The sequence below is a fragment of the Citrus clementina genome, unplaced genomic scaffold (assembly GCF_000493195.1).
Source record: "Citrus clementina cultivar Clemenules unplaced genomic scaffold, Citrus_clementina_v1.0 scaffold_5, whole genome shotgun sequence".
In the NCBI taxonomy this organism is placed as follows: Eukaryota; Viridiplantae; Streptophyta; class Magnoliopsida; order Sapindales; family Rutaceae; genus Citrus; species Citrus x clementina.
Window position 1 is genome coordinate 2,117,309 of NW_006262201.1, and position 72,089 is coordinate 2,189,397.

Genomic DNA, 72,089 nt, shown 5'->3' on the forward strand with positions numbered 1-72,089 from the left:
GCATCTCACCCACCACCGCCATTAAAACACCACCAACAACAACAACATCCCAAACAACAACAAGAAAAATGGCAATAACAACTCACCTAGGGTTTTTAACTTTTTTCTTTGATTTTGGATATCTCCGAAGATTTTCAACGTGATTTAGCTTCTTTCAGCTGGCAACAACTTCCTCCGCTGCCGATCTACGCCGCCGCCGACAATCTATAGCACTTCCGGTGATGAGATTTTGGTGAGAGGGGAAGGAATTCCCTTGAGGGAAACGTGAGAATGAGGAGGGTAATTTCGTCAACAATTTGGTGATTTGGCTAATGTTGAAAGAAAAAAGTTTGAGGGGTTAAAGTTGAAAAATGCCTAATTTTTTTGGCTTGTTTTGTAAATTTCCCAATTTTAAACACAAATTTAAATATAATTTTCTAACTATTAGATTAAAGTCTTAATAAAGATGAGTTAATGGAGGGTTAAGATTGGGAAGACATGAAATTATTAATTTCATTCGCAGTATTGTCTCTTATACATTGCTTTGGATTCCGACACCTAATGCGAGAATGATGTGGAATTTATTAATTAAGTAACGCTGATCTTGAATGATTGGTAATTTGGTATGGACTTTAGCTGTGTACGATGTTGAGCCATGGGGCCCAGCAAGCTCCCACGTTATTCTCGCAAATTGTACTATAGCTAGCTCTTAATTAATTTTCAAAAAATTAAGCCACGTGAGCCATTAAAAAATATTTCAGAAAAATGAAAACCACCACGCTTTGGCGGTTCTGGCCATATTTTCCAATTTTTTTTTTGAAAGAAAAGACTATTATTGATATTGCCTATTAGTTTAACAACGTCCACATAATGCGCCCGCCTTGGCACAGTCGGCTACTGCATTATCTATAAATACATGCATTTATGCTATATCAAACCAGAAGCAAGAACTCGCAAAAGCAACTGAATTACTCTTTAAGTTTTGATTCCGGAAGCAGAGATCTTTCCAGATATGAAGAATATGGAAACAACCTGCGCAGGTTTTTAGGCCAGCTTTACTTTCATTTGAATATCATTCATAATTCTTATTTTAAAACATGCATTTGTTAATATATTTTTAATATAAAATTTACAGGTAATGATGATTGGTTGGAGGGTCGGCCATGGAATTTTTTTGCCAGTATTGTTGATGATAACGTTGCGAATGACGTCAATCTGGATCTTCTTGTTATCCCTCAATACGGGAAAAATATTGACCAAATTGGTTAAGTGCATACAATATTACTTTTTATGTTATGCTTATTTAAATAAAAAGATGGGTACTGTTATTATCTATCAATGTGGGAGTGTCTGTTTACTCAGTTCTACTTAATAAGATATCTTGATATATATAAGAGTTTTTTTTTATTTACTATCTTGTGTGGTGTCTTCCTAAAAAAGTAAATTAGTGAATAAAATTGTTGCGTTTGTTAATGTGTTGATTAAATTAGCCTGTCCATATATATATGCTTAATTATGTTCTCTTTTCTTTCTTTTTTTCCCTTAAATTAACGAACACCGCATGTTGGTTAGCTAATTATTGCGCAGCTAAGGTGACTTAGATCGTCTAAAGAATGTCTATATTTCCTAAATGGTGTGTAACATCCTTATATAGTCAGCATCGATCATAAATGTTCTATCAGTTCTTTGTTATATGAGAATCGAGATCTTTTTGCGCTAAAGATATATTTGGGGTTTAAGTAAAAGCTTGATGTGAGAAACCAAAATTTCATTCTCTACATATAGTATTCCATGATATTGTATCAAGCCAAAACAAAAACTCGCAAAGCAACTTAGTTAGTTATACCTTTTGAGTTCTGATTCTGATTCACCAAAAGCTAACTAGCAGATATGTTTTCTAATTTGAAGAATATGAAAACTCCTTTCGCAGGTTTAATTTTAGGCCAGCTTCTTCTGTTGAATATCATTTTAGATACTTATTTTAGCATTATACACTTATGAATAAATTTTCTATTATAAAATTTTCGTGAGAATATTGTTTATCCACCTTTTGGCAGTATTGTTAATGATGATAAATATTGCAAATGAAAATCCTAATTTTTTTGTGCTTCAAAAAAATAAGCAATTTTATTTTCTAGCAAAAGAATCCAAGTGTTAAAAAAATATTTGTGGTGTAATATGTGGTTAGAAAAATGAGTGAAAATAGAAATATGAATTGTTATATAATAGATTGGATTTAGGATGGTTAATAAATTTGTAATTGTTTATACGTATCAGTGTTAAATAGCTTCTTCCAAACACTTCATTCATTTTACGCTGTTGCTAATTAAGTACCTAATCAAGCTTGATCTAAAGCTATCTTTGATGAATCTTGATCCACTTAATAAGAAATTAATCAAGATTAAATGAACCAATTAATTATGAAACTTGGTGAAACAGTAACACCTAATTAAGAACCGATTGCACGAAATTAAAGCACAATCTAAGCTTTTAATTTGGCTCCCAGGAAACGTTACTTCAGTAAAACTTCTTTAATAGAATTTCCAGCCCTCAGATTTTGAATCAATAACTCACAGGTTTCAACTTCAATATTAACAGACATCAATTAAGTGTTTGAGACACAATATTTCTGAAGCCATCTATCAGTATCCCAAATAACATTCATGATACTCTAGCGTGGCACCATAGATATGCTCTCAAAGGAAGAATGACCAAGTGAAAAGAACACATTGTCTTTCAAAGCATCGATAATCTTCGACTGCATCATGCGCAGTGAAATGCAAAAATTAAGCAACTGAAGATATTGGATTATTAATTGGTTAATATGCCAAAAAAAAAAAAAAAAAGAGGAGAGAAAGATTTAAGATGAAGCTTTCAAATGACCTGCAAGGGAAATACTCCAAGTTTATCGTCACATTCTCCATGGATGAGTTATATAGAGGTGAAAAGACTCATCTCTATATAAGTACTGGTAGCCTCCCAAAGAGTTATGAACTCATTCTACAGGAAAGTCATAAATGCATCAAAGTAAGAAACGGAACAGTATTTTGGTAAACATATTTGGTTAGGTTGCTTTAATTGTGATACATTGAAAGTTGCTTTAGGCTTGTGGTCGATGACTCAGCAAGCTAGCATAAACCTTTTGGTCTTGCTTGTATAGAGTTCTCATTGTTTTGGTTCTGACGTCAGATGTTTCTGTATTAGCATAGGGCAGAGAAATATAGGAATCATCAGTACTTTTATTGGTTTTATATAACTAATTTCATCAAGAGGAATTTTTTTTTTTAATATGGCATTGTTGGATTCTTCATCCAGTATTGGGCTGATATGTAAAATTATGTATTGCAGACTGTCATATAAGGTTAAATCCAAATTAAAAGTAATCTATTAAGGTTTTTGGTATTATAAACTTTAATGTATTTAATATGGCGTGGGCTTTAATGTGTAGAGACCTAATGATATTTTAATTTTATGATGGGCAGAATTAGGAATATCTAATGATAATAAGAAAAAGTTGTCCACATAAGTGGTTATGATCCCTAAGTTACACATATTTTTCTAGTTTTTTTGACATCACATCATTAAGAAGAGAGCACTGAGAAACTTAAAAGATTCTCTAAGGGAATGTGTTGATACATAAGACCAACCACACAACTCTAGAGGGCAATTTAATATTATTCTGACACTCCAATTCCACTAACAAAGTCCTATGGCAGAATTGAAGCGAAACTGAATTTCATCATTCTCATATTTAAAACTTTCAAAGTAATAACCAACAATAAATATTCTAAACCTCTAAAAGAATATAAATAAATTCTGAAATAATATATCCTCAAATAAATATCATCCCAAAGGAAGTTAGATTGTTCTTAGATTATCAATGTAACATTAATCCCCAAAAGAAACTAAGCTCTTATTCTTCCTCCTAAGACCATGATCTCACATCATCTAACTCTTTTTGCAAAAATGTGATAACGACGGGTGAGCCGTCAACTCGATAAGTAAATTCATGCACAATATCAAAAACTATTAAAATATAATTTAATAAAATTTCTTAAATATGCATAATAATAATAAGGGAAATTACCTTTGTAAAAATGCATAATAATAATAAGGGAAATTACCTTTGTAAATCATCATTTAGCAAAAATAAGTCACACCATCATAAAGTCATTTAAATCTTTTAAGCATTGTTAGCATATATGCATCCATAATGTTGATTTTGATGATAACAAACAAGATTAAGAATGATTAAGGTTGTAAAAGCTCAAATTATTTTTCATACATTTTAAACAAATCATTATTTTGATAATATAAGGTTTTATACTTAAAGGAAAAATATTTATATAAAATTGGTTAGTTTTCAAGTTCATGGTCAAATTGAAAAAGTTTTAAAAATACGGAAATTGACTGATTTGTAAAGTTTTATGACGATTTGGGCTATAGTATAATTATAGATAGTTTTGGGGCAAAATATAATTTTAAAAAATAATTTCACTGTAGTAGTCACTGTAGCAAACGGCTAATCGTTTGTGAAAAATGGCGAACCGATAATTTCCAACGAGCATGTTCTGCAAAGGATTGTTAAAATGATGATTATGAAAAATAACGGTAAACCGCTTATGGAAAAATGGTGAACCGATAATTTTCAGATTGCTAACCTTGAACCATTTAGTGAGAACGATTAAGCCAAATTTGTTTTGCAGGTCTTTGGAATTTAACGGTGACATGGTAAGCCTAAACGGCAAACCGTTTATTTGAAATTCAGCCCAACGGTAACTTGGACCAGTCAAAACGGTTAACCGATAACGATTAACGGCGAACCGTTTTCGTGTAAAAAGTCAATAATGGCTAGTTTTTAACTCCAACTATAAATAAGCTCAATCCAATTCAAACAAGCTGATTTCCAACGATTATCATTGAGCAAAATATTGAGAATACAACTTTCATTGAGCTTTAAATCCTTGTATTCATCTCATTCATTCACACATTGAGCTTTCATTTGTGATCAAACACATTGTGTGAGAGAAATTCATTTGTAAAATCAAGTTAAGAGATTGTAAGTATTGGGATACACTTGGGTTAAAAGATTTGGGATAATCTCTTGTTGTGAAGGTTTATTGACACCTTGGAAGTCAATTGTAAGCATTTGAAGCCTTGGAGGCTTACTTAGTGAAATCCTCAAGCCCGGTGAGCTTGGAGGCATGGACGTAGGCGGGGATTGCCGAACCACGTAAAAATCATTGTGTTTATTTTCTCTTCCCTTACTCTCTTATTATTGTGCTTTATTGAATTTATTGTTTTTATTCCATTAAGGCATTAGATTAAATTGTTGCGTGGTTTGCTTAACTTAAATTTTAAAATTTCAATTCACCCCCCTTCTTGAGTTGCCTAATTAGTATTTCAAGCATAACAATAACATTTGAAACACATAAAATGTAATTATCTCATGCCACATAGTATCACCTGTAAACCTGGTGACCTAGCAATATAATATCATTTAGGGTATTGTACCCCGCGGGAATCATTAATATTAACATCATATGTGCTCAAAATCTGGCTAGCCTTCCATAACATAATATTACTACAGACAATGAGCCAAATCATTTAAAACCGTTCTTGAACTTTTAATCATTTGTAGACTTCTGTAAATTACATTTAAATAATTGATAATTATTTCAAAGTATTTGACTTAAAACAATTTAATGAAAGCTTTCATTTTTGAGACAATTTATAACACAAGTTTTTAGTAAATATAGTTTTGTTATAAATAATTTTAAAGAATGATTTTTACTTAACAAAATATTGTAATTGACTAAACAAATCAGTTTCATATACTTTTCTTTCAACATAGTACATACCTTGAATCAAAAGTAATTTAATAGTAAAATAGACGTACTATGCATTAATCTAATTATCTCGATCCTCAGTAATGAGAAGAATGACAACCTCAACCACGAGCCCACTCTCATCCTTAAACATCAAGATACATTCATATCAATATTATTACTCATTGTGGCCTTGATATAAAACCAACATATTGAAGCCTAATCATTAGGGGTGGGCAAACGGTTCGGTTTTTTCCGAACCGAACCAAACCGAGTTTGGTTTTAAGTGCAAAAACCAAATGGTTTGGAAATTTATGAACCGATTGGTTTGTACTTGGTTAGGCTCAAAATCGAACCAAACCGACAAACCGACAAACCAATCGGTTCTTTCACTTAATACTAAATAAAATTTAAAATAAAAAACATAAATAAGTCAAATATAAATCTAGGGATGGCAATGGATTGGATCTGATCCAAGATCCACGTGATCCAAATCCAATCAGATCGGATTTGGATCGGTTTAAAATGGATTTGGATCGGATTTGGATATCGATGTGCGGATTTAAGACGGATCTGGAGCAGATCTGGATCTATCTTAATATCTAAATTCATATCCATATCCACTCATCTTTTAATTTTATTTTATTTTAAAAGTTTCTTAACAATTGTGGAATTATAATGATAATAAATTTTATTCATAGCATATTAGTAGTATTTACCATGCAATTAAACTCTTAAAACTTAAAGGTTAGTTTTGTAAATTTAAAGGTCATCCAGCCCCAAAGCATGTACATGCAATATTCAAATTGCAAGCCAAGTAATATAACCTGACAATATATTTTATTATATTAGCCAAATAATTTTTAAGGAATATAGTTATTCATATATTTAGTCAAATATGGTCATAATAAAAATAATAAAGGACTGAATATAAATTATATTTAATTTATATGTCATTATCTAATGTTGTAGGGATAATGGTAGGTGTATCGTGGATATTAGAATGATGAAGGAGACAATAGAATATTAGATTGATCTTACTCCTGCAATTACTTCTGAATGATATTTTATTATCTTTCTTATTTGTTGTTTTGGTGTAAAAGTTATATAATTTATTTGTTATCAATACATTTTAGCCTTCAATTTTCAATCTAAAAAATTATTACTTTTTTATTACTGAATTTTAGAATTCATGACGGATTTAGAGTAGATATGGATTTTAATTTTTTTTCGGATTTGGAGCAGATATAGATATTTATTTCTTTTTTGGATCTGGATATGGGGCGAAAAATATGGATTCATGACGGATTTGGAGCAGGTATGGATCTTGATTTTTATTATGGATTTGGATATGGAGCAGAGTAGATCCAACCCATATCTGCCCCATTGCCATCCCTATATAAATCTAAACCCTAAAATTTGTCACACATGCGCCCCAATACAACACACACCATCTTTCTCACACCAGCCGACACACACACACCTCTGCACTCTCACTTCATCTTTCACACACACACATACCCCCTCAGCATCTCTCTCACTTTTGTCGACACACACACCCTATCCACCATCGTCACTTATTAGTCAGCCTGTCTTCGTCGTCGCCGCACTCATGTTAGCTTGTCATCATCACCATCGCGGTCATGTCATCTTGTCGTCATTCGTCCTTACCTGTTAGAATCCTAGTCTTAGATCTGCATTATTTCCTTTTCCGTTAAGGTTTAGTTATTAAGTTATTATGTTATTAGGAATTATTATTTTCGTAGGATCTCTTTGGCTTATATAAGGAACTGTTGCTACTTTAATAAAGAATAAGAATTGCTTCTAAAACTCTCTTTTCCCCTCTGGCCACTTCTTCTCATTATTCTCATCAATTCGTCTCTTCTAAATTGCTATCTCAAAGTAGTAGCCTAACATATGGTATTAGAGCAGTTTTTTTTTTCTTGGGCATAATGACTGTTAAGGAATTGGAAGAAAGGGTGGAGCAATTATCTCATCAATTCAATGAGAAGGTTGAGGTCTTATCCCAACAGTCCAACGACCTCCAAGAATTAATCTTAAGTCTCCGCGATCAATTCATCCGGTTTCAAGAAAATAGAAACAACAACCAACCGTTACAAAACAATAATCAACAACCCGAACCTGTAGGACGTATTGGAGGAGCACTTGTGCAACCCCGCCATATACGGCTGGATTTTTCGGTTTTCAGCGGGAAAAATCCGACAAGCTGGATCTTTCGCTGTGAACAGTATCAGCGATTGGCTGCCTTGCCTGAGACAGATGTGCTGTCCCTTGCTATCGGACACCTCGATGGAGATGCAGTACCTTGGTATCACTGGTTAGAGCAAACTATGGGTAATATGACTTGGGCCCAATTCAAACGAGCTCTAGTTACTCGATTTGGAACATTCGAAGACGGTGATGCAGTCGGGTCCATTACCAAACTACGACAGACTGGGACTGTTATTGAATATCAACGCCAATTCAAACGATTGGCTGATAGAACTCGGAATTTACCAGAATCATTTTTCATTAGTTGCTTCCTTTCGGGATTACGAGAGGATATTAAAATTGGAGTGCAGATGTTGAAACCTGCAAGTCTCCTACAAACTTTTGAGCTTGCAAGATTCCAAGAAGAATACGCGGCTGTTTCTAATCGAAGGATTCCACCTCGGCCTAGTATGAGCAGGCCATCGCCACCACTCCTTAATTCATCTCCCACAATAACCAAAACTGGGGGGTCATCACAGCCCTCTTTATTAGGCCCACCCCCTTCGGGATCCCCACCATTTCGACGTCTATCAGTTGCCGAACAAACTGAAAGACGAGCCAAAGGATTGTGTTTCAATTGTGATGAACAATTTAAACCTGGGCATCGTTGTAAAGCTCCTCAACTTTTATTGCTGGATGCAGTTATTGACGATCAAGATGAACAAGCTGAGGCTTTTGAGGAATTCCCAGAAACAGTAGAAGTCTCTTTAAAGGCTCTCACTGGAGCAACCCCACAAAACACCATGCGACTGAAAGGGACTTTAAAAAAAACATGGTGTCACTATATTAATAGACTCCGGTTCTACTCACAATTTTTTGAATCCATCTTTGGCTAAGCAATGTGGGTGCCCTGTCACTACTACAACTCAGTTTCAAGTTACTGTAGCTTATGGTGGAGTGATCAGCAGCTCGGGAAAATGTTCTCACGTCCCAGTAAATATTCAAGGCTTCCAATTTCACTTGGATTTTTTCTTACTTCCAGTAAGTGGCTGTGACATTGTGTTGGGTGCTGAGTGGTTACGTTCATTGGGTGCTATATTGTGGGACTTCTCAAAGCTAACTATGCAGTTCACTTGGAAAGGCCAAACTGTTCAACTCACTGGATATGATTCCCTGCCACCGGCTTTGGCAAATCATGGTGAAATTAATAGGTTATTGCTTTAAGAAAAGCAAGGCATTTTTTTCCAGATTATGGCAATAACCACTTCAGTAGCTGATATATCAGCACCTTCAATTATTACTAAGGTCCTAGAGACATATTCTGGCATCTTTGCGGAACCCACCGAACTTCCTCCTAAACGCTTAATTGATCACCGTATTCCATTAATTCCTGGAAGCTCTCCTGTCAATGTCCGACCTTATCGTTATCCTCATTTTCAGAAACAAGAAATTGACCGCTTGATTCATGAGCTTTTGGATGCCGGGCTCATTCGGCATAGTGTTAGTCCTTATTCCTCTCCGGTTTTATTAGTTAAAAAGAAAGATGGTTCTTAGCGTATGTGTATCGATTATCGTGCTCTTAACAAGGTAACCATCAAAGACCGTTATCCGATTCCGGTTGTTGACGAGCTATTAGATGAATTACATGGTGCATCAGTTTTCAGTAAGCTGGACCTTCGCTCGGGCTATCACCAGATTCGAGTTCATCCCTCTGATATAGCAAAAACAACCTTTCGTACTCATGATGGCCACTACGAATTTCTTGTGATGCCTTTTGGCCTTTCAAATGCGCCAACTACATTTTAGAACCTGATGAATGAGATTTTTCGACCATTCTTTCGCAAATTTGTTTTAGTTTTCTTTGATGATATCCTTTTCTACAGCACTTCTATACAGGAGCATGCTCGACACCTCTCTGCTGTCCTTCAATGTTTGCAACAAAATTGACTTTATGTCAAGCTTACAAAATGTTCTTTTGCTCAGTCATCTGTTGAATATTTGGGTCATATTGTCTCTGCTACTGGAGTTGCTGTCAATCCTAAAAAGGTTCAGTGCATGCTTGAATGGCCTAAACCTACCACTATCAAAACTTTACGAGGCTTCCTTGGCTTGACGGGATACTACCGTAAATTTGTTGCTGGGTATGGAAAAATTGCTGCTCCCTTAACTGACATGCTTAAACAAGATTCTTTTACTTGGAGTCCTACTGCTGAAGCAGTATTTGATGAGCTACGGCAAGCCATGGCTTCCACTCCCGTTTTAGCCTTGCCGAATTTCACCAAACCATTTTCTATAGAATGCGATGCTTCCGGCCGGGGAATCGGGGCAGTCCTCATGCAAGAGGGCCGTCCACTCGCTTATATTAGCAAAGCCTTATCTGGAAAAAACTTAGCCATGTCCACATATGACAAAGAAATGCTTGCTATTGTCTTTGCCGTGCAGAAATGGCGTCCGTATCTTATGGGACAGATTTTCAAAATTCTTACGGACCATCGCAGCCTTAAGTATTTCCATGATCAGCGCATTTCCTCTCCGGAACAGCAGCTGTGGTTGTCTAAACTCTTAGGATTTGATTATGAAATTATTTATAGGAAGGGAGCTGAAAATTCAGTTGCAGATGCTTTGTCCCATCGCTTTGAAGACTCTCATTTCCATGCCATTTCTTCCCCAATATTTTCTCATCTTACCGACATCAAGCAAGAGTACAAAGCCGACCCAGCCCTGTCACTTTTTATCGGCTGTCTTCAGTCATCCCAATCTGTTCTTAATTATTCCTATGATGGCTCCATTTTATGATACAAGGGTCGGATTGTTCTTCCTTCTTCTTCTGTTAAGTGCCAGCACATTTTACACGAATTTCACGCCTCTCCAACTGGCGGTCATTCGGGATTCTTACGCACTTACAAAAGACTCAAAGCTAGTTTTTACTAGAAAGGGTTAAAAAGGGCTACTAAATTATTTGTTGCTGAATGTGATGTCTGTCAACGAAACAAGGCTGAAACTGTGCATCCTTCCGGGTTGCTTCAACCTTTGCCCATCCCTGATCAAATTTGGGAAGATATCTCCATGGATTTTATTGATGGTCTTCCAACTTCTAAGGGCAAAACATCTATTTTTGTTGTGGTAGATCGTTTGTCCAAGTACGCTCATTTTAGTGCCTTATCCCATCCTTATACAGCCGCTCTTGTCGCTAAAATTTTTGTGCGGGATGTTGCTAAATTGCACGGAATGCCTCGCACCATTGTCAGCGACCGTGATCCTATCTTTCTTAGTCAATTTTGGGAGGAATTCTTTCAATTACAGGGCAGTTCTTTATGTCGCAGCTCTGCTTATCATCCTCAAACGGATGGCCAAACCGAAGTCGTTAATCGCTCCTTAGAAGGATATTTGAGGTGTTTTGCTGGTCACCAGCCTTCTACATGGACTAACTGGTTACCTTGGGCTGAATGGTGGTATAATACTACATTCCATTCTGCTATCCAACTGACTCCCTTTGAAGCAATCTATGGTCAGCCCCCCCTCGAATCGAATCTTATTTGCCTGGCACAACTAATGTTCATGCTGTTGACTTGGCTCTCCACGATAGGGATTTGATTTTATGTCTTCTTAAAGATAATTTGGAAGCTGCCCAGTCCCGAATGAAGTTTTTTGCTGACCAAAAACGTACAGAACGAGTGTTTGCTGAAGGGGATTGGGTGTACCTTCGTCTTCAACCTTATCGGCAGTCCACTTTGCATCCTAATGGTACTCATAAGTTATCTCCGCGTTATTATGGTCCTTTCCGGATTCTTTCTCGCATTGGCACTGTGGCTTACAAATTGGATCTTCCAACTACAAGCAAGGTTCATCCTGTTTTTCATGTTTCATGCTTAAAGAGGAAACTTAGGGTTCATACACCATCACAACAGCTTCCTGATTCTCCTTATGTTGTTGCTTGGGAATGGCAGCCCTTGGCCATTTTGGATCGTGGAATTTTCAAACGCAACAATCGCCCTGTTACTAAGCTCCTTGTTCAGTGGCAAGGTCAGTCTAAGGATGAGGCTACTTGGGAGGAATGTTTTGAGTTTGCGGCCCGTTTTCCTTCTTTCCAGCTTGCGGACAAGCTGCCTTCTTAGGGGGAGGGGATGTTAGAATCCTAGTTGTTGTGCAAATTTTAATGTACTCGCAAGCGCACGAATCTATTGTAGTATAGACTAATGGTGACGAGTGTCGATCCCACGAGGAGGATGATTTTAATTATATATAGAATTAATTTTGTAAATGGGTGGTTGGAATTGTGGTGGGAGTGATTTAAATTATCCTAAAATTGGAATTGAAATGGCGATAATAAATTCTAAAATTGGAATTGAAATGGCGAGAATAAATTGAAGAGAAATTTTATTAAATTAACGTACTTGGGTATCTGGATCCGTATCAACATGCATCATGGGCTAAATAATCCGTATTAATGTCAATTAAATCATGAGGGGAGAATCCACACCTCATGAACCACGCTCTAATCAATATGGTGCTAAGGGCTTATCGTGCCAAATAATAATAACTTTGTACTAGAGGGCCGGTGAAACCAAGGCGGTACCAGACAAGATTAGTATTATTTGTCGACGAGAAGTCAAAACATCCACAAAAATTAGAGGGGAAGAGAAAGTAAATTTACCAAATTAAGCCCATGACACATGTTGAGACTTCACCTTCAACCCAAGCTTGAAAGAAAATTAGCCACTCATAATTGAACTAGGGGCAAAATGGGAATTTATTAAAATACGAAGAAAATACAAGATGGAGAGGGAATTACAGAAAATGGATCCCAAAAATGGATTCAGAGATATCAAATTAGGGGGGGGAGGCCCCCTTTTTATAGATACATGGAGTAAATCATGGCCATCGGATTAAAAACAGTTTGGACGCTCAGGATTGTGCCACGTCATCAGTCAACAGTCCACGGTTTGACCACGCGGATGAACAGTAACACGGTTTGACTCGGATGAACAGAAACGAGGTTAGACTCGGATGAACAGTAACACGGTTTGGTTGAAAATAATCTTGTGTGATGCATGTACCGTACGCGAGATTTTTCATCCACTGATATGCTGCCACGTCACCATCAACAGTACATAAGAATTTTAGCCCAACAGGATCATGACAACTCATCAGTCAATGCCACATCATCGGTCAATGCCACGTCATCGATCCGTCTATGTGAACAGTGTTGTGAACAGTAACGTAGTTAGTACCGTACACGTGAATAGTACCGTACATATGAATAGTGCCATTTTTCCTTTTATGCTCCTCCTAAGGTTTTCGACCGTCCTGAGTTAAAAAACGATGTCCGTTTTGCCGTCTGATCTCTCCTTTATTGTGAAATGACTATAATGCCCTTAAAATACATAAAATACTTAATTAAAATAAAACACATGTAATTAAATCACAAGAAAGTTAAATACATAAAAGTAAGGGTTGTTAGTAAGACTTGAAATGTAAAATGACAGTTTTCTCCTTTATAAATATGTATTTTCTAACACTCAACACTAGTCTTAGATCTTCATTATTTCCTTTTCCGTTAAGTTTTAGTTATTAAGTTATTAGGAATTATTATTTTCGTAGGATCTCTTTGGCTTATATAAGGAACTGTTGCTACTTTAATAAAGAATAAGAATTGCTTCTAAAACTCTCTTTTCCCCTCTGGCCACTTCTTCTCATTATTCTCATCAATTTGTCTCTTCTAAATTGCTATCTCAAAGCAGTAGCCTAACATTACCTGTCGCAGTTCGTCCTGTCGCCCTTATGTTAGCCTTGCCTCTTGTTTGTCACGCTTCTATCGTGGGTAGCCTGTCGATGCTATCGCGCCGGGGGAGTTGTGTAACTTGTGTTGACTTATTTATTTATTTATTCATTAATTATTTCTTAAATTAAATTGATTTTGATGGAAAGATTTGGAAGCAAATGGAAATTTCAGTTTTACAATTACACATTATCTGAAACATCCCAATAGATTTCATGAAGTCCATGGAGGGGCTGTTATTTTCAATTGAATCGATTTTAAGTATGCTCAATAATCCATTTCACACCTCTTTTCCTTAATCTTGTGAGTTGGACTTTATAGATTTGAGTCTAATTTGTTGGGTATTTTATAAATAAATGGTTGAATGAATCAAGATTTGCTTATTTTCTTTTGATTTTATTCACTTCGATGTCTAATTATTAGAATTCAATACAACCTTCAATCTAAAATCAATGAGCAGTAGTGACCAACAAAAGGGCTTTATGATCCAGATCTAAGCTAACTAGAACAAAATCACACGGAACTGAACCGAACCGAATTTTCGGTTCAGTTTTGAATGTCGGTTCACATTCGGTTCCAATTTTGAAGAATCGATCAGTTTCAATTTGGTTCGGGTCTTGGCCTAAACCGAACCAAACCAGATAATGCTCAGCCCTACTAATCATAAGTGCTAAAAGAAATGATAAAAATGTGTAGCATTTCATATAAAAATTCAAAAAAATGAATGAAGGTCAGAAACATATTGCAAAAAGAATTTTACATGCAAATATCCACACTGTCCAGCAGTGATAAAAACAAAGGTAGCTGAATTAGAAAATTCATAAAATATTTAATAAAACTCATAAAAATTATATCACTTGATTTTACAATAGTAGAAACAATATATCAAATTTCTACACTTTTTGAAGATACAAAACTAGTTTAAACGAATTTATACTAAGAGACCGGCAAACCTGTCCAGAAACTTTCAGGATTGCGTTTTGCATCTAAAAAATTCATAACTTAATGCTCACTCAATGAAAATTAGTCGAATAAACTTTAGCTCATAGAGAATTCATAATATTATAGGAATATAAATTTTATAGGTCACTCTTAAGCCTTTTAGCAGACTAAAGTAATTTTTGCCATAGCAATCGCAATTCTAGAAAGCAGTTTCCAAAACTGTAGCAGCCCAACATAATGATTATTAATAATTTTTATACACAACCAAAAAGTACGAAATTAAACATGCAGTAATTAGACATAATGACGATTAAAATAAAAAAAATCAACATAATTTTCAAGGATCATTTGGAGAGTCAGACAAATCAGCAAAATCAGATGTGCTGCTGAAAATTAGAATTTTCGAGTGCCACTGTTCCAAATTCAAAAATTCACAATAAATTGATTACTTAGAATCTCTTTGCACAAAATATCTCATTAAAAACTTTAGGATGTCTAGGTTAATTTTAACATTTGTGCAGAAATTGAATGAAAAACTAAGAGAAAACAGTAATAAAATCACAACACTCATGCCTCATAATGCTTGTCTAGTCATTCTTGATAAAAAGAACAATGCATGCATTCATTATCAAACACTTAAGATTAGAGAACATGTACTAGAGAAAGATAATTAACTCAAGACTTAACTTCAAATGCGCATAAAAGAAAACTAAAAACTTTAGAATTCTTTGCTTTTATATGCTTATTAGGTTAAAAAGTTTTAATCGTAGGGAGATAAGAAGAGTTTAAGTTTTATAAAAATACTTGTTTTTATAAAAAATACATTATACGATAAAGATGATAATCTTTTTTAATTTATTTTAGAAAAATAAATTAATAAAAATAGATAAATAAAAATAGTTATGCCTTTTCTTAAATAATGCTAATAAAATAAAATCACTCAAGCAAAAGATAAACCAGTGAATGGATAAGCATAATTAAATTCAAACATACATGGAACGGGTGTTATAGTTATGGATTCAGACACGCTTCCACATAATTTGTTATTTAATTCTTGGTGATACAACATAATTCATCCTAAGTTTTAGGTGATAGTTTTCACCAAAATTTTTTTTTGTTTCAACAAAAAATACATTCGTTCTTTGTTGTGTTACTTTACTGAACTTGTTGGCACTTGGCACTTTGCAATTCTTCTTGTTTTTGTCGTTGCAGCTTTTGTACTAAACTTTGCAGGATAACCTGAACGTGCTTTTAAGATATTTGCTAAAATGAGAAAATTAAAACTGAGGCCAGATAGCAGGACTTACGAGCTGCAGTTTTCATTATTCGGTAATGTGAATGCCCCATATGAAGAGGGCAATATGCTCTTAATGGTTTACTCTGCAAAAAGGATAAATGCCTTAGAAATGGATATGGCTTTAGAAATGGATATGGCAAGGAACAATATTCAGTGCAGTTGTTTATCAATGAAAAACTTGGTAAATTCCTGCCTTATATTTTCTACTCCTTAAACTAGAATGTCGTTTTTTGTTGTTTTATATATATTTTTTCTAATGGTGACTGAAAAAAGCTCTTTTAAGTATTGGATTAAGAGATATCATGTTCCTAGTGTCCTCTGAAATAATTTGGCCTTTGGACAGTAGTCTTCCTTTTGTGGAACTCTATCTCAGCAGAAATACCATATGCCCTCTGGATTAACTATGTCCTTGTGGCTCTGAAATTATGTGAAACTTGGCGAAACAGAACTAAAATTAGACAGTTTGTGGGGATGTAATGAAAAACGTTGTTGCTAAGCCTTTTTACGAGCTTATGACATTATTGTTGTGTCTGTTAATAAATAAAGTTGTTGTGTCTGTTAGTGTGTTGATTAAGTTAGCCTGTCCATATATATTTGCTTAACTATGCCGACTTTTCTTGAATTTTTTCCTAGATTAATGAACTCTGCATGTTGGTTAGCAAATTATTGCGCAGCTAGCAAGTGAAATTGGACTGTCAAAAGAATGTCTATGTTTCCTAAATGGCGTGTAACGTCATGACAGAAACATCAATCTTAAATATTTTATCAGTTCTTTTTTATATTAGAATGGAGATCTTTTTATGGTCGAGATATAAAGTGAAACAGTTTGGGGTATAATTGAAAGTCTTGATGTGAAAAGCCAAAATTTCATTTTCCATATATGTTATTACATGTATACGATATCAAACCATAAGCAAGAACTCGCAAAAGCAACTTAATTAGTGACTTCTGAGTTTTGATTCTGGTTCGCCAGAAGCTAGCTAGCTTTCTAATTCGAAGAGTATGAAAACTCCTTGGCGCAGGTTTTAGGCCAGCTTCTGTTGAATATCATTTTAAATTCTTATTTTAGTATATACATTTATAAATGAATTTTTTATTATAAATTTTTTATGAGAATATCATTTATATATCCACCATATGGCATGATGATAAATATTGCAAATGAGAATCTTAATGCTTTTGTTGTCCCTCAAAAGGATATGCAATTTTGTTTTCTATCAAAAGCATCTAAGTAATAAAAAAAAAATTGTGTTGTAATTTGAGGTTAGAAAAATTAGTAAAGGTAAAAATTTAAGTTGTGTTATAAACTTATAATAGACTTTGGCCTAGGATAATTTAATAATTTTTGATTGGACACTCTATTTATATTATGTTGTTTGTTTGGTACCTAGTCAAAATTTAAGTTGTGTTATAATAGACTTTGGTCTAGGATTTAATAATTTCTGACACTCTATTTATATTATGTTGTTTGTTAGGTACCTAATCAAGCTTGATCTAAAACTATCTTTGATGAATCTTGATCCACTTAACAATTAATGAATCAAGATTAAATAAACCAACCAATTAAGAAACTCGGTGAAACGGTAACAAGGGTCTCCGCATGATTAGAAACAGATTGCACCAAAAGCACAATCTAGGCTTTTAACACTGATTTACCAGAATTCCAGCCCTTAGATTTTGAATCAACAGCCGTGGACGTTCTTACGAGGAAACAAATGGTATTCACAATCTGGAACTGCTTATTCACAATGTGGGTTTCAACAAAGGAAGTCTATAGCTATGGACGAACGACGAGAATTGAACCCGCCCATGTTGGATTCAAAATCCACTGCCATGATCCACTAGGCTATATCTGTCCCTCCACTCTTTACAAAATTTTGAATTTTGAAATACAAATATCTCAAATATAACCATTGATCATTTTTTTTTTTTTATCTTACCAGGTTTCAACTTCAATATTTACACACATCAAGTGTTTGAGACACAATATTTCTGAAACCATCTATCAGTCTCCCAAATAACATGCATGATACTGTCGCGTGCAGCATAGAAACACAATGTCCTTTCAGAGCATCAAACAATCTTTCAGACTGCATCGTGTGCAAGTGAAATAAAAAATTAATTGAGCGACTGAAGATATTGGATTATTAATTGGTTAATATGCAGAAAAAGAAGAGGAGAGGAAGATTTAAGATGAAGCTTGCAAATGACCTGCGAGGGAAATAGTCCAAGTTTATCGTCGCATTCTCCATTGATAAGCAAGATTGGCTTCTCAATTTTATTTGCAGACATGAAAGGGCTCATCTCTAATAAGTGTTAGTAGCCTTCCAAAGAGTTCTGAACTCATTCTACGCGAGAGTCATAAATGCATCAAATTAAGTGAGAAACAGACAGGGTGGCTTTAAGTATAGGCGAACAAGGCGATTGCCTAAGACCCTATATTTTTTTAAGGCCTCATTTTTTTTTAGTATTTCTTAATAGTTACTTAATTAATAAAGTTCTTTTTTTTAAAAAAAAATTATGTATTGTAGAAAAGCCTATTAGACATCTTTATAATTAACGGTTATACCACAACTAAGAATTATTTTTTTTCTGTAGAAAATCAATATTTGGTAACTTTAATGTTCAAGAGATATAATTAATAAAATTGTTTAGCCATTAATTCATTCATTATTAGTTTTTCCAAAAAAAAAAAAATTAAAATTTTCACCTTTTAAGTTTCCTAAAAAAATTAAATTCTTTGATTTTTAATATTCCTTTTAATTTCCATTAGAACCTTGTAATATAAAAAATAATAAATAAATAGATTTCTTGGTCTTTTTTTTTTTACGAAGAGAATTATTAATTCATTGATTCATTTAAAATAGAAAAAATTAGTTTCTTAAAATACAAAGTGCATATCTATTATTTGATAATCAATTCATCATCTCAACTTTCTACTATTCTAAATATTCTCTTTGAAAATAATATTGTTTGTATCTTTGTAATAATTTTAATGGAACTAAAAAATATATCTTCTTGGTTATTTTTTTAGGTTTGGTTTTTGAAAATTTTTAAGATATTTTTTATTACTATTAAAATTCAAGAGTTAAAAGTTGTATGAATTTTTTAGTCTTATATTTCATTAAATATTAAAATTACAAAATAAAAAAAGGCCCCACAAAAAATTTTGCCTAAAGCCCCATATACTCTAAAGCCGGCCCTGAAACCGAACAGTATTTTGGTAAACGTCTATGGTTATGCTGCTACTTAATTGCTAGGATAGCTACCTGGAAACCAAAAGGTGTAAGCGTCATCTTGTAACTTCCAAACGAGCAATTCCACAACAAAAGAGATGGGGGGGCGTGTGCTAATAGGTTAGCCGTCATGAATCCGCCATAGGAAAGACCTCCAACAGCAATTTTGCTTGGATGAGCCACCTGAACAACAAGCGCAGCACCAGAAAAAGTAAGTTTCATTACCTATAAACCCATATATAATCAGGGAGTCATACTTAAATGCAGATGCCCTACGAAAAATTGATCATGACGGAGCTAAAAGAAAAAAATAAAAAAGAATTCAAATCTGTGTTTTTCTTTGCCTTTTAAATCTTATCTGCAATCTAAATTCATCTGGACATCCGCATCGAATCGCTACTCTATAGTCAGGACTTATTTAAGCAGTAATATTGATAGAGAGGATCAAAATTCAAAAGGCCTACTCCACGTCGAACAACTTCTTCAACGGCAGCCTCTGCACTTGAAACCAATTGCTCCACAAACCTAATCACTAAATCGGTTAAATGGTGCAGCTTTAACCCTTATAATAGAAAACATGATCACAACTATTGAACCCCATTTAAATATGTGGTGCGAGTATCAAATACCGATCATTTGGCTCCGCATCACCTTCGCCAATAATAGGAATTGAAGGTCCAGCTAAAACAGCAAACCTGCAGGATAAGGACTTTACTATAACTACTCGATCTAGCTTCTTCATGTAAAAAGCATGAAAAAGGTTGTGAAATAGGAACAGCAAACCAAAAGAAAGTGGAATTAATGATACCTCCTAGCCAGAAATATAAGGGATGATGTTGGAGTCATTCATGAAAATTCATTGGGAGAGCCACGAACTTGTCCAGCAGCATCTTTGCCTCTAAATTCTCCAGGGTAAGCCCAGAATAGACATAGAAGATGGCCATCTTTTGATGGATCATACCCCGTTGGCAAGTATAATTTTGCTGTAAGTTGAACCCCATCCTTTCTCTGGTATTTGATCAGCTCTTTCTGCAATGTTGCTAACAGAGGATATGGGTGAGGAAAATCTGTAATCTGACGACATTTCTTATGTGGCCAGCTCTGGATCCAATACTGGGTAATTTCGGTTTTTGACCGTTTGGAAGTCAGTATCTTCAACTGATTAAGATTTACATCTCCTACACTCTGGTCTAAAATTAAAGAAACTGCAGTCTCATAATGCTTTTCCTTGTCGCTCTCCCATATTCGTTCTTTGCTGCCTGTATTTCTGGTACATTTTGGTTTAAGTTAGTATGTTGAGCAAACCATGCATCAAATTCAAAAAGAAGATTTTAAAGAGCTTACTTACATGTTAAACAAATCAAGAAAGGGCACATCCCCTTCTGGTGTAGCACCTCTTCCATTAAGTAAAATGTAAGTCCCTTGATCATTTTCTTTCTTTATCTTTGCAATCACACGAGTCCCGGTGGATGATTTTCTCATCATGGGTAAACCCGGATCCGAATACACATCTTCCGATGACCGATCAAACAATATGAGTGGAGCTGTATCTTTAGATCCAGGAGATATTAGCCAGGTTCTTGTTTGCGTTGTTTTAAACCAAGTTTCTTGAACCAGGGCCAGTGAGTCATCACACCAAGAAACGCCTCTGTGATGATATGCCAATATCACATACAACAACAATAAGTATGTTTGCGAAGCAAGTAAGCTCTAACTTTGTTATATCTAATTAACTAGAGCCTCATTCTAACAAGTAAAATCTTTCCAGAGATATTTATGCAGAGTCAGAGAACCTCTTCATTAAAAAAGCAGAACAATCATGATTCATACCTGAAGCGAAGATCAAGTTTGTGTAATATTTCTGGTTCTTCACCTTCTACAGTCTCTGCTGGCTGTGTGTAAATTATATCTCGTGGACAAACTTCTACTTTTGCATCACCACCATCCTGTGTCTCTACCCTAAGATCAGCCAATTGGATCTGATGGTTAGGATTTTACAGTCTACTAAGATCAATATATATGCACAGACACAATGTTTGAATTCAAAATTACAACATACCAGTACAATGTAGATGGCTTGTCTGCTCTCCAACTGATCAATCGCATTCCTTCTCGAACACTATTGTAAGCAATGGGAATATTTTCGACAAGGGGCAAATCACAAAGCTGTCTTACAAATTTCCCATCAGCTGTCCACACTTGAACCTTTTGTGGAAACTTTGTATAAGAAACCGTAAAATAATATGGCCTGTGAATTGAAGCGATCAAAACGTACTTCTGATCTGGGGATGGTTCCACTGCTGTGTATATGGCTGGAGGTCCAAATTCTTTCACCGTGCCATCCAAAGTAGCCAAAACAAGTTTTGTGGTGGTATAGTGTTCAAACAAATACTCATCATACTCATCCTTAAGCACACCCTCAGTATATCTATTTTGAATAACATTTTGTTGCTCATTAGATTGTATCTTGGGGCCTAAGGGAACCAAAGATTTCTTTGGTGGGTCTCCACGTGATAAAGGGATTGTGTAAACTAATAAAACAGAGCTATTTACCCAAACAAAACTCCCAAAAACTGCATTTAGACACATATCAGGTGACTCAAACAATGGTTTAGCTTTCTCAGTTTCGACATCCGCAACCCAAACTCTAAGCTTTCCATCCTCACCATCATCATCATGATCAAGTCGGACGCTTAAGGCTAAATGCTTTCCATCTGGTGACGAGGTGACAAAATTGATCTTTGCACCATCAGGAAGTCCGTGTACCGGCTTTTCTGGGCCAAGGCTATCATCAGGCAATATCAGATGTATCCCAAGACCGGTGTAGAATGGTATTCTACTCTTGGTATTGCAACTCCGATCGATTCGAATACCAGCCAACTTATCTTCTGGCCTTGCTAGCTCCGCCAACGGAGGCAAAGCACTCCGCTTCAGAAACAATATTTTATCCCTTCGCGGCGAAAAGGACAGTACCGGAAGTGATGGAGCATCCACTATTTCTCTAAGCTCTGCTGGAGGAAGCTGATATCTACCTCCACCCTGTGCATTCTCTACATCAAATGAAAATTCACTCACTCAATTCGCCAATAACACAAAATTAGCATGCATGCCGAGTGATATAAAATGGCAATTGGGGGTACTATGTACAGTCAATTTCTATCCAAAATACGAAAGCTTAACGTTACCAGTACACAAAATCATTCAAATTTTGTAAATCCTTAGGATTGTAAAAAATACCCGTACCTGCACTAGCGGTTTCCATTGTCTTCAATTCCTCAAAACAGAAGTCTTCTAGTTGAGCGACTTCCTGCTTCTGATTTGATATAGCATTCGGTAGCCAATAGAGCCAAGGAGGATATGAGACCGTGGCACTACTTCAAGAAGGAAAATAATTAGTGAAGCATTTGACTATTTTAGGAAAAATTGATACTTTTGCGGTGCTAATGAAAATATAGTAAATTGAGATTTTGTTGATATGCAGTAAGAGGAAAATAGCAAGTGATCGAACTAAACTCCAACAAAAGAGTGACAAGAACTCACCCAAAATAATGACACCATTACAGGTGTGTTTTTTACCCCATTTTGTGAGGATCCATTTGATACAAATACTTGAAACTGCATGCATGTGGAAAAAGCTTATTCATAAATGACACGAATACCAGCTCCAGCGTTTTCCATTTTTCTTCAATTACCAGAACACAAGTCTTGTAGTGGAGCGCGTGCTTGCTTCTGGTTTGATATGATACCTATCAGCTAGTATAACAATGACATGATTTATATTAATGGTTCCATATAAAAAGCATTAAAAGCAATAAAACGACAAGATAATTATTTATATTCCTTTCCCTCTCTCAATAACCAATGAAATTCTCCTCTATTTCTCATCTGCTATCTCTCACTTTCTTGAATTAATTCACAAATTTATTAAATATTAACTCCTAAGAATCTCAAATTTAAATCTTCAAATTTTAGACGTGGTAACATCACAGAGAAGTAAAATTTCCACAAACACTTGGATAAACCAATAATTCATTTGTTAGGCATGCAACGATGACTTTGGCACTCAATGATTTTATTGACAATATTTAGTAAGATATGTTAGTTTAAATTTTTAATCTTCCCTCCTTCCACGACTACGGATATCTGTATGTAGGGGTGGGCATAAACCCACAACCCATGGGTTTACCCAAACCCAAACCAAATAAAATGGTTTGGGTTGGATAAATCATGAAATTGGTTAAATTTGGATTTTTATGAAAAAAACCATTTTACAATGGTTTGGGTATAGTTTACCCATGAGTCATGAACAAATTCAAGATAACATATTAATGAAAAATAAATTAAACAAAATAAAAGGATAAATCAATATTTTAATAATAATTTTTTATTAAAATTATTATTATATAATAATTATACTACTACTAATTATTATTATATAGTAATTATACTACTACTAATTATTATTATATAATAATAATAGAAGTGCTGCATAGGGCAAATACATATGCAAATTGGTTGTACAATACACTATTATATAACAATTTTTTACGGTCTCAACTTGAGTTAAAAGACTAAATTAACATTTTAATAAATTACTCAAACAATATTTTTATAAAATCCTCTAATATAATTTTATAATCCTATTTGTATTGTAACTTACTAAAATTAAAAATGTAATTAATTATAAGATTTTATCAAATAAAATATGATTCTATTGTTATTTTTTAATTAAATTTAAACCTAATTAGATTTCATGTCTAATTTTTCTTATTGCATTTAAAATTTTGGCATTTTTTCTAATTACAATAAATTTTAGATTTATTTCTCGGAAGATTTAAATTTATAAAATTAAATAATTTAATTTTGATGGATTGCTTTGATACTTGAGTTGAGATATCTTATCTTACTTTAATTTGTATTGACATTGTTAGAATTTATGTTGTAATATGGTTAATATTTAAGAACAAAGTTATTGTAAAATCCATTATTCATAATTTTTATCCACTACATTTTTTCGTATTTTAATATTAATTTAATAATCAATATTAATTAATAGTTATTATAATTTGATATAGTTAAATTTATTAAAATAAAAAATATTTTAATTATAAAATTGAAACCAAACCCAAATGAGTAGGTTTGAGTTGGATTAAAAATATTTGGGTTGGTTTGGGTTGAACCTAAAATTTTATAGTTTGGTTTGGATTGACTTAAAACCCAACCCAATCCAAATCAACCCATGCCCACCCCTATATGTATGTATGTATGTATGTATATATGTATCTATAGCCGTTGACATCTACTAAGTTACATATAATATAACTTATAGTAAGTTAAAATTAGCCACTTAATATTAAAAAATGGTAGTATGTGATTCAAATGGCGGGTTATGAGTAACAATTTTTTAGTTTACTGTAAGTTACATATATAATGTAACTTAACAAGACCTTATGTAGGTACGTGTGTGTGTGTGTGTGTGTGTGTGTGTGTGTGTGTGTGTGTGTGTGTGTGTGTGTGTGTGTGTGTGTGTGTGTGTGTGTGTGTGTGTGTGTGTGTGTGTGGAGGGCTGCTTTTCATAACTTTCATCTTAGCCATTGGGGCTCGTGATTCAGCAGTTAGAGTTCGCAGGTTCGAGTCTTAACATTAATATTGAACTGTAAAAGCTAGATAAGAGACGAAATCAAATACAAAGTTGGAAGGTGCCCAGCCCCGAACTTTTTGAAAATTCATGAAATACAAGGTAAACTAAAAAGTTTTCAAGGAAATCTCCAACTTATGATATATTTTGAGGATCTCCAAACTAAAATTGGTTTCGTCACCGAGCTTATTGAAGAAACGTGTTTTCATTTCTTAAATAAAGCATTATACATTGAGAGTTATTTATAGATGCAGAGGCTACATTTTTTCAAAGATTACATATGTGAATACGGAAGGAAATGTGTCAATCCGTTCGGCGCGGATCTTGTCTTTGACAAGTGCAGATTACCCCTTTGACAAGTGTAGATTACCCCTTTGACAAGTGCAGATTCTGTCTTTGAAAGTTTCATTCAATGCCGTTTTATTTGATTCTCAACACTCCCCCTCAAGCTGGTGCATAGATGTCTTGCATACCCAACTTGTCTAGGAATTTTGTAAATGCCCTGCTTGAAATGGCCTTCGTTAAAATATCTGCAAGTTGATCTTTTGATCGAATTTTCAGCAGTTCTAAGATTTTTTCATCTAATTTCTCCTTGATGAAAAATCTATCTACCTCCACATGTTTTGTTCGATCGTGTTGAACTGGGTTATGAGCAATATCTCGTGCAGCTTTGTTGTCACAGTATAGTTGTATTGGTTGTTGTGATGGATAGCCCAAATCGTTTAAGATAAAACTTATCCATAGCCCTTCACATATCCCAAGGGCCATGCCTCAATATTCCGCTTCAGCGCTCGAACGGGCAACGACATGTTGTTTCTTGCTTCTCCATGTGACAAGGTTTCCTCCCACAAAGGTAAAGTATCCTGAAGTAGAGCGTCTATCACTAACTGACCCAGCCCAATCTGCATCAGTATAAACTTCTATGTTGCTGTAATCTTCATTTTTGGAAAATAAGATTCCTTTTCCTGGATTTGTCTTCAGGTACCTCAGGATCCGCATTACTGCTTTCATGTGTTGTTCTCCGGGATTATGCATAAACTGGCTTACAACACTCAATGCATAAGCAAGATCTGGCCTTGTGTGGGACAAGTACATCAATCTTCCAATCAGCCTTTGATATCTTCCTTTGTCTACTGGAACTTGGTCTGAAGTAATACAAAACTTCAATCCTTCTTCTATTGGGGTGTCAATAGGCTGACAAGCTGTCATTCCCGTTTCGTGCAATAGATCTAAGGCATATTTCCTTTGAGACAGAAAGATTCCTCCCTTAGATCGAGAAACCTCAATTCCAAGAAAGTATTTTAAGGCACCTAAATCCTTCATCTCAAACTCTCTTGACAAGTACTTCTGAAGAGCCTCTGTTTCTTCCTCGTCGTTGCCTGTAACTACCATATCATCCACATAGACAATAAGGGCAGTGATTTTACCTTGTCGTTTTTTAATGAATAATGTATGATCTTAATTGCTTTGGTTATACCCAAAACGAACCATAGCCTTTGTGAATTTCCCGAACCATGCTCTTGGGGATTGCTTCAACCCATACAATGATTTCTTCAATTTGCATACTTTCTGATTGAGTCGTTCTGGTCCACTGCATCCTGGTGGCAGATCCATATAAATTTCTTCAGACAGGTCTCCATGGAGGAAAGCATTCTTTACATCGAACTGTTGCACTGGCCAATCCAAGTTGACTGCTAATGATAATAAGATACGAATATTATTAATTTTTGCTACCGGTGCAAACGTATCAGTATAATCAATCCCGTAGGTTTGGGTGTAACCCTTAGCTACGAGTCTTGCTTTGTATCGTTCAATAGAGCCATCTGCTTTGTATTTTATAGTGTAGATCCATCGACAACCCACTGGTTTCTTTCCTGGTGGAAGATCAACTAGTTCCCATGTTTGATTTTTCTGAAGAGATCTCATTTCATCATTCATAGCTGCTTTCCACTTTGGATCTTTTAAACCTTCCTGCACACTGTTAGGAATAGATACAGCAGATAATTGATTCACAAATGACTGATTTGATTCTGACAAGCGATGGTTAGACACAAAATGACTCATAGGGTATTTGACGCTACTAGAGAAGTCATGCTCATATGTGGGTTTAGGGATACCTCTATTTTGACGATGGGGAAGAATTCTTCTGATTGGACTTGTGGTAGGAACATCCTCTGCAGACGATTGGTTAGGTATTTCTTCATGTGACTCATTCTCGATTGCAGTTGTGTCTGAGTTATTGTGCTCCCCAAATGTGTCTTTACATATCTCAGCCTGCGAATCATCACCATTTTCTTTTCCAGTATCTTGAAGGTTTACTATCTCAATGGAAGATTGACTTTCTTCAGGTGGAAGATATGTAAGAGTATGAATTTCCTCTTCATTATACTCCCCCTGAAATTCAGACTCTGACAAGTAGTACATGATATCTTCATGAAAAACGACATCCATGGTGATGTATATTTTTCTTGATGGTGGATGATAGCATCGGTACCCCTTTTGATGTAAGGCATACCCTACAAACACACAACGTAGTGCTTGAGGAGATAATTTGTCTTGTTGCGGCAAATGAACGAAGGCAACACAGCCAAACACATGTGGGGGCAGATTTGGCATATTTGGTGACATAATTGCATCATTCAGAACTTGGAAAGGAGTCTGGAATCCAAGGGAGCTTGAAGGTGTTCGATTGATCAAGTATGCTGCGGATGCCAGTGCTTCTCCCCAATAAGATAATGGTATGTGGGCTTGGATTAGTGATGCTCGAACAACTTCTAGTAAATGTCTGTTTTTTCGTTCAGCAACGCCATTTTGTTGGGGTGTCCCCACACAAGTGGTTTGATGGACAGATCCTTGTGATTTCAGAAACTGTTGAATTGCTGTGCTCATATACTCGCCTCCATTATCAGTATGTAGAACTCAAATTTGTGTCTGAAATTGAGTTGTCACCATCTTATGAAATCTTTGAAATAAAGAGTTTACTTCGTCTTTCGATTTCATCAGAAAAATCCATGTCATTCTGCTACAATCATCAATAAATGTAACAAACCAACGAGCACCTCCAATTGTAGAAACTTTAGATGGCCCCCATACATCAGAATGTATTACCATAAAAGGAACTGGATTTTTATTTAAGGACAATGGAAAAGTAGTTCGATGGCTTTTTGAAAGTTCACAAACATCACATTTAAAGTTACAAACATCAAATTTCAGAAACAAACTAGGAAATAATTTTTTTAAGTAACCAAATGACACATGCCTTAAACGTCTATGCCATAACCAAATTTCTGATTTCCCTTTTTTTATGGAACTATCTGCGACTAGTGCGGGGCTTAGCTTTCCAGTGTTTGTTGATGACATCTCCAAGTAGTACAAGTTGCCTCGTCTAATACCATAACCAATCGTTTGCTTCGTTTGGATGTCCTTAAACACACAATGATCAGGCCAAAAAATTACAACACATGATAAGTAAGTGGTTAATTGAGACACAGATAAAAGATTATAATCTAAAGATGGAACAATTAACACAGCGTCTAAATTTAATTCATTTGTGAGTCGTAAAGATCCTTCCCCAATAACTGAGGTTGTGGTTCCATTTGCAGTGGAAATATGTTTTTGTGAAGATGGTTTCAATTGAGAAACTTGTCGAGAATCAAAAGTCATATGATCAGTTGCCCCAGAATCAATTATCCATGTACTATTAATAACAGGTGTAAGAGTTTTAAGGGCCTTACCTGGACTGACAGAGGTTGCGATTTGCACTGAAGATTCTTTTCTAAGATCTGTAGTGGATGTGGATTCAGCTACTGCAGTTTTTGATCCATGCTTGGTGTTCTTCTTTCGAGTATCCCACCAGTCAGGATATCCAATGATTTCAAAACATTGTTCTTTCGTATGACCATTCTTTCTACAATGAGTGCAATGGAGTGATGACTTGTCAACAAACTTCCTTTGAGGCTGCTGTCGTGCTATCATAGCAGACGTTTCTGAGTCGACCTTCTTGTTTAGTTTGCTTTGCCGTATATCTTCTCTTCGGATCAGAGAATAACATTCTTCTAAGTCTGGGATAATGTCTTTTCGTAGAATTTCTCCACGAACTTGGTCAAATTCTTCATCTAGCCCAGCAAGAAAAATGTGCACTCTCAATCTTTCAACAGACCTTCTGTATATTATAACATCTTCTGGATCCTTCATGACCACTTTATCTCGGTGATCAAGTTCTCGAAATATTTCGACCAATTCTCCATAGAATTTAGAGAGTGGTTGTCCATTTTGCTTGGTAGAGAATGCCTTCTGGTTTAGAGTGAAAACTTGTAATTCATCGCTTCCATCATAGAAGGCTTTTGACAATGCATCCCAGATTTCGTAGGCTGTAGGAATTCGTAAATATCGCTTCATGATCTCCGGAGACATGGATATGAGTAACCATCTTTTTACTTTTTGGTTCTCACTATACCATTTCTCATATTCCTTTGAAGATTCCTCAAATGGCTTTGTGCTGCTACGAATATATGAGAGTTTTTCTCTTTCTGCAAGATGCATTTCCATTATTTGAGACCAAACATCGTAGTTTGTCTCAGTGAGGATAATTCCAGCATTAAATACTCCATCAGATTGAACAGATTGAATGACAACAGGACTAGATTCAGTTGGAGTTTTCTCCATTTTTTTTCTTTTTTTTTTCTCTTTTTTTTTCTTTTTTTTTGTTTTTTTTTGTTTTTTTTGTTTTCGTCTAGATTGAAAGAAGGAAAAAAATAACCTTTTTAGGTAACAAAACGACAGGTCGTTTGGCCACTGCTTGCCAAACCGACATGTCGGTTATGGTGGAATATAAACGACATGTCGTTTTAATCCTGCTGCACTTCTGGAGACTAAGCGTCACGTCGTTTTATCTCTAATTTAAAAACGACATGTCGGCTGACGTCTTCTTCAACCTCTGGAGCGCGTGAGAGCGCGTGAATGATGACAGAGGCGCGTGGTTAACTGGCCGTGGCTTCGGGTGGCGCGTGGGACTGTGTTTAAATGCGAAATATTTACAGTTTCCTCACTGAAAACTGAGAAAGTTGATGGTGTTCTTGGTTTTTGAGGAACACACTCTCGGAAAATTAATGGGATTGTTGATAAATTTGTAAACTCAAGTTTTTTACGTATGGGTGGCTTGTTTCTTGATCGGCATGGATATCTGTAATGGTAGGAATGGGTTTAAGAAAGAAAATGGTGGGAAAAATGGTTGTGGGAGGAATTTGGTTTCCTCTGTTTTTGTTACAAACAGAGCAGCGGAACTTGAAGAAACTTGAGCGTATTCAAAGGCTCTGATACCATGAAGAAACGTGTTTTCATTTCTTAAATAAAGCATTATACATTGAGAGTTATTTATAGATGCAGAGGCTACATTTTTTCAAAGATTACATATGTGAATACGGAAGGAAATGTATCAATCCGTTCGGCGCGGATCTTGTCTTTGACAAGTGCAGATTACCCCTTTGACAAGTGCAGATTCTGTCTTTGAAAGTTTCATTCAATGCCATTTTATTTGATTCTCAACACTTATGATATGTTTTTTTTTGTGAAGTTACTAAAAAACTATTCGTAATTTTTCGTTGTATTTTTTTGTCTTATTTTCATAAATTTTCATCAAAAAGTAAAAAAAAAAAAGAATCTACCAAAACCTACTATAATGATGGGAAAAAAATCCATTATTTTAGGTAGTCTTGAAATGAAAAAATTATAATTCCCAATTTAATTTTTTATTAAAAAATTTCCTAATTAATTTTAAAGAAAGAAACTTAAATAATGATGAAATTTTAGTAGAAAAGCAATTGTATTATCTTAATTAACAAACAATGTGTTCCCTATTGATATTATTGATTATAATTTGCATAATTCAGCTTTGCTGACAAGTTATTTCGAATTATATAGTTAATTAGTGAGCCACGATTCTCCCACATAAAACATCAACCGCTGATCAGTTAGGTATATCTACCATGCATTGTTTTGCTTTCGATACCTTTTGAAAAAAAAAAAATATTTCGGAAGATTATTAGGGCACGTGTCAGTTGCCACTAATTTGTCTAGTAATGAACTGATTAGACCATCGAGTCAAAAAGCATTGTTTGTCCTATTATCGAGTCACTGACATTATTGAATCATCATCTACAATAATTGGGTGCTACCACTTGTGATTCACTCAATCTTAACTTGAGTCTTGAGCCGTTGATCTGGCCGTTCATGCCGAACATGCATTTGTTTGTTTTGCTGCGTCGCAATCAGCCATGCACGTTGCTTATTTGATCTACGGTTTAGAACCACCCACGTAATCTAATTTTACTTACTGATTTGTTTTGCTACGTCAGAATCACCTACGTTGGCACCATCGGCTACTTAAATCTATATACACAGCCACTAGGCTTTAGTCTAGTGGTTAAAATCTAAATCTTACAATTGTGAGGTTATAGGTTCGAACCCCACAATGCATTGTGAAAATTTAATTTCCTTCCTCAATTTGAATGAAGACAGTCTTCTTTCTTTTCGAAATGTGAGTGAAGTAGACGTTCCTCAAATATTAGAGATGATAAAAATCTAGGCGATTCTTCATAAAAATTAATGTAAACTAGTTCCAGTAACAGTCTAATTTATAAACATTAGTTGCAATATCTTATAGTATGAGTTATACTCTTGAACAATAGTCTCATATAATTTTTAAAAAAAAATCTATGTACACACCGGTGTCAGATCAAACCAGTAGAAAAAAGTATTCACTCAAGCTCAAACTATACATCTACTTTTGATTACGAAGTTAGCAGAGATCTTTTCTGATTAATTTTGAATAATATGGAAACTCCTTGCTAGGCAGGTTAATTTTTAGGCCATGCACGTTCAGTTAAATATAATTTATAATTCTTATTTAACATGTGCCTTTTTGAATAATTAATTAAGTTCGTTAATATGATTTTTTAGCCAATAACGATTGGTCGGAGGGAGTAGCCCTTGCCAGCCCAGCATTGTTGATTATGAGATAGCAACTCATGATGTTGATTTTCTTGCTGTCCTTGAGTACGTGAGGAATCCTTACCACACTGATTAAATACAGTACTGTTACTCTTGTTGAATCAAACAAAATTTTAACGGCAAAGTTTGATTCAACAAGAATTTTTTTTCAAAAAAAATTTGTAACTTAGATGTAATTTTTTATATATTTTTTTATTTAAAAAATTAAAAATAATTGAGTAGGGGCAAAAATATATTTTGCAACTAATTTTAGGGATAGAAACGTCATTTTATATCTATTATAGGGGGTAGAAATATCATTTTATAATTAATTTTAAGGGCAAAAATGTTATTTTGTAATTAATTTACTGTTCCCGTTAACTTTAATGGTGAAGTTAACGGATTTTCACCTACTTGAGTATTTTTAAAAAATGTGTAACCTTTTTGAAATTTGTCAAAAAATGTGTCACCTAGGGGTAATTAACCTTTTTTTATTCCAAAAATTATCTCAAGTGACATTCATAAATTGGTTGGTGAGCATAATTGGATCTTGTCAATGAATGACATATCATTTAGGATGGAATTTGGGATAAAAAAAATTTTGAGGATGTCTATCATTACTCTAGTAAGATGAGACATTTTAGCAAATGTCCTAGCAGTTGCCTAAGGAGTAGAGTTTCTAAAACCCCTTTTAAACTCTTAAGAAACCCCACTTTTCATTTTTTCTAATCTCTTTCATTTATGAAATTACAAAAAAGGACATAAAATTATCTTAAATTTTAATTGGATTTCCCTATCATTTAGAATAAATTTTGTAGACATATTTTCGTAATAAAATTGCTGTTAATAAATAATTTATTTCTCCATTATTTTGATTTTATCAACAAAATTAATTATATCATATAATAGGATTAACAAATAGTTAAGATTCATGATTTGTAAAGATATTTCGGCATAATCAAATTCATATTTGTCGTTTTAGTAACTCTTAGTAACAATAGAACTATTATTACAAAAATGGGGTGATACAAGGATATTAAAAGTGTGGGAAAAGCATTAACCTTGCCCAAATTGTTCTAGGGTTGAATCGGAGTGTCTATATTGCCACTTACTAGAGAGAGGGAAATAAAATTTCAGAAGACCACCATGCTATTGGTAGTTCTGGGGACATTTTGCAAAAGAAATTCTAGAAGAAATTTAATGTTCTATGAGGTGGTTTGAGAGATGAATTAAGGTGATTCAGGAGGTGAATTGATTGGAGAGCTCAGTGGTGCTCACAAGAGTTAATTTTGAGAGTTGACATGATTAGGAGGAGCTTAAAAGAGCTCATGGGATAGTTTTGTTGAGCTTAAAGATAACTCTAGAAAGCTTATCTATGGAGCTCAATAGAGCTCATTGGATAACTCACGTGAACTCATATATGAAATATGATCTGGACATTAAAACCATCGTAATAAGGACAAAATAAGTATAAACAATAAAGAACACACAAACTTTTACGTTGTTTGGCCTTTTGGCCTATGTCTACATGAGTAATCATCTCCAATTTACTATGTATGTGAAGTATTACATGATTTACTTTACAATATCAACAAAACCTAATTAAAAATTATTTATGCTGAACAATAACATGAAGAAGACATGGGTTTTATGGAGATTAAAAAGTTTTTTAGGAGAAAAATAAGGGAAAAGTTTCTTTGAAAGATGAAATGGCAAAATTTTTCCATGGAGGTCTAAAAAATAGAGGAAGAAAAAGAAGATGAAGTAGCCTCTCAAGCAAGAAATCAGATCTGGAAATAATCCCTTTTGTCTATTGTCTTGAGCTAAATTTATAGGATAGATGACCTAGGGACATTTTCGCTTTTTCTACCGCATGGAGATTTTCTATCTGTGTTGCCTTCTTCAAGTGGGGCCACTTTCTTCATTTTCTTTTGTTCACTTGATAGTGACCAAATAAGCTTGATGAGCTAGTAATTCCTTTATTTCTCATGTGATCCTTACTCCTTGCCATGTGGCAGAAGCTGGTGCATTGGTCTAGTAGTGTGCACTATTCACGTACTGGCTCTAACCATCAAAATTTGTGTTTTGATATATCCCTTGATATTGGGCATATTGATCAAAACTTTCATTTTCCTTAAAAGCTTATCTTTTAACCTTTGAGAGTTTATTGGCTCACGTTAGCACCCAAAATTCTCTTCAAACAGAAAGTATTAGTTTCCTTTAAAAGAGATAATATTTTATCATCATATCATCATTTATAAGACGTTGTCATCAAAGGTTAATTAATTAATCATCATTTTGGCATTCTGGCCACATTTGATCGGTATCCAATGCTACTGGCGTCGACAGTCAATAATTTGTTGGCAATATTTGTAAGACAAATTATTTTAATCTTAATTACCACCAGTCGCAAACGATAGCTGTATTTGTAAAAGTTTTGTATCTTTGCTTCATTATCATTTGGCAGGTTGAGGACCACCTCCAATAACCAGCTTTTTTTTTTTTAATGGTTCAATAATTGAAACATATAAAAATGAGAACATATCATGCATCCAGAAAGTATGGATAGAATCGATATATCAGTGTTAGTAGAAAAACTTCAGCCAGGCATCAAATGATAAATTCAGCTAGCATTTTCAGATGTGCCTTAGTATTTTCAAATTCTTGTTTAATTGTTATATTTTGAGTTAAGTATTCACTTAATTCTTATATTTTGAGAAATATCTCAAGATACTTTTACTATTAAATATGTATCATTCTTGACCTATTTTTTTAATACTTTTACAATAATACCCTTGCAACAATCGTCTTAGTGATATTAATGGTAAGAAAATAGGTCAATTTGCCATATTACACTAAAATTAAATAAAAATTAAAGTAAATTTTTATTATTATTTCAACCTAAAGTAAAATAAAGATTTAAATAAAGGTCTTAATTATTATTTTATTTTTAAGATTAATTGTAACTTACATTTTTAATAGATAATTATTAGCAAGACAACAAGGTTTCAAATGTAGCTTTAAGTTAGCTGGTATTAATTAATTTATAAATAATTATTAGAAAGATTGTTGCAAGAGTTTTGAAAAAAATATTATTTCTTTTAGATTGATAATTATTGGTAATTTTGTTTCATTACAAGACAAAGCACATAGGGGTACAATATCATTTCGTTCGAGAAGTAGTGGAAGATGTTTTGACCAAGCCAATAAATGCCGAGAAGTTTATCTGGAGTATATCCTCTTGTGGCCTAGTAAAGACGTAAGCAACATGACAATGGTGAAATAGAAAGGATGGTGTGAAGATTGATTGGTTCCCAATCTAATCTCCAAGTGGGAGAATGTCAAAAAGTAAAGCAATGGGGACTATTAGTGCCCTAACGCAAAGGCAAAAGAAAGAAGACAAAAAAGGAAGAAGAGAAAAAAAAAAAGAAAGAGAAAGAAGAAAAAGGGGTGCCACACCAAAGAAGGAAAAGAACAAAAATTAATAAATAATAAAATAATAACGCATAGTAGCCAAAATTTGGCTATAAAAGGGGTGGCTCCCCTCATTTGTTATCATTGAATTCTCTTCAATTTTTCTTCTTTATTTAGAGAGTAGTGATTTGAGAGTTTGCGTGTATTGGAGTTTTGGGTAGTGAGATAAAATACTACAATACTTGTAACTCTTTTTTTTATTAGTAAATATTTTCCTTCTGTCTTCGCCCATGGATGTAGGCTAAAAGCTGAACCACGTAATTTCTGGTGTCCCTGTGTGATTATGTGTCTCAATATTTCTCAATTTCACTTTGGTTGCGTGTCTGCTTCACCCATCAATTTCCCAACATTAGCTAATTCTTGCAGCTAGAAAGTGATTCCTCATCATAATTTATTGAATATACAATATAAATTTATAATTCCATCCTTTAAAATAGTCATGTTGTTTAGAAGGTTATCAGCATGATTTTGAACTGTAATCACTATCAATTTGTTAAATAATGTGAAGTTACAAAAATTTAATCTCTGAATGTGAAGTCAAAAACCTCCATCATCGTAACATTATCAGCTTGTGAAGAAGGGGAAACATACTTGGATAACTTTAATATTCTTTCTGTTGACAAGTATTAAAAATTTAACACTTCTGTATTCGAATTTTGCTTACCTTGGAGGGAAAGGGATTGAGTTGCCATTAAAAATTACAGTATTTTGGTCCTTTAAAAGTAAAGCACGTTCGTAAAATACACCTACGAAGATGGTAATCGTCTTAATAATTTTTTTTTTTTTTTAAAATCTATCACTCTTGAGTGCAACAAATTACCCAATCCCAAAACCTTCTGATAGAGATTAAGAGAAAATAAAAATAGACAAAGAAAAAGAGTACTAGCCAGATTCTTCGACAATGCTATAATACTTCTAAAGTAAAAAATATGCTTCTCTTTTGTTGTCTATATTTGCATCTCCAGGTGAAATTTGTAACTAGCTGAGGACATTTTTATTTTTATAGGATGGAAGAACCTGGAATTTACTTGGAGAAAATATTGTAGTGGGGTATTCCAAAGGTATAGTTATACATGTAGCATTGGGAGTCGATGGCCAGAGTTCATTTGATGGAATTAGCCCTTCAATGGGTAGTCGATATAAACCAGATAGCCAATATAGTCATGCTGCCTATTTTAGCAATCTTATTTATTATGATATCAATTTTGGGCCTAATGAAGCTGCAAGTAACAATAATGTAGGATACTGTACATATGCCATTAATTGTTTCGGTTACAAATTGCGACAGTTTCTGGACCATCTTCTGCTTATAATTTTCTTTTTAGAGGATCTGGAGGAAATTGTAAGTAAATTAGTAAAATGTAAATTTTTTGTTACAGATATTGTATGATTGTTGGTATAGTAATAAATATGGTCTATGTTTTGGGCTGTTACGTGGTTTCTTATAATTCTATCCTAAAATTTTATTTTAAATTATTTTATCGTCATTAATTGATTGGTGAAACAATGTAATTAATTTACTTAATAAAAAGTCATCAACTTGGTGAGGGAATTCCCCAGTATTTGAAAGAGAATGATAAAAATCTCATGATGATTTTAGAGATCCTTTATATAATGATCTTGATCATTCTCTATTATAACAATTAAGACCATACTGTCCAAAATGAAGATCGTCTAGTAAGAAGATTCTTGCCATTGTGTTCAATTGTGTGATTGATTTGTATAAATTTGACTTTTAAACAATTGAAAAGTCAAATGGAAACACATGGCTTGCTTTTCAATTCGATGGCCACAAAAAATTGACAACTTAGAGGAGTTGCAGCCGCATGTATGCATTTGTCAAAAATGAAAAAAATTGATTGCGGATTTCTAAGACTTTTAAGTGTGATAATTAAATGCATGCATGGTGAAGCTCTGCTATAAATAGCAAGTCATTTCTTGCGAGTGAGCTATTAAAAAGTTTAGGAGAGTATTTCTTTGGGTACTTAGTTCTGCACTATTTATAGATATGTGAGAGAATGTGTCTTGAAGATATTATTCCCTTCAAGAGTGTATGAAATTACTGGGTATGTTTAGGTAGTTGGAAAGGTTTTGTTATTCAAATTTATACTCTATTAATTGTTAGTGAAACAATTATTCTTCTTGCCTCTGTGGACATAGGCTTTATTGCCAAATCACATGAAATTCTTGTATCCTTTATTTTTTTCTGTGCATATTTAGTGCGTATTAATTTCATATTTGCGCAAAGTGGTATTAGACCACAAGAGATTATGCTTTCACATCACAACAAGTGGTATTAGAGCCGATTGTTCGTACTTAGGTTACACATCATTGTTCACGTATACGTAATATTCATGAATATGGTGGAGCAAACGGCTCATATTTGAGAGAAACAATGGTTTTTTAGTAGTGCAAATTTGTGCATGCAAAGGAAAGTTCTAGCAAAAGGGCTTAGTGCCTATGAAGTCTGAATTTTGAGTACGATCGATGAGACCCCTCTAGTCTTTCATTAGAACTTTCCTAATGCATTTTTCACGCGACAAACATAAAATAGACTATTTCTCTCAAGTGTGAATTGTTGTTGAAATGGTAGAGAATATCAATGAGAGATCTAACTTTAATTATTCCCAAAGTTGTTTGTACAAGTTCGAAATTGAAGGAGTACTCCTAGAGGCGAGACTTGTCACCTTGTCATGTAGCAATGGTTGTAGGAAGCCAGGAGATCAATTATGAAAAAATATTGATAGGAACACTTCGGCATGAAAAGCATGGAGTTATGGATTCCCTAATCCAAATGTATCTTGATGTTGATGTGAATGATAAAAAACATAAATATGATGAATACATTTTCGGATCGTGTGAATGAGAAGGATTTTTTTATCAGATTAAGTCTTCCTTGTTCAAAGAAGTAAAATGCATGGTTCAAGATGATGAGTGCATGATTGTTTTGTAGCGTACTTTGGAGGAAAAGTACTTCTGACATGTCAAAAAATAACATTCATGCAATGAACAAAGTGTATGGCTTCCAAATAAAGCATGAGGTGTTAATGCACATGCATGTATCAAAATTGTTTGAAGAATCTTGACGAAGAGATCGGGGTTGAAGTCAAGGCTAAGATTCTTCTGCACTCACTTTTAGAAGAAGACAACCATTTTAATACTATGTTGTTGTATAAAAAGAGCATGATTGTCTTCAAAGATGTTAGCATAGCATTAACTGATTTAGAGATTTAGAATAAGCATCGTCTGAAACTATGATGAGCAGATGATGGATGATGAAAATAAAAATGGATGAAGCATTGTGGATAGAATTCTTGAACTATATCTAGAAGTAAAGTAGCCCAAGATGAGTGTTGTTTTCTCTTATAACCAATAGTAACAAACATGGGATTTGACGCTAGCTATTAAATGAGTATTATGCTTATGGTACATGTGGTAAGTTCAAACAAATGGATTTTTGACACCAGAGCAACCTATCATTTCTGTTCATTCAAGGAATTGTTCATGGATTTTTGTGAATCTAGAATGGTTATGATTAAGAGTGATCAAGCTTCTCACAAAATGAAGGTGGGAATAATTTGGGTCAAGGTGTTCAATGAAGTGATCAGAAAAATTTTATAAGATGTTTGGCATGTTCCTGCTATAAAAAAGTAGGTAATTTCTATAGGTGCTTTAAGGCTACAAGGTTACCACCGAAAATGACACAATAAATTTCACACACAGGGCTATAGAGATTCTACAAAAAAAGGCCAGTGCCCCACCTTATATTATTGGAAGCGAAGTACAAGTGATAATGTGAATATTTTTTTGTTGGTGCACAATGACACCATCAAGCTATAACATGTATGATTAGGGACATGCATGAGAAAAGTCTTTGCAAATTAAGATGAGGCATGGACTTTTGAAAAGTGTCTAAATTTGTAAAAATGAAGGCCTGTGAGCATTATTTGGTATGTAAGAAAACAATGGTCAAGCTTGGCATGGCTAGTCACGATACTTATGAGATCTTTGAATGTTCACAGCAATGTATGAGAACCAACCAAGACTACCACAATTGGTGGTAACAAATATTGAGTTTTATTTATTTCTCTAGATGTATATACGTGCATACCATATAACCATAGAATGAGATTCTAGAGATGTTTGTGAAATAGAAGAAACTGGTAGAGGCTCAACCTAACAGAAAGATCAAAGTATTACGTACTAATACAAAATGATAGACTTGTGAACCATTTTTGCAAATATGCCAAAATGAGAGTCTAAAATGACGTTTCGTAATAAGATGTACCTAGGCGTATAGACCATACTTTATTGGAGAATGTACGATGTATCTTATCTAGTGCTGGTTTAAATAAGAGGTTTTAGATAGATTTTGTAAGCTACACAAGTCACTTAGAAAAAAAGATTTGTAATCTGCTGTAATTAGAGGTAAGACATTTTTGCAGAAGTGGTCTGAAAAGATGCAAAAGACTATGATTCTCTTTGTATGTTATCTTTGCGGGATTCGAAGGTAGAGTTTTGAGATCTCGAAGATAAAAAGTTTGTGTATCGCAGTGATGTCAGTTTTGATGAAGCTTTAATGTAGAAAACTTCTAGTTCTCAATAGGTGGATAACAAGACTAACGAGATATTGTAGTTGGTGGAGTTTAATGCAACTCCATATGACCAGATGGTTCCATATTAGAGAAGAGTTTAACTTCAGGTCTTACTCTAAGAGTTGAAGAAGAAATTATTCTATTGATGTCTCACAAGAAGAAGAAACAATTAATGATGTAGATAAAGATGATAACAACAAGGAGACTAAGAACAGAAACCTGGATGGCTTATATGGTAGTAACCTTTGCACTTTCAGGTGCTAATAATGACATCCTTAACATTTTTAGTGAAATAGTACACAACAATGAAAGTGATCAGTATAAGTTAGCTATAAAGGAAGAAGTGAAGTCTATTCATCAAAATCAAACTTGGAAACTTGTAAAGTTACCCAGGGCATTGAGGGCTAGTGGCAATAAAAGTGGTTGCACTAAGAAATAAAGATCTCTAAAACAAGCAACCCTTTGATATAAAGCAAGGCTCATGACAAAAAGATTTGCTTATAAGGAAGTTTTTTTTTCTCCAGTTACGAAAAATACTTCCTTTTGTATTTGACTTGCCTTAGTTCTGGAGTATAAGTTAGAGTTAGCTCAATCGAATGCTAAGATGATGTCCTTACATGGGGACTTGGAAGATGAGATCTAAATGACTCAGTCTTCTAGTTTCAAAGTTGCTGAAAGGAGAATCATGTGTAGGATGGTTTGATCTTTGTACAGACTCAAATAATCGAGAAAAAAATGTACAAGGGATTTGATCGATTCTTATAAGGGCAAAATCACTAGAATTGAACACGATCACTATTTTTACTTTAGAAAACTATAAGATGGAGCTTTCATCCATTTGGTACTCTATGTCAATGAAAGACTTGTAACTTCGAAGAATAGAGATGAAACTGAAGAAACTAATGGTTTCTGAGTTCAAGATGAAAGTTTTGAGTGATGGACAGAGAGTACTTACGTTGGAGATTTCATAAAGACAGAAAGAATATGAGCATGTAGTTGACTCATATTTTGAAGAAGTTGCAAGAAAGGTTTTCCTATGTCTCCTAAGCTCTTGTTCATGTCATTCTCCTTAAGTAAAGCACGAGTACATGGCTCATGTTTCGTAAGCTTATGTTATGGGTAGTCTTATGGATGTGATGGTGAATAGAATGCACAATATATCTCAAGCAATGAGCATGTTTAGTAAATCCATGTACAATTCACTAGGCTGCAATGATAAGGATTCTCTACATAAATATAGTATAATTTGTGAAGGCATTCTTTTAAAAAATTATGAACTACAGTTGACTTGATCGTAGTAGGTGGAACGTAGGTAGTCGAATCAATACAACCGTTTTGGATACATAAGGGAAGATCACTTTAGGGATGATGGTTCATTGGTAGTCAACTTAAATTTGGACAAATCTTCGCCAAGGCGGAGATTGTTGAAAAGTCCAATGAAAACACATGGCTTGCTTTTCAATTCGGTGGCCATAAAAAATTGACAATTTGGAGGAGTTGGAGCCGTATCATGAATTTTTCAAAAATGCAGAAATTGGTAGATGATTTCTAAGACTTTTGAGTGCAATAATAAAATGCATGCATGATGAAACTCTCCTATTAATACCAATCATTTCCCTTGGTGTGAGTATCCCACGAAATATAGAGAGCTTATGTGAAGAGTCCTTTGAGACAGTGCAGAGAGAGATCTCTGTGAGAGTTTCCAAAGATCGAAAGGGAGCATCTATGAATGAGCTCTTAGAAAGTTGGGAGAGCATTTCTTTGGGTATTTAGTTGGGTTATGCACTATTTGTAGAGATATGAGAGAATGTGTGTTTTAAAGAAATTGTTTCCTTCAAGAGTGTGTGAGAGTATTAGGTATATTTAGATATTCGGGAAGTGAGGTTTTATTAGTCAAATTTGTACTCTGTTAATTGTTAGCAGAATAATTATTCTCTCTTACCTCTATGGACGTAGGCTTTATTGCTGAACCATATGAAATTCTTATGTCCTCTATTTTTTCTGTGCATATTTGGTGCATATTGATTCTGTATTTGCGCACAAGTGGTGTCAGGCCATAAATGACGCTTCCACCGCACAATATAAACCATATTGAATCAATAATAGAGAGAATTTTATTTTCTCTTTACCATTTTGAGTTAATAAGTGAGAAAAATACCTAATTTTAATTTGTGCATCTTCTCAATTTTAATACTTTAACACATTACCAAACATACATGAATTTGATTAAGCTAAATATCTTTAAAAATCATGAATCTTAACTATTTTTGAATCCTATTATGCAATATAATTAATTTTGTTGACAAAATAAAAAATAATGAAGAAATGAATTATTTATTAACAACAGTTTTATTATGAAAAGTATGTTTACAAAATGTATTCTAAATGATACGGAAACTCAATTAAAATTTTATGATAATTTTATGTCCTTTTATGTAATTTTATAAAAGAAAGAGATTGAAAAGAATGAAAATTAGGGTTTCTTAAGAGTTTAAAAGGGGTGTTAGAAGCTCTACTCTTTAGGCGACTGCCTAGGCTTACCCCTAAAATCAAGGTCCCATCTTAATATAATATGGTAGAGTTGCCTTTGGTTTACGTAAAAAATCCAAAGCATATGTTTTATTTAAAAGTTGAAATTATAAATTTGCTTCTTTGGATTAATTAAATGCATCAAATTCAAGTTCAAATTTATTTTAAAATCACACACAATCCTATCTATTTATGAATTATATCTCCAATTGTATAATTTAAATGCCCAAGACCTAATTAACTCCGTTAAAAACAAAGTCTAACATCTTTTATATTTGATCCCATTTAGTAAATGGATAATTTAATATTAAAAATCCATCAAAATAAAATTTATTATTTGAAAAAGAATAATTTTTTTATTTTCTTGTTTAAAATGTCCAATTTCAGTAATTTTATTTATATATCATTAAATCTTTCTCAAATTTAGGCCACTAAGATTTAGTTAAGGATAATTCTGTTGAAAAATAAGAAAGCCACTTGCATTTTGCTAACAATTTGTCAAGGTTAGCCGAAATGTTGGATTCAAATTTGGAGAATTTGTCAAGCATGTGGCAATTTTTCAAAGAGTTACCAAACATTTGAAAAAATGGAAAGTTGGCAAATTTGCCAAATGGACACCATTGACTATTTGCTTAGGTTAGGTGGAATAGTAAAGGGGTTGGTGCAATAGTGCCATTATTTTCCCTATAAATAGATGGCACTTCTTCCATTCTAAATATCCCAAAATTGTTAAGCTTATAAGTTTCTAAGCTTTTGAGAGAAGTGAGAGAAGTGTGTCTGGGGAATTTATCTTTCCTGCAGAGTGTGAGAGTACTGGGTATATTTGGGTTTCTGGGAAGTGAGATTCGTTACTCAAATATTGTATTCTATTAATTGTTAAATAAACAATTATTCTTTCTTGCCTCCGTGGATGTAGGTTTAATTACCGAACCACGTAAATTCTTGTGTCCTTTATTTTTCAGTAATTTTTGGTGCGCTTGATTCCGCATTCCGCGCACAACAAGTGGTATCAGAGCCGACGGTTCGTACTTGGGGGGATACGGTACTGTTCACGTATACGGTACTATTCCCGTATACGGTACTATTCCCGTATACGGTACTGTTCACATACGGTACTGTTCACGAATACGGTGGAGACGGCCATTTGTACTTGGGAGACAGTCTATTGTAAGTAGTGTGTATTTTTGCATGTCTAGGAAAGTTCTGTCAACAAAGGCGATAAGAGTCTAAGGATTCTGGTTTTTAATTGGGACCGAGTTCCCGTCCAGTTTCCTGGGAACTTTCCTGGTGCATTTATTCACGCGAAATTAACATCATAGAGGCTGTTTTTCAAGTGAAAATAGTTCGTTGAAAAAATGGTAGAAGGTGAAACTTCCAGAATTGGGGAGAGATCTACCGAGACTATTTCAGGAGACACTTCAGGTGGGAGGCGAGATTTGTCAAATCGCTATTCAGCACCTGTTATAGGAGGCCAGAAGATCGATGTTGAAAAGTTTGATGGGAAAATCAACTTCGGCATGTGGAGGCGCGAAGTTATGGATGCCCTTATTCAAATCGATCTCGATGTTGTCCTGAAAAATAAAAAACACTTGTATGATGAAGAAATTTGGGATCGTATGAACGAGAAAGCCTGTGGTCAGATCAGATCTTGTTTCACCAAGGAGGTGAAATACTTGGTGAAAGATGAGGAGTGTGCAGTGACTTTGTGGCGTACATTGGAAGAGAAGTACCTGGTGAAAAGTCCTGAAAATCGTCTTCATGCAATGAGCCAAGTATATGGCTTTCGAATGAAGTCTGGGGTGTCAATGCACGATCATGTTTCAAGATTTGAAAAGTTACTTGCTGATTTGAAGAATCTTGATGAAGATATTAAAGATGAAGTCAAGGCTATGATTCTGTTACACTCACTACCAGAGGAATATAGCCATTTTGTGACTACTTTGATATATGGGAAGAGTGTGATCATCTTTAAAGATGTTTGCACAGCATTGACTAGTTTGGAGATTCGGAATAATGATAAAAATTCTGAACGAGCATCGTCTGAAGCTTTGATGAGCAGAGATTGGGCGATGGAGAAACAGAAGAAGCGTGGTGGAAAGAATTCTCGATCCAAATCGAGAAGCAGAAATATAGCTCGAGACGAGTGTGCCTTTTGTCATGAAAAGGGCCATTGGAGGAAAGATTGTCCAAAGGCTCAAAAGAGAGATGGGAAGAAACCAGCATCAGCAAACATGGCACGGAAAGATGAGGATTCTGATTATTCATTAAGTATCACTCCTGCAGCATGTGTGGCTAGTTCGAGTGAGTGGATACTTGATACTGGAGCAACCTATCATTTGTGTCCTATTAAGGAATGGTTTGTAGATTTTCGTAATCTGGAATCCGGGGCAGTTGTGATGGGGAATGATAAACCTTGTCGCACAATGGGGATAGGAACAATTCGGCTCAAAATGTTTGATGGAATGATCAGAGAACTCAAAGAGGTTAGATTTGTTCCAGAGATAAAGAAAAATCTAATTTCTGTGGGTGCTTTGGAAGCTAAAGGCTACAAGGTTACCATTGAAAATGGCACAATGAAGTTTACACATGGGGCTATGGTGATTCTGCAAGGGGTTCGGCGTCACAATCTGTACTATTTGAAGGGAGGTACAACTGATGAAGCAAATGTTGTTGAGGCGCACAGTGACACCACCAAACTATGGCATGTACGACTGGGACATGCAGGAGAGAAGTCTTTGCAAACTCTGATGAGGCATGGACTCTTAAAAGGTACCAAAACCTGTAAATTAAATTTCTGTGAGCATTGTGTAGTAGGCAAGAAAACAAGGGTCAAGTTTGGTACAACTAATCACGATACTCGTGAAATCCTTGAATATGTTCATAGTGATGTATGGGGACCAACCAAGACTGCATCAATTGGTGGAAGCCATTATTTTGTTATATTTGTTGATGATTTCTCTAGACGTGTATGGGTGTACACCATGCGAGCAAAGGATGAGGTTCTAGAGATTTTCGTGAAGTGGAAGAAATTGGTGGAGACTCAAACTGGCAGAAAGATCAAAGTATTACGATCTGATAATGGGGGTGAATATACTTCTGATCCATTCTTGCAAGTATGCCAGAACGAGGGTATTAAAAGACATTTCACGGTGAGACATACTCTGCAACAGAACGGTGTGGCTGAGCGTATGAATCGTACTTTACTGGAGAAGGTACGGTGTATGTTATCTAATGCTGGTTTAGATAAAAAGTTTTGGGCTGAAGCTGTGAGCTACGCAAGTCACTTAGTAAACCGGTTGCCTTCTGCTGCAATTGGAGGTAAAACTCCTATGGAAATGTGGTCTGGAAAGTATGCACAAGACTATGATTCCCTTCGTGTATTCGGGTGTCCAGCTTATTATCATGTCAAAGATGGTAAACTGGATCCTCGTGCTAGAAAAGCTATCTTTGTGGGATTCAAAGGTGGAGTAAAGGGCTTCAAGCTTTGGGATCTCGAAGACAAAAAGTTTGTGTGTAGCAGAGATGTCACATTTGATGAAGCTTCAATGATAAAAGCTTCAAGTTCTCAGCAGGTGGAGAACAAGACCACAGAGGTATTGCAGCGGGTGGAGTTTGATGCAACTCCATATGTACCAGTTAGTTCTACATCAAAGAATGATTCAACTATAGAGGTGACACCTAGAGTTGAAGAAGAGGTTGTTTCTTCTGATGTCCCACAAGATGAAGAAACAATTGATGATGTAGATGATGATGATTTTATAGCAATAAGGAGGCCAAGAAGAGAGATAAAAAAACCCGGATGGCTTACTAAAGATATGGTGGTAGCCTATGCACTTCCAGTTATTGATGATGACATCCCCAATACTTTCGGTGAAGCATTACGCAGCAATGAAAGTGATCAGTGGAAGCAGGCCATGGAGGAAGAGATGAAATCTCTCCATCAAAACCAGACTTGGGAACTTGTAAAGTTACCAAAGGGGAAAGGGCTATTGGCAATAAATGGGTCTACACCAAAAAGCAAGGATCTTCGAATCAAACAACTCAACGATACAAGGCAAGGCTCGTGGCAAAAGGTTTTGCTCAAAAGGAAGGTATTGACTACAATGAAGTTTTCTCTCCAGTTGTAAAACATACTTCCATTCGTATCCTACTTGCCTTAGTTACAGAGTATGAGTTAGAGTTGGCTCAGTTGGATGTGAAGACGGCGTTCTTACATGGAGATTTGGAGGAGGAAATCTATATGATTCAGCCTTGTGGTTTCAGAGTTGCTGGAAAAGGAAAATCGTGTGTACAGATTGAGTAAATCTTTATACGGATCATTTTTGAACTACGGTTGGCTTGATCCCAAATTTTGGGTACGTAGGCAGTCGAAACGACACAGCCATTCTGGATCCTTTTTGAAGGATCACTTTGGGGATGATGGTTCGTTGGTAGTCGGCTTAGATTTGAACAAATCTTCGCCGAGGTGGAGAATTGTTGAAAAATAAGAAAGCCACTTGCATTTTGCTAACAATTTGTCAAGGTTAGCAGAAATGTTGGATTCAAATTTGGAGAATTTGTCAAGCATGTGGCAATTTTTCAAAGAGTTACCAAACATTTGAAGAAAAATGGAAAGTTGGCAAATTTGTCAAATTTGCCAAATGGACACCATTGACTATTTGCTTAGGTTAGGTGGAATAGTAAAGGGGTTGGTGCAATAGTGCCATTATTTTCCCTATAAATAGATGGCACTTCTTCCATTCTAAATATCCCAAAATTGTTAAGCTTATAAGTTTCTAAGCTTTTGAGAGAAGTGAGAGAAGTGTGTCTGGGGAATTTATCTTTCCTGCAGAGTGTGAGAGTACTGGGTATATTTGGGTTTCTGGGAAGTGAGATTCGTTACTCAAATATTGTATTCTATTAATTGTTAAATAAACAATTATTCTTTCTTGCCTCCGTGGATGTAGGTTTAATTACCGAACCACGTAAATTCTTGTGTCCTTTATTTTTCAGTAATTTTTGGTGCGCTTGATTCCGCATTCCGCGCACAACAAATTCTCTATTTTGAAAGTGAAATTTCCATCAATAACCTATTTGATATAATATATGCGTCTGCCTATATATAGATTGAGGGTCAGCGCACCGTAGATAATGAATCAAAAAGATCGATCTTCAGTCTCATTCCGCAATAAATCACGTTCCTAATAGTTTTACAGAAACAACTGTAGATAAATGAGTAATTAATTTCATAGTTAAAAAAAGAATGGAAAAGATGGAATCAATTCAAATAAAAAAGAATAGAAGAATAAGAATCATTAGCTAACTGGCCAGCTCATTTTTTTTTTTTTAATGAGAACAAGAACAATAATCGAACTGGCTAATTTTTGTTTTCCAAGAATAAGAATAATAATCCATTTGGCCAGATTTTTGCATTCCTTGAAATATTCTCATGTTGACAATTCTATTTGATATTATTTATTACTAAAATTTAATTGACGTTTGCGTGAAGAAGATAATTTACTACTGAATTTAATTAACAATTGCGTAAAGATGAAGTGCAGTTTATCTTTATCATTAGAGTCTGAGAAGTGATAAACTTCGAAGCTAAGAGATAAGTTTAAACTTCGGTTAATTTTCAATTTTAATTAGGGGCTATTTGTTTTTTGATTTAATGACTTAATTGACTTAATTTTAATTAGTTAAGTCATTAATTCTGTTTGTTTTTTTCAACTTAATCAAGATTTTCAGCAATTAAGTCATTAAGTTATTAAGCTAATCTTTTTAGTTTTTTATTTAATCTAAAAAGTTTGAATACTATCATTAAAAGATATTTTCCAAAATATTCCTATCTAATTAATTAATTTTCATTCTTAACTAAATAAAATTTAATAATTAACATTATCACCCATCTGTATATAACTTTTGATAATATATAGTGGTAGATTATGATTATTTTTATCTTTTAATTTTGTTCAAATTAGCATTATTTATCTTCATAATTTTTTGTGAATATTTTTCATATAAAAACATCACAAACTATAATAAAATTAATTAACATATATAATATAAAATATTAAAAAGTTATACTCAATTGAATATGATTTATGTTATGATAATTTATTACGTTATTTATATTCTTTGAGATATTTATTATTTGTTTAACATTATAATTTGTAAGGGCATAAATAAGATTTTTTAAGTTAAAAAAACAAACAACTTAATATTTATTTTTAGCTATTCATACAAAAAAAAATGTCATTTACATTCAGACATTCAGCTCTATTAAGAATCCAGACTAATTCATGTATATTCAGATTTTAGATAAAAAAATAAACGGCACCTTAATCTAAAAACGTTAGGTTTTGGAGTTTAAATTGCAAAATTGAAAATAAATTAAATCCTATCCTTATAATTCTTTGAATGCAGTTGTCCAAATCTCCTATACAAAGAGAAGATCCAAATTCTATATTAATTAATTGTGCGAACTACGCGGGTATCATTGGATCCCATGGCTCGCTGATCACGATCATTAACTAGAAAATTGTGGATAAAAAGTAGATAGAAACTGAAAAACGTATATAAAGTCTGTCGTCAATAGTTCATGATTATTGGTAACAGCTAATATGTTCATGATGACAGATTATTGAGATTTAAATTCGCATTGTGCAACAATTTCAGATTTGCGTCCTTATGGAGTTGTAGTTGTCAAACTGTAGTCTACATTAATTAGAAGACTTTGTGATTTACTTATTTTGCTAAAATTAGGATTTATGTCGTTTTTGTCAGGGAGACTACCTGAGGAATAATGGTAGCATAATTCTTCCCTATAAATAGGATGTATCCTACACATGGAAGGCAGTTTCACCGTAGGAATAATAACTCTATTTTTAAAATAAACTAGATTAAGCTTAACTAGATATTTAGCTATAATTTTCAAAGTATTTTTTACCAGTCGTTTTCGACACCACGGGTGACTTCACTTAGGAGATAGCAATTGAGGGCAGACAAAAACGTCAAAGTGATTTCTGAAAAAATTAAGAAACATGTTTCTAACTTCCTCATTTTTTCCCAAAAAAAAAAAAAAAAACAGAAGACTATATCTCATACCTGTTAAAGTCATGGCTGGCACCGGCCATCTAGATGGGCGGTGCCATGCCATTCAACACGGCCCGCCATTCTTGGTGGTGCCGTGTTGACTTGTTATAAAAAAAAAAAAAAAAGGGAGCCAAAATTTTGGCTATATAAAGAGGGCTTCCCACCCTCATTTTTGCATTCAATTTGTGAGAGAGAAAAACAGAGAGCTTGAGTAATTTTCAGAGCTTAAAATTATAAAGCTCTTGTGAGTCTAGTGAGTGAGAGATTGGGTGTATTGGAGTTCTGGGAAGTGAGCTAAAATATTATAATACTTGTAATCCTCATAGTATTGGGGTTTTGGGAAGTGAGCCAAAATATTATAATACTTGTAATCCTCATATCACTAGTGAAATATTTTCATTCTGTCTTCGCCCGTGGACGTAGGCTAAAAGCCGAGCCAGGTAATTTCTGGTGTCCTCTTTTGTGCTTGTTCTTTATTTTCTTCAAATTTTATTTTAGCTGCATGTCTGCTTCACCCACCAATTTCCTAACAGTGGTATCAGAGCTATTGGTTGTATTTTTGGAGTTGGGGTACTATTCACGTAAGGGTACTATTCACGTATACGATACTATTCACGTATACAATATTGTTTACGTATAAGGTATTGTTCATATATACGGTACTGTTCACGAGAAACTATGGGAGCGATTCAAGAATTTGGCGGTGCAAAGTAGGAAATAGTGGTTTGAGTAAAGCAACTGTGTGCTTTTGTACATGTTTAGGAAAGTTCTGTCACAAAGGCGATAAGAGCTTAAGGAGTCTGGGTTTTAAGTGGGACCATTGTGACCCTTCCAGTCTTTCCTGAGAACTTTCCTGGTGTGCATTCTCACACATACTCACAACTATTCAAGGTGATACACTAGTTTGTGTACAAAATTTATCAACAAAATAGCGGCAAAATATGAAATTGAGAAGTTTAATGGAAATAATTTTTCGTTGTGGAAAATGAAGATGAAAACTGTATTGAGGAAAAATAATTGCTTGGCAGCAATTGGAGAAAAGCCCATGGAGATAATTGATGACAAGTGGAACGAGATAGATGGCAACACCATTTCTGATCTACACTTGGCACTTGAAGACAGAGTATTATCCAGTGTGGCAGAGAAAAATACCGCGAAGGAAATATGGGATACTTTTACAAAATTGTAAGAGGACAAGTCACTATACAACAAAATCTTCTTGAAAAGGAAACTCTATACTCTTTGAATGACGGAATCTACACTGGTGACCGACCACATCAATACCTTGAAGACTCTATTTTCACAACTCACAACGTTGGGTCATAATATAGAGGAGAATGAACGTGCAGAACTTCTACTTCAAAGTCTACCAGATTGGTATGATCAACTCATCATCAACCTGATGAACAACAATCCAGCAGACAATCTAGTTTTCGACAATGTTGCAGCCTTTGTATTAAATTAGGAAAGCAGGAGGAAAAATAAGAAAAACAGACAAGCAAGTTCGCAGCAAGCGGAGGCACTATCGATGACGAGAGGGAGATCAACGGAACGTGACCCTAGTGGGAGTCACAATCATGGTAGATCAAAATCCAGAAGTAAGAAAAATGTTAAATGCTACAACTGTGGCAAGAAATGGCCATCAAGAAAGAGTGTTGGAGTAACCAGAAGAAAAAAGAAGGCAAAGAACCTGAGTCATCAAATGCTCAGGTGTGTGTAGTAAGTACCTCGGATTATGGCAAAATTCTATACAGCGAGGCAACAACTGTTTCAGAAGGCAGAAAATGACTATCTGGTGTCTGGCTTATAGACTCAGGAGCTACCTGGCACATGACCTCTCAGAGAGAATGGTTCCACACATATGAACCTATCTCAGGAGGATCTGTATATATGGGTAATGATCATGCCTTGGAGATCGTTGGTATTGGTACTATCAAAATAAAAATGTTTGATGGTACAATTTGCACAATTGGGGAGGTACGACATGTCAACGGCTTGAAGAAAAATCTATTGTCTCTGGGACAAATGGATAATCATGGGTGCAAAACTCATGTGGAGAATGGAATTATGAAGATCGTTAAAGGCGCGCTTGTATTGATGAAGGCATAAAAGATCGGTGCTAATCTATTCATGCTTAAAGGAGAAATACTACAAGAGGCTGATGCGTGTGTCGCATCAAATGGAGAAGAGTCAATGATGATGTGGCATCTCAAACTTGGCCACATGTCAGAACAAGGTTTGAAGATTCTCTCTGAGTGAAAATTACTTTCGGGGCTCAAATTGGTAAGTTTACCATTTTGCGAGCATTGTATTACAAGTAAGCAGAACAAGGTTTGAAGATTCTCTCTGAGTGAAAATTACTTTCGGGGCTCAAATTGGTAAGTTTACCATTTTGCGAGCATTGTGTTACAAGTAAGCAGTATAGATTAAAATTCAGTTGATCTATTGCTAGAAGTAAATGCATTCTAGACTTGATTCATTTTGATGTTTGGGAATTACCGGATATATCCATGGGAGGTGCAAAGTACATGGTGACTTTCATTGATGATTATTCCAGAAGATATTTGGTGTATCTAATTAAGAAAAAGTTATATGTATTTTCATTGTTTAAAGAATACAAAGTGCGGGTGGAACTTGAATCTGGTAAAAAGATCAAGTGCTTGAGGACAGATAATAGTGGAGAGTATACAGACGGCGAGTTTCTTGCTTTCTGTAAACAAGAAGGTATTCAGAGGCAGTTCACGGTGGCATACACTCCTCAACAAAATGGAGTGGTAGAGCGGATGAATAGAACTCTTACAGAATGGATAAGAGCTATGTTGAGGATTGCTGGTCTACCCAATTTATTCTGGGCAAAAGCAGCCAAAACTGCTTGTTATATGGTAAATCGATCGCCATTTACAACAATTGGGCTGAAGACAGTGATGGAGATGTGGGCTGGAAAATTAGCTGATTATTCCTACCTACATGCATTTGAATGTCCTGTGTACGTGATGTACAATGCCCAAGAAAAAACAAAGCTGGATGCAAAATCTAGAAGATGTATCTTCTTAGGGTATGCTGATGGAGTAAAGGGGTATCGTCTATGGGACCCCACTGCCCACAAGATCGTTATCAGCAGAGATGTTATCTTTATAGAAGATCAACTGCAAAGGAGAGATGAGGATGATAACAGTGTAAAAGAAAAGTCAGAGACTATGCCGGTATATGTGGAAAATAATCTAGAAGATTCAGATTCTTCTGAAGCAGCACCAGAGCACGAGCAACAAGTACCAGTCGAGTCTAAGGCTCCAGAAGTTCGTCGGTCAACTCGTGAGAGACGACTGCCGGCGTGGCATTCGGAGTATGTCACAGAGATCAATGTTACGTACTGTCTTCTAACAGAGGATGGAGAGCCATCAACTTTCCATGAATCTTTAGAAAGCTCAGATGTTTCTTTGTGGATGACAGCAATGCAGGAAGAAATTGAAGCTCTACACAAGAATAAGACATGGGAACTTGTACCACTACCACATGGAAGAAAAGCCATTGGAAACAAATGGGTCTACAAGATCAAACGTGATGGAAATGACCAAGTGGAGCGGTATTGTGCAAGATTGGTAGTGAAAGGATATGCTCAGAAAGAAGGTATTGACTTCAACGAGATATTTTCTCCAGTGGTTCGACTCATAACAGTCAGAATAGTCTTGGCAATGTGTGCTACATTTGACTTACATCTAGAGCAGTTAGATGTGAAAACTGCATTTCTCCATCGAGAACTTGAAGAAGAAATATATATGCTCCAACCAGAAGGTTTTGCAGAAACAGGAAAGGAGAACTTAGTTTGCAGGTTGAACAAATCTCTATACGGTCTCAAACAAGCTTCGAGGTGTTGGTATAAGAGATTTGATTCCTTCATCATGAGCCCTGGATACAACAAACTCGGTTCAGACCATTGTGCATATTACAAGAGGTTTGAAGAAAATGATTTCATTATTTTGTTGTTGTATGTGGATGACATGTTAGTAGCAGGCCCCAACAAAGATCGAATCCAAGAATTGAAGGCACAATTGGCTAGGGAGTTTGAAATGAAGGATTTGGGACCAGCAAACAAGATTCTAGGGATGCAAATTCACCGAGATAGAAATAACAGGAAGATTTGGCTTTCACAGAAGAACTACTTGAAGAAAATCTTGCGGCGCTTCAACATGCAAGATTGTAAGTCAATTTCTACCCCACTTCCTGTTAATTTCAAATTATCCTCAAGTATGTGTCCTAGCAATGAAGTAGAGAGGAAGGAGATGTCTCGAGTACCGTATGCATCAGCAGTGGGAAGTTTAATGTTCGCTATGATATGTACTAGACCAGACATTGTACAAGCAGTGGGAGCAGTCAGTCGATACATGGCGAATCCTGGTGGAGAGCATTGGATAGCTGTGAAGAGGATTCTAAAATACATCAGAGGAACCTCAGATGTTGCATTATGTTATGGAGGATCAAAGTTTATTGTTAGGGGCTATGTGGATTCAGATTTTGTAGGAGACCATAATAAAAGGAAATCCACTACTGGTTATGTGTTTACACTTGCGGGAGCAGCTATAAGCTGGGTTTCAAAACTGCAGACCGTTGTGACCTTATCTACAATAGAAGCAAAATACATGGCAGCTACACAAGTTTGTAAGGAAGCGATTTGGATACAAAGGTTATTGGAGGAGCTTGGGCACAAACAAGAGAAAATTTCTGTGTTTTGTGACAGTCAGAGTGCCTTGCACATTGCAAGGAATCCAACTTTTCATTCTAGGACAAAACACATAGGAGTTCAGTATCACTTCGTTTGAGAAGTAGTGGAAGACGGAAGTGTGGATTTACAGAAAATCCATACGAAGGAGAACCCAGTAGATGTTTTGACCAAGCCAATCAATACTGACAAGTTTGTCTGGAGTAGATCCTCTTGTGGCCTAGCAGAGACGTAGGCAACATGATTATGGCGAAGCAGAAATGATACTGTGGAGATTGATTGATTCTCAATCTAATCTCCAAGTGGGAGAATGTTAAAGTCATGGCTGGCACCGACCATCTAGATGGGCGGTGCCATGCCATTCAACACGGCCCGCCATTCTTGGTGGTGCCGTGTTGACTTGTTATAAAAAAAAAAAAAGGGAGCCAAAATTTTGGCTATATAAAGAGGGCTTCCCACCCTCATTTTTGCATTCAATTTGTGAGAGAGAAAAACAGAGAGTTTGAGTAGTTTTCAGAGCTTAAAATTATAAAGCTCTTGTGAGTCTAGTGAGTGAGAGATTGGGTGTATTGAGGTTCTGGGAAGTGAGCCAAAATATTATAATACTTGTAATCCTCATATCACTAGTGAAATATTTTCCTTCTGTCTTCGCCCGTGGACGTAGGCTAAAAGCCGAACCACGTAATTTCTAGTGTCCTCTTTTGTGCTTGTTCTTTATTTTCTTCTAATTTTATTTTAGACGCGTGTCTTCTTCAACCACCAATTTCCTAACAATAGCATAATCAAATTGTTCAAGATCGTCTTATAATTTAATTTTTCAAAAGATATGAAAAATATTATGATATTTGTTACTTAAATTTTTCCATGACTGGGATTGAATTTACTTTGCACTTGCCTTGTTGAGCAATAAAACTCATTGTGTTATTGGCTAATCAAAATTCTAAAACCAACAGACAATTAAATAACCAATGTTTGGGAAACAAAAATTCTCCTCTTTCTCATATTTCTTGTTCACCCAAACAAACTTTGATAATTGATCTGCGATATCAATATTATTCTAGGGACCAAAATTGAATCAAGAATAAGAAAAAGAAACGATTATTTATGCATGCAAAATAATTTGCAAACTAACAGCATAAGTTAAATTGCAGATACGTAAAAACAACAAGAATGGATTTAATTCTAGCCTAAAATTAAGAACTTTTCAAAAAAAAAATTAACTTATTTTCGATTGGGTATTGCTGCATATGTAACTTTTAATTCATTTGATGGCATTAAAAAAAAAAGGTTTGAATTGCTATTTCTTGGCACTGTGAGAAAGTGGAATCGCATCAGAAAAACAAAATTCATGAATCGCACGAGAATTAAATTATCCGAATGTTTTAATATTTTGAATCCTTTCCGTCCTGATATTCTTTCTTGCTCAAATTGCTTGTCAAAGTTTTAGGCCTTTGAGAGATAAGAAAAAACGTGAGAGAGAGAGAGAGAGGGAGAAGAAGATCAGAAGAAGCACCATTAAGAGATAAGAAAAAAGTTATGGGATTTGGTGTGTAATACGGAAAGCTCAATGTAAATTAAATCCTAACTATAAAAAAAATTAAATGACGTGGCATAATATCTTATAAAATTCAGAAAAAATTAGATTAAGAGAGGATTCATATTCGAATCAAACACCCTTCAGATTTCAGTCAACGAATATTAATAATTAATTGTAATTTAATCGGATAAAAACACCAAAAATTAAGTCCTCAATTTTCTTGATGAAAATATTACAGTGGGGTATTTTCCAAACAAAATACTACTAGACTTAAAAGACGGAACCATACAAGTAGCATGGGAGCAGATTCTAGGAGTGCAGATAACAAGATTACCCGGCCTCCAAATCCAATAGGAAGTGGTCATATACCAGATGGCAATTAAAATAGTGCAGCTTTTTCTAATTCTTTTTGCATTTTCTTTATTTTTTCAGAAAACAACAGCTTATTTGATGATGTTTTTGTGCCTTGCGAAGCTGTAAATAACATTACAGGATGTCGTAGAGGTAGAAGAAATAATTGTTCCGGTTACAAAATAGTACAATTCTTTTACCATCCTGGGGCTACAATATCCTTTATGGCGGATCAAGAGGATATTGTCGGTAAATGAATAAAATGTAACCTTTCATATAATTGAAAGGTATATTGTCTTTTTACACAACAAATGTGTGAATTTATTTCAGAACAATATTTAGGAAGAGAAAGCGTAATCAAACCGATATGTATAAACTAACATAACCAATATGTTGACACACAGTAACTTTTATTTATTTATTTTCCTTTTAAGGAAATCATTTTGTAAATAAAGAAAACCTCTTTTACATATGAAGAGATCTTGTAAGCTGAATTGAACGAAACTAAGATACTAACATGATTGATAGGTAACAATATACCTATCATTTATTTAATTAAACATAACATTAAAAAATAACACTACACTTAACCCATACGGTCGGGGCTTCTCCCATATTGAGGGACAACAAGAAGATCAAGGTTGTCATTCACCATATCATCATCAGCAATACTGTGCCACGGCTGGACGTTCACAGTCTCCGACCACTTATTACCTGAAAAATTCATATTAGAAAATATATTTATAAATGCATATACTAAAATAAGAATTATAAATGAAATAAACTGAAATGAAGTTGGCCTGTAAACCTGCACAGGTAGTTTCCATGTTCACACAGAAAGATCTCTGCTTACGGGGAAGAAAGCTCAAAAGTAATTAAGTTGCTTTTGCGATTTCTTGCTTCCGGTTTGATAATTTGATGTAATATATATAGGTGATTCAAGTATGCCTCTTGATTCCCAAAAGAAAAAAAAGGTATGCTGTTGGATAAGTAGATAAAGAATAACCGGCTACAGTTCAATTACACTAATTACAAGGGAAAACTGTCGCAATTAACACGTGCAGACTTTTCTTTCGCATCTCATTGCTACAATAATTTTGGAAATTACAAAGTTTCTTTTAGTCGGTTTCGTCTTGGACATAGCTAGTGAAAGATGGTTTTGGAAATGAAAATTTCCAATTACCAATTTCAATTTTGTTATTAAAAAGAAAATCATTCCGTCAAAAGTTTATTTTCTAACATATAAAAGGGGAAAATAAAATAAAAAAGCTTAAATTCAAAGTGATGAAATTTTAATAGTTTAAATATTTGGATTGTCATGTTTGACAATGGTTCTTAATTTGTTTATAGTCTTACGATATTTTTTCTTTGTTTGACGTAAGTGTGAGACAACAATGAAAATTTGTCTATTCCAATTTTATTAAGATCTTATCATCAGAATAATAATAATCAAATTTGTTTGATTGTATAAGAAAATTTGTATGATAAATTATAAATGGACTATTATTATAATTATTTTAAATAATCGAATTTGGTAGACTTGATCAATTGAGCCAATAAAAGAAATAAAGTCACTAATGTCCTATTAAAAAACTTGACATGCATTATGCATATCTCCAAATAATTCAAATGAGAAACATATCAAATTAGTGAAGATCAATTTCCAATTCGTAACAGATGTTAATAACGCAGGCATGCATAAATGAAACAATTAATAAAATGATACAAACATGGAAAGAGACAGATTTTACTTGTTTAATTATTATTCAATAACAATTTCCCTGATACCCCAAAAAGAATAATATAATTTCCAGGCCAAAGCAAATAATAATTCAAGGTTGGCATAGATTAGAGATCGACGGCTGAATTTTTATCTTTTACGTGAGATTAACTACGGTTGAAGTGCATATTCCAAACGTGGGTCCAGAGAATAAATAATTGTACATAAGAAGACAAAGTAGTAATGCCCATAACGTGGGAGATAAAATGGGCGCACAGTTTAGGTAAGATTAAAACGGAGCTTCAGGATGTATCCTAGTCGCAGTCTCGCAGATTGCAAAAATAAATATGGAAAAGTTGCTTCTGGTTTATCCAAAAAATCCAAAGGATATGTTTTATTTAAAAGTTGAAATCATAAATTTGCCTCATTGGATTAATTAAATGCATCAAATTCAAGTTCAAATTTATTTTACAATCACAAAAAAACTTATCTATTTATTAGTTATTTGTCCAATTGCATAATTTAAATGCTCGAAATCTAATTAAATCCATTAAAAACAAGGTCTAAGATCTAATATATTTGATCCAATTTACCAAATGTCTAATTTAATATTAAAAAGCCATCAAAATGAAATTTATTATTTGAAAAAGAGAACAAAAACTCTATTTATTTTCTTGTTTAAAATGTCGGATCTCAATAATTTTGAATTATATATCATTAAATCTTACTCGAATTTAGGCCCACTAAGATTTAGTTAAAGATAATTCTCTAATTTGAAATTGAATTTTTCCATAAATAATTTATTTGATGTAATATATGGGCTCGTTTGGTATGCCGGATTGGATTGGATTGGATAAGATTGGATTGAATTAGATAATACTGGATTATATATAATATTATGTTGTGTTTAGTGCAATATTTGATTGGACTATAAATAATCATGTTTTATATTAGGGATATTATCATTTTCTCACCAAAGGTATTCTGACACATCATGTCAGTACCACGGTTTGGTAAAACCATCAGTTTACCACCAAACGTTTAAACTGTTAGCATTTTCCCACCATTCCCCGTTAAAACTCAGTTAATATGTAACGGAAAATTCATATTAACTGAGTTTTAACAGAATCGTGGGAAAATGCTAATAGTTTAAACATTTGGTGGTAAACTGATGGTTTTACCAAATCGTGGTACTGACATGATGTGTCAGAATACCTTTGGTGGGAAAATGATAATATCCCTTTATATTATAATATTACAATTTACAAGTTATTATTATTATTAATATTATTATAGACTAAAATTTTGTATTATTAATTATACAAATCAGCCTCAATGACATTAATGAAATATAAATCATAATTTAAACAATTTTTATTTTGTTAAATATGTATATGATATTTATATTATTTTTATTCAATAATATCTTATTTTATAAAAATTTATCTTTTTGAATACTAATTTAATAATTAATTTATAATGTAAATTTGGAATTATAAAAATATTTAATAATTAAATAAATTAAAATAGAATTTTAATTTAATGTGAAATTAATAATGATTTTTAGTATAATTTATTATTTACATTATTAAAATCAATATTTTTTATTACATTTATCACATATTACTATAATTTTAATATTTATAAATTATTATGTTTAATTGAGTTATCAATATAATCCAATACTAATCCATGACCCCCCAGGATAATTTCCTTTACAAATTTAAGATTAGCTTGTGAGTCCAAGATAACTAAATTCCAATACCCTTGATAGCACCAAACATGAGATAAAGATAAAATTTTAAAAACAGAGTCCAATCCCCACTTTTAATCCTCCAACCAAACATGCCCATATATGTCTGCCTATATATGGATTGAAGGTGAGTGCACTGTATATAATGAATCAAAAGGATTGTGAGTCCGATTCGGAGAAAGAATCACGTTCCTATTAGTTGTACAGAAAAATTGCGGTAGATAAATTAGTAATTAATTTCATAGTTAAATAGGAATGGAAAAGGGAGAATCAATTCAAATAAAAAAGAACAGAAGAATAAGAATAATTAGCTAACTGGCCATCAATTTTTATCTTTTTATAAGAATAAGAATAATTAGCTAATTTTTTCTTTTCTAAGAATAAGAATAATAATTTATTCGGCCAGATTTTTGCATTAATAGATATCGATAGTTGTCCCATAGGTGGTTAGAATAATTAGCTAGCTCGCCGGATCATTTTTTTTTCTTTTATAAGAATAAGAACAATAATCGAACAGGCTAATTTTTACTTTTCTAAGAATAAGAATAATAATCTATTCGTCCAGAATTTTGCGCTTCTTGAAATATTCTCATGTCAATAAGATATGATTTATTACTAAAATTTAATTGAAATTTGCGTGAAGAAGATGATTTACTACTGAAATTTAATTGACAATTGCATAAAGATGAAGTGCAGTTTATCATTACAGTTTGAGAAGTGATGAACTTGGAAGCTAAGAAATAAGTTTAAACTTCCGTTAGTTTTCAATTTTAATTAGTTAACGAGGTTAGGTTTTGGCGTTTAGATAGGAAAATTGTAAATAAATTGAGTGGATTCCCACTCCCACTCCCCACTCCAAAAATGGGTGGGGCCCACAGAGTGGGATTCCCAATCCCTCCTTATTTTAAGTAAGTAAACGCTGGAGTGGGAGTAATCCACACTCCTCACTCCCACTCCAGCAAGTAAACACAGCATTAATGAATGCATCAAATCCTATAATTCTTACTCTCTTCTTATTCCTTACACTCAAAATTTCTTCCTACCGAAAATTTTTGGATTTTTAATCCAATATTGTTAGATCTTTAATCTAACGTTGGGCTTATATGTGAATGATTATGTGTTGCAGACTGTCATATAAGGTTAAACCAAATTAAAAGTTATCCATTTAGATTTTTGATATTATGGGCTTTAATGTATCTAATACGGTGTGAGACTTAATGTGTAGAGACCCGATAATATTCTAATTCTATGATGGGCAAAATTAGGAATACCCAGTGACAACAGGAAAATGTTGTCTATATAAGTGGTTATGGTCCCTAGGTCACACGTATCTTTCTATTCTTTCTGAAATCCCATCGTTGGAGAGAGCCCTGAGAAAACTTAAAAGATTCTCTAGGAGAACGTGTAGATATGGAAGGCCAACCACACAACCCTAAAGAGCAATTCAGCGTTATGAATTCATGTACACTTCCGCATAATTTTGCTATTAATTCTTGGTGATACAACATGAATATTTCTAGGTATAGGTGATGGTTTTCACCAAATGTTTTTCTTGTTCCAACAAGTGGTATCAGAGCCTCTTCATGTTGAATCATTGAGAATCAATTATAATTTTGATTAAGGATTAAACATTTTGGTGTCCTTAAATCATTAAATTTGAGAACAAAATTAAATAAATTTGGAATTAACAAAAATAAATATTCTGAAATTCGGTTTCATAATTTCGGTTTCCTAAAGGCTCAAAGTTTTGAGGTGGACGGTTGCCATTGTCGTTAAGGTTCATGGCTAAGGTATCAAACGCGACTGAGATTTGATGGCCATCATGCGGTTGTTGGGTTTCATGGCAGCAAAGCACAGCACCATGCGTGGCTGGGCTATGGCGTGTTGTACACAATTTGCGCGGTTGGCAACGTGACTCACATTGCTGGTGCGCGATTTTCGCTGATGCAGCGCACTGCCGCGCTGAAGAGGAAGAGAGTCGCGGCATGAGGGAGAAGAAAAGCAACAGCCACAATTGCAACATAAAAGGGAAAGGAAACCGAAGAAAAAAAATGTTTCAAGGTTTTGGCTGGCGCCTTCACGCCGCGACGAAGGAGAGGCAGCGGCGACTGAGGTTGAGGCCGCCGCTCAAAGAATTAAAGAATAAAATTAGGCTTTTTTATTTGGGGCCGGTCTGGTCCAGTTCTGTTCAACCCGAACCAGTCTATTTTAGAACCGGTCAATGGTTTGAACAGGTCAAAGTTTGACCAGTCAATGGTTGACCGTTGATCGGTCAAAATTTGACTTTGACCTGAATTTTTTAATTTTTGAGTAATTTTTCTGCAATTTTAAATTCAAATATTGATAGGTTTATATGTGTTTTAAGATAGATTAAATGAAGCAACATGTCGCCAAAGTGACCTCTCTTGTGGAAATTAATTTATTTTGGAATATAAAAAGTTTTGTACATGTAATTCTGTAAATACCGATCGGCCCAAAGGAAGGTCCATGTTTGATAGAGTTGCATGTGCACCTATGGTAATGAACACGTGATGATTATTCAATTTTACATGTGAGTAATAAATCGGCCCAAAGGAAGATTTATTGTTTAACATGTTCTTATCATCAGTGTTTGATTACTACACCATGATATCACTTACAAGTTAATATTTTGTCGAAAGATGAAATATTAATAAAGTGTCTGATATCTTGAGATGGGGTTTTCCTTTATTTGAATTTAATTTTATTTTAAGACTAATATGAGCTTGATTTGTTTATTTGTTGTTTTTTGTTAAGTTATGTCTACGACTAATATTACTACCAACATCAATTCCATTTCTATGCTAAATGGCTCTAACTTCAAATCATGGCATGAGAACCTTTCTAGTTCTCGTGGTCATGGATCTTGACCTTGCGTTAAGGGTTGATTTTCCCCAACCGCTCACAGATAAAAGTACTCTGATAATAAAAGGGAAATGGAAAAGTGGGAGAGATCAAATCACATGTGTATCGTGATCATGAAGAAGGCCATTCCATAAGCATTCAGGGACTCAATGACTGAAAAAGCAACTACGGCTAAGGAGTTCCTTGCACAGATTAAGCAGAGGTTTGTCAAGAATGAAAAGGTTGAAATTGGCACACTTTTGACAAGCCTAATTTCAATTTGGTATACGGGTAAAAGCAATATCAGGGAGTACATTATAGAGATGTCTCATCTTGCTTCTAAGTTAAGAGCACTTAAACTTGAAACTCTCTGAGGACTTGCTAGTGCTTTTTGTTTTAATATCCTTACCAACACAATTTAACCAGTTTAAGGTGAGCTATAATTCTCAAAAAGAGACTTGGTCTCTAAATGAGCTTATATCACACTGTGTTTAGAAAGAGGATATGCTAAAGAAAGATAAGGTAGAAAGTGCTCACCTACCTTCTACCTCTAAGGGCAAGAAAATAAAGAAGGATAAGGAACCTGCAAATACAACACTTCAAAAGAAACAACAAAAGAAATTGGATGATCGAAAAGCCACTAATTATTTCTTTTACAGAGTTCAAGGACATTGTTTGGTTTGTTCTGAGGTTAATTTAACTTCGGTACCTAGACACACGTGGTGGATAGATTCTGGTACAACCACTCTCATTAGTGTGATTATAGGGGTTGCTTGAATTACCGAAAGCCCGATATGGTGAAAGATACATCTATGTGGGTAATGGCAAGAAGGTTGAAGTTGAAGCAATTGGAAAATTTAGATTATTATTAAAGATAAGATTTTATTTGAATCTTGATGAAACATTTGTTGTTCCGTCTTTTAAACGGAATTTGATTTATGTTTCCACTTTGGACAAATATGGTTATTCTTGTTCATTTGGAAACGAAAAATTCAGTTTGTTTCATTATTCAAAAATGGTTGGTTCCTGTTCTTTGTCAGGCGATGATAATCTTCATATGCTTGATACGATTGGTTGATTTAATGAATCCCTGCAATTAAGTACACGAGGTGCAAAAAGAAAATTAACTAATGAGAATTCAACTGCATTATGGCACAAGAGATTGGATCATATCTCTAGACGGAGACTAGAGAGACTTGTGTTAGACGAAATTCTCGACCCTTTAGATTTCACAGATTTCGATATTTGTATTAATTGTATTAAAGAGAAACAAACCAATAAAAGGAGATTTAAAGCCAACAGGACTTCGGATGTCTTAGAACTCATACATACAGACATTTGTGGGCTATTTTATGCGGTTGCTTGGAATGGTCAACAATATTTTATGACATCCATAGACAATTTTTCTAGATAAGGCTACATATATCTCCTCTATGAAAAGTTACAGTCATTGGATATGTTCAAAATCTTTAAGGTTGAAATTGAGAACCAACTCCTTAAAAGAATCAAAAGTGTCTGATTTGACCGTGGTGGTGAATACTGTGGTAGATATGATGTTTCAAGTGAACAACGTCCATGCTATTTGCTAAATTCCTAAAGGAATGTGGTATCGTTCCACATTACACTATGCCAGGTTCGCCCACTATGAATGGTGTTGCTGAAAGATGAAACAAGACGCTTAAGGATATGGTGAGGAGTATGATTTATCATTCTACCTTACTAGAATCACTCTAGAGAGAAGCGCTTAAGACTGCAACATATATTTTTAATAGAGTTTCAACTAAAACAATTGTCAAAACCCCTTACGAGCTTTGAACGGCTAAGAAGCCTAGTCTAAATCACTTGCATGTTTGGGGATGTCCATTTAAGGCAAGGCCTTACAAGTCTAATGAGAAGAAACTGGACTTAAGAATGGCGAGTTACTATTTTATTGGATACTCAGAACGATCCAAGGGGTCTAATAATCCCACAACTAAGGTGATTTTTGAGTCAAGAAATGCTCGGTTTTTTGAGGATGTTGAGTTCGCAGGGGCAGATATGGCCTGAGACTTTGTCTTTGAAGAAGAATATGTTGATATTCCTATAGGTGTTATTGACATTGATCAGGGTCTCATTTATAACTTTGTTCAAAATACAACAGATCAAGACAATGTTGGAGAAGCCCCCATACAAGAAGTTGTTTCAGAAGAACAAACTTATCCACAAAAGAAAGGAGAAATGCATTGCCAGATGACTACATTGTATTTCTCCAAGAACATGAGGCAGACATTGGAGTAATGGAAGATGATCCAATCAATTTCCGTCAAGCCATGAAAAGTTCCAACTCTTAGAAGTAGATTGATGCCATGGATGAGGAAATGAAGTCCATGAATGACAATGATGTATGAGATCTTGTCCCATTGCCAGAATGTGAAAAACTTATTGGTTGTAAATAGATATTTAAGATCAAGAGGGATTCCAAAGGCAATGTGGAGAGGTACAAGGTGTGTCTTGTCGCAAAGGGCTTTACATAGAAAGAAGGCATCATCTATAAAGAAACTTTCTCTTTGGTTTATTTAAAAGACTCTTTCAGGATTATAATGGCATTAGTGGTGCATTTCGATCTTGAGTTACATCAGATGGGTGTAAAAATGGTGTTTCTCAATGGCAACATCAATGAGACAATTTATATAGTGAAGCTAGAAAACTTTATGTCTGGAAACCCAAAAAACATGGTCTACAAACTTAAGAAATCCATCTATGGGCGCAAACAGGCATTTCGACAATGGTATTTCAAATTTCATCAAGTGATTATCTTATTCGGTTTTAAGATGAATTTGGTCGATGATTGCATATACCATAAGTTCTGTGGGAGCAAATATATTTTTCTGATTTTATATGTCGATGACATTTTGCTTGCCGGCAGCGATATATGCTTATTATATGACACCAAGAGATTTCTAGCTAAGAATTTTAAGATGAAAGATCTTGGTAACGCCTCTTTTGTATTAGGCATACAGTTACACCAAGATCGCTCCCCGGGTATTCTTGCATTATCATAAAATAGTTATACCGAAAAGGTTCTCAAGAGATATGACTTGCAAGATTGCAATACCTCTATGGCTAAAGGAGACAAGTTTAGTCTCACTCAGTGCCCTAAAAATGATTTTGAGGAAAAAGAAATGCAGAAGATTCCTTATGCATCAGTATTAGGAAGTTTGATGTATGTTCAGGTTTGTACGTGACAAGATATTGTGTACGCTACTGATATATTGGGTAGATATTTAAGTAATCTAGGAATATACCATTGGAAAGCAACCTAACGGGTTGTGCAGTACTTATAGAGAACAAAAGACTATATGTTCACATATCGGAGGTCGAATCAGCTTGAGATCATTGGTTATACTAACTCTGATTTTGTTGGATGCCAAGATAGTATGAAATCCACTTCGAGTTACATCTATCTGCTGGCTGGGGGTGCTGTCTCTTGGAAGAGTGCTAAATAGTCTCTTATAGCCTCTTCTACGATGGCAGTCGAGTTCATAGCATGTTATGAGGCATCCAATCATGGAATATGGTTATGGAATTTTGTCACGAGGTTGCGTATAGTAGATGGTGTTGATGGACCACTCAGATTATTTTGTGTTAATAAGTCAGCAGTGCTGTATTCCAATAACAATAAGAGCTCGACAAAATCGAAGTATATAGACATCAAGTTCCTAATTGTTAAAGAAAGAGTTCATAGTGGACAACTGTCTATTGAGCATGTTGGTATGACCCTTTTTGGACTCAAGTTAAACTCAATCCAAGAAACTCAATTTAAGACCAAGTATTACTGTAACATGTTCCACTAAGTCAGGCCCTTTTGTTGCTCTCTCCTAACTTGTATAATTAAATGAGAGGTCAACCGAAATAATGAATGTTTGATTAGTGTTAAAAATTGTATATTTATTAAGGGATAAAAATGTTATTTTGTGCTATTAATGTAATTTATATTTGTAATTGTGTAACATATTGTGAATTTCTAATTATTTTTCTAAATATTTGATTTTGTGTATTTTTTTTGTGTTTATTAGGTAAAAATAATAATTTCATGCAATTTGAGGCTCCAAACAAATGTACGGATGTCAAATTTAGATTCCGGAAGTCTGAGAAATTATGTTATTGTCGAGGAGGAGTCGAGACTTTTGTTGTAAATTTTTATGTTTTTACCACGGTAAATGTGATAATTGTAAAATTATAAGTTTTTATCATATTAGGTATGGTAATTGTTAGTATGATGTGTTGGATATGCTTGAATGAATTAAATTAGGTTTATGTTTTATTAGTGGGAAAAATGTAAGGTTAAGATGTAATTAGATTTTTTTTTATTTGTGTGGTGTGAATTTACCAAGTATTAGTATAAATAGAGAGGGGGGTGAACACACCTCTTCACACCTTCTCTTCTCTTCTTTCCCCCCAAATTCTTCTTCTCATCTCTCTTTCTAATATATTTTCAATAAATAAAATTAGTTTTATTTTCAATTTTCAAGCAGTTTTTAATTATGTCTTTTTTGTTTTTAAAGAAAATTCCTTTTATTTTAAATACGTTTAGCTAAATATTAGTAGTTAGGGGAAGGTGAAACTCTTAGTAAAAATATAGTTTAATCAAATTCTATTTTTAATTTTATAAATTAAAAATTTTCTATTTAATTTTATCCATATTTTATATTTTGAAAATTTGATTTATTGTAGACAAACATGGGAGTTTGGCACAATGAATTCTTAAACTCTTAGTATAAAGTATGGTAAAATGATATTTTGATTTATTGTAGACAAATTAAGTTTTGGCACATTAAGTTCTTAATCCATAATAAAATAAATGGGAAAATAATTTTAATTTTTACAATTAATCTTTTGGGAAATAAAATAAAAAATAAAAAATTTGTTAAATTGTATTTATTAGTAGGAGTGGATCCATATTCCTAACTAATTCAATTTTATAGTTTTTCTTAAACTAAATTTCATATTTTTAAATTTTATTTTTATTTTTTTGATAAACTTAAATAAACAAATTAAATCCTTTCTCTGTGGATCAACCTCGAACTCACCGAGATATATTATAACTAGACACTCTTATACTTGGGAGTAAATCAAACACTTTTAAGTCGTGTCAATGTTATATAATTTATTAAAGAAAAATGCTACAGCAAATATGCAACAACTCATATGATCACTCAAGAACCCATCTAGATTATTGTCACTCAACTACAGTTAAATGAAATTTGATATTATTATTTTTATTATATCAGTAAATATGGTTTTGGTATGTGTACCTATTCTTTTTAATGGTGAATGAATTGAATGAAATGACGGGTCGAGGTTCAAAAGTTCTGAGGCTAAAGGGATAATGATATCACAATAAATAACATATAGGGAATTGTTGAAGAAGGTAGCTCAAGTTATTGATATAGATATTTCAGAATTTGAAATCACAATAAAGTTCAAGCTTAAGACATCTCATGGCTTGATATTACCATGAGCCGTTCAAGCCACTTTGGACCATGTTGATTACGATCTAGATGTCACAGTGAAGCAAAAAGTCATTCTTGGGTTTCCTTTAATGTAATTTTGCTCAATATATAATAATATTTTATTTTACAAAGAATAAATTGAAATATTTAATTTTGTATTCTAATTTATATGTCATTATCGATCAATTTTAGAGTATTAACATTATTTGGCCATGCACATGTGACCGTGTTGTAGTAATTTATCACCATCGGTTTGATTTATTTGACTTTAATTGGCATGGTTTATCACCAACAAAAAGAAATTGCAACAAAGATGAAAAAAAATGCTATTCAAGAACTAATCATGTCCTTGAGATAGTGCAATGAAAAATGTTCATTCAAACTATCATGCAGTCATTATCTTACTCTAGTAGCAAAATGTAAAAAAAACAAAAACAAAAAAAAAAACAAATGCGCTACCACAATGCTGCCAATACAGAAGAGAGCAATAGTAGCCAGACAAACCAAGATGATATGAAAAAGTAAAGCAGCACCAGAAATTTTTATAACAAAAGCTATAGCATCTTTTGCAGTGATATCAAGGACTTCTTTCTAATAATCATTTTTGACTTCTTCAAGATTGGAAGATTCCTAGACAAATTGTCTCTAAGTAATGAACATCGTGTAATACATGAAGGTCGTGTAATCTTGTCATACATGAAAATTGTGTAATACAAAACTGAAGGTTGTGAAGGTCCTATAATATACGACTGAAGGTCATGTAATATTACAGAAAATCATGTCATAATCGACTGAGGGTCGTGCATTATATGAACTCACATGGAACCCACCACCGAAAGCCACACAACCCGTCGCCTGCAACATCCTCCCTCAAACAAACAAAACACACACACACACACACACAAAGTTAATGCCTTAACGAAGCAAGCTGCAGCCGACCACCACGCAGCAACCACCGAGCCTCCGCGAGGATCTTGATCTGATTCCGATCGACCGATCTACTGCTACAAAGTACTGAATCTGTTGCGCCACCTCCAAGCCTCCATTCCTCCACCATCACCCAATCCGATTCAAGCTCCATTAACCCAGCAAGCAGCGACCCAAATTTTGGCTGTCGAATCGAGTTTTGGAAGCTTTGAGTTTGAGCTTTGAAACTTGATGGTGATGATATTTGTGAAAGTGACGCGTGGAAGTGAAGTGTTAATAAGCATTTCCCTAATTTGACCCATCTAAAACTCGAACCCGATCCGATCCGAACTCAACCCGATTTTTCAACCTGATCCGATTCGATCCGAATATATTCGGATTGGATTGGATCGGGTTATAAATTCGGGTTGAATTCAGATGAATTTTTATTCAACCCGACCAACCCGAAACCCGATGGGGTTGATCCGAACCCAACCCTAACCCGATTTTGCTACCCAAGAGCATGGAAGAGTGGTTTTTAAGCAACTTTATTGCCATCTACTTGAATTCGAATCCTAAAAAGAAAGTAGAGACTAAAAAGAATAAATTTTGGATTTTTCTCACCTCAATATTTTAGAAAAAAATATATATAGTGAAATTTGTAGAAGAGTAATGATATAGCCACAAACTCTTGTACAAACTTATTTTGTACAAACTGATGTAGCGTTAATTCATTGGTTGAATTAAATATATCTTAGCCCACATGATTTGTTTTTATTATTTTATATTTTCATTCAACTAATGAATTAATGCCACATCAGTTTGTACAAGATAAGTTTGTACAAGAGTTTGTGGCTGTATCATTACTCTTTGTAGAAATCTCTGATAATTAATTTGTATGTCAAAATGTCTCATTTATCCTCTAACAATATGTTTTTATAAAGTAATGAAACTCTTTGAGCACCGAAGATCAGATGAAGTATTTTAAATTTAGATGGGACTATGTTGGAAAAATGGAGGTTGCCTTGAATGTGATGCATCATCGTGTTAAATTAAATTACAACAGCATAATCTGTCTTTTCCTATACATTTAATAATATATTTAAGGGCAATGTGTAAATGGAATTTCTTGAAATATCAAGTATAAAAATGGTAGATTTCAAAGTGTTGAATCGCATCATAATGTTAAATTAAATTAGAATGGCAAAAATCGTCTTTTCGTATAAATTTAATAACAGATTTAACGACAATGTGCAAAATGGAATTTCTTGAAACTTCAAGTATAAAAATGACAGATATCAAAGTGTTGTAATATCTTTTCACCTTTTGCCATCTATAAATGAAAAAATGGTAATTTCTGTTTTTTCTCTTTTCTCATCTCATCCCCTGTAAAGATTATAAGGTTATTTGATAAAATAAAACATTTTTTCCTCAATAGTCTGTCATCACGAACATATTAGTTTGATAATCATAAATTACTGCCGACGAATTTTTCATCGAGTCAAAAAACTTTTTTCCGTTGTGATCTACTTTTTTTCTACCATTTTTAGTTGAACATGAGTTGTGAGCCATGGAATTCAGATCCCACGTAATTCGTACAATTATACTATAGTCTTTAATAATGATTTGGATCCTTCTGCAAATAATTTTTCTTAATCTGAATTTTTTTTTAAAAAAAAGAAAAAGCGGGCCTCTCAAAGCATGTGTTTATTAATTTTTTTTGAAAAAAAAAACGAAAATAGAGAATTTCGACACGCTGCATTTAAAAAATTATAAGGCTAATATTTAATTTATCTACAATTTTGCTATTTAAATGTCAAAACCTAACGTTTTTAGAATAAAGCTCAAGATTGAAAACGAACGGAAGTTCAAACTTATTTCTCAGTATCTAAATTTATCAACTTCTCAAACTCTAATGATAAACTGCATTTCTTCGTCAGGCAAATGTTAATTAAATTTCAGTAACAAATCATCCTCTTCGCTACTCAAATGTCAATCAAATTTCAGTAATAAATCATACCAAATAAATTTATAGACATGACAATATTTCAAGAAATGAAAAAAAATCTGGCCGAATAGATAATTGTTCTTATTCTAGGCCTACGTTCGCACGGGCGGTGTGGCCCTCTGAGGCAAACATTTAATGTGAGCAGCTCGAGATCCCAAATTTGTTCGTTGGGGAGGGGGGGAGTGTTTGGTCGCGGACATAACTCTATTCTTCTGGTGGATCGATGTTACCTACATGTACATATCATCCTCATCTTAATCCAACGGCCAGTTTGAATGCCAATTGGCATCGGCCCGATCAGGACGCGCGGAGGATGATGAAGATGGACGATTTTATTTTTGACAAGTAGTTGAGGAATCACATGGAGCGAAGGCAAGTCATGGGGATGAGGGTCGGGGGGTTGTCGGCTTTGTTTGGATGTATTTGTGTAATGAATGTGAATGATCAGAGAGCAGAGCTCACAGCCACAACAGAGTTCGCAATGTTACTTACATTACATGTCTCTGTGTGTTTTTGCTTAACAAACTCCTCTCTCCCTCGTTTTTGTCCCATCAATAAATAAAAAGACGTTGTCATTTTCTTTTAAAAAAAAAAAAAGATAATTGTTCTTATTCTTATAATAGAAAATATTATCTGGTTAGATTATTATTATATTATCTGGTTAGATTATTATTCTTATCCTTTAGAGAAAAACAAAAAAAAACAAAATCTGGCCAGCTAACAGGAACATGATTTATGCCCGAATCGGACTCACAATCTTTTATTTATTTATTATCTGCATTGCATCCATCTTCAGTGTATATATATAGAGGCAGATATACACATACTATATCAAACCAGAAGCAAAAGCAACTTAATTACTTCCGAGTTTTGATCTTATCTCATTTGAAGAATATGGAGTCTACTTACCCAGGTTTTTGAGCCAACTTCATTTTTTGATATCATTTATAATTCTTATTTTAGTTTATGTATCTATGAATAACTTTTCTAATATAAATTTTCAGGTAATGAGTGGTCGGAGGGTTGGACTATTCCACATTGGCACAGTATTGTGGAGGATGACACTGCAAACGATAATCTTGATCTTCTTGTTGTCCCTCAATATGGGAGAAATCTTGACCACACTGGTTAAATCCAAGAGTGTTACTCTTTTATACTATGTTTAATTAAATAA

The 72,089-nt window shown here is 34.2% G+C and overlaps 1 protein-coding gene, 1 long non-coding RNA gene and 1 pseudogene across 2 annotated transcripts; all 3 read right to left on the reverse strand.

Annotated features, from left to right (window-relative positions):
• Positions 1-18,004: 18,004 nt before the first annotated feature.
• On the reverse strand, positions 18,005-22,678 carry LOC18043182 (annotated as a pseudogene).
• Positions 22,679-25,681: 3,003 nt separating this feature from the next.
• Positions 25,682-26,302, reverse strand: LOC112097689 (uncharacterized mitochondrial protein AtMg00810-like). Its single transcript, XM_024183013.1, has one exon. It carries the CDS (start codon positions 26,300-26,302, stop codon positions 25,682-25,684), a length of 621 nt encoding a protein of 206 aa, XP_024038781.1.
• A 30,249-nt stretch (positions 26,303-56,551) lies between these two features.
• Positions 56,552-57,072, reverse strand: LOC112098447. Its single transcript, XR_002905554.1, has 2 exons — positions 56,983-57,072; positions 56,552-56,888 (listed from the first exon to the last, which is right to left on the reverse strand). It is a non-coding gene; the product is annotated as an uncharacterized LOC112098447 (long non-coding RNA).
• Positions 57,073-72,089: the final 15,017 nt, after the last annotated feature.

Coding starts and splice junctions, on each gene's coding strand:
- LOC112097689 (XM_024183013.1), bottom strand. CDS start 26,302: ATGGTAGTTACAGGCAACGACGAGGAAGAAACAGAGGCTCTTCAGAAG.